Genomic DNA, 72089 nt, shown 5'->3' on the forward strand with positions numbered 1-72089 from the left:
ATTGCTTTCTTGTGGTGTAACAAAAGGTTTGATCGAAGAAAAAAATACAAAACAATCAAACGCAATGTTGTAGAGGACTTTATATCCAATAATCAAGTTGATGGCACTACAATCCAAGAGGCTCTTGATGTTAGTGGAGTTAGCAGGAAGGGATATAGTTCGATTTTCCATGCGATATCCTCAACTTTGAAAGATCAAAGGATTAAACCAGTTTTACTACCAAATCCAACAATCGTGTGGAGGATAAGAGGTCATTTGAATGAAAGTATAGATGAGTTTATTAGGCAATATATCCATATTGAAGAAATATTTCATGGTGGTAAAGGAACCACTGTGTATGACCCTTGGAACAATATATTTATAGATCTACAACAACTTCAAAGAAGAATGGTGGAGTTTTATGGAATAACATTTGAGGAGTGCAAAGGCATTTTGAAATTTGTTATCAAACTGGATGAGTGTGAGGTTGTAAAGGAAAAGAAAATGGAAAGGATTACTATTACATTGATGAATGGAGCACTTGATACATCATTGACTGAAGCGAGTTCGAAGTATTTTAGTGTGCAGTCAGAGAAACACATATGGTGGTTAGGCTCGTTCCAAGTATGATCATTTTTTGTTTCGTACTTGATTTTAGTCATTGTTTTCAAATCTTTTATAGTAGTAAGACTTTTGTTTTCTATAATCACAGGTGAAGACAAAAGACCATGAAACACTAGATTGGGTGTTTCACCACACGAAAATACCAAGAATAATTAAAAGACAAGTGCAAGGAGAGAATCTCCATGTTGCAAGAAAAGGTGATTTTCAAGTAGAGTGGCACATGGCGGGGGATCTTAAAACACTTAAGTGCATGTATAACGTTAGTAAAGGAGGCAACTCAAAGTCTCCTTGTCTTTACTGCAAAGAATCAGCTCAAGTAATGGATTCCAAATGGTGGAAGAGAGCACCTAATAGAGATAAAGTTGACCCTGACTTCAAGGCCATTCTTGACATTCCACTATGTAATGTTCACATATGCACATTGCATGGTCTATGTCGAATTATTGAGAAATTGGTATTTTTGTATATTGGATTTGCTTGGAAACTCCGTCCTGAAAAAAATAGAAAGGATGCTCTTCAAGCATTGGAAAAAGTGTTATCCGATATAGGTCTGCATGGAGGTGATGTTCATATCACAAAGGATTTAAAAAGTCTACCAATGGCAAGGAGGTACCAATCAAGCCCTCTATTGGTGGTGTTAAGGCAAGAAGATTCTTGTCTCGACCCAAACACAGTAGTAAGCAAGTAAGGCAAGGTAGAACAGTTTCAAGGATTAATTATGGATTGTGGAAGCAAGTCCATAATACCATGAAAGATCATGAGGCAGATGGGGACGCACGAAATGTGAAGGCAGAGGTGTGGAGGTCTCTTGATCAACTCTTCATGTTCTGTGACAATGTAACATGGACAAAGAGTGATTACAAGAACTTTGAAGAGGCAATTAAACATTTTGGGAAGTCAATGAAAGAAGGCACAAGAGCAAGCAAGATGCAACCAGGCAGTAGCGCAGTAGCAGGAGCTGAAGCAGAGGGTGCAAGAAGCAAAACGTGGCATGACAAGTGCTGAGTGTATGGACACTCCGGCAAAGGACACAGCTAGCAAAGCTACTGGAGAAGCAAACATCACAACCAGAGAGCGCACCCAAAACAATAGCAACGTGGAGAAGACCATGTCAAACCCTCTGTGTAAGATTCCTCCCAAGCCTCTCAGGATGTCCCTCTTCAGAAATATAAAAGATCTTGTTTCTACCAGTTTTGGCCTAGAGAGAGAAAAATCTTCTAGAGAGTGGTAACTCAGTTTTTAAATATTTTTGGATGGAAAAATATCTCTTCTTATTAAAATAAGTTCCCCTGAAATAGAAAATCAAAAAGATTTTCAATTCCCATGATATTGGAATGCAAATAATCAAATGCAAAAAGAGAAATTCCCATGATAATTGAGGTCCAAGAAATTAAATGAGAAAAAGAAAAATTTTAGTATAATTCAATGTACGATTATTTATCAAAAGTGGAAATATGGGTAGAATTGATTTTTGTAAATCCCATGAATTCTTCTATTCCAAAAGAGGAATATTGAATATAATTCATTTGAGAAATTGAGAAAGAATATGGAAATAGTCATCGAGAAAAAGAACCTTTATCTAGGCCAAGCAATTAGCAAAAATTTAAAAAAAGTCCTATTATCGATATCAAAGTAGTAAAAACTACTAAATGGGAATAAGATGTGAATGAATGTGATAAGATGTAAATTGAATGCGATAAGATGTGAATGGATGTGATAAGATGTGAATGGATGTAAATTGAATGCGATAAGATGTGAATGGATGTGATAAGATGTAAATGGGATGCAATAGGATGTGAATGAATGTGATAAGATGTAAATGGGATACGATAAGGATGTGAATGAATGTGATAAGATGTAAATGGGATACGATAAGATGTAAATGGATGTGATAAGATATAAATGGGATGCGATAGGATGTGAACGAATGTGATAAGATGTAAATGGGATGCGATAAGATGTGAATGGATGTGATACGATGAAAATGGGATGCGATAGGATGTGAATGAATGTGATAAGATGTAAATGGGATGTGATAGGATGTGGTGTGATGAAAATGAATGGAGATGAGATGTGAAGTAAATAAATGTGGATGAGAATGATGAGATGAGAATGAGATGAGAGGATATGTGAAAGGGTGAGATGGGAAGTACATGGATGTGGATGTGGATGTGGATGTGGATGTGGATGTGAAAGAATGGATGTGGATGTGTATGTGGAAGAATGGATGTGGATGTGAAAGAATGGATGTGGATGTGTATGTGGAAGAATGGATGTGGATGTGTATGTAAAAGAATGGATGTGGATATGTATGTGAAATAATGGATGTGGATGTGTATGTGGATGTGTATGTGAAAGAATGGATGTGGATGTGTATGTGGATGTGTATGTGAAAGAATGGATGTGGATGTGTATGTGAAAGGATGTGATGTGATATAAAGGGATGTGGATGTGTATGGATAGATGTGGGTAATCGTACATGTGAACGATTGGATGGATGTGGATGAATGAGATGAGATGTGTATGAATGAGGCATGATGTGTGGATAGATGTGATGTGATGTAATGTGGATAGAATGTATGGAATGGGATGGTGATGAGCATGAATGTGATGGATATGAATGAATGTAATGTGATGGATGTGATGTAAATAAATGTGATGGACGTGAATAAATGTGATGTGATGTGAATCGGGATGTAAATGAATGTGATAGACGTGAATAAATGTGATGTGATGTGAATCGGGATGTGAATGAATAAGATGTGATGTCATGTGAATCAGGATGTGAATGAATAAGATGTGATGACATGTGAATCGGGATGTGAATGAATAATATGGGATGTGAATGGATGAGATGTGATGTGATGTGAATCGGGATGTGAATGAATGAGATGTGATGTGAAATGGATGTGATGTAAATTGGGATAGATGTGCATGGATGATATGTGATGTGAATAAATATGATGTGACGAGATGTGGATATGGGTAGATGCGAGTGGATGAGATCTGATGAGGATAAACGAAGAAAGATGTGATGAGATGGAAAATGATGTGATGAGGATGGGAATACATATGAAATGAATGTGAATTAAGTAATGTGGATTGATGTGGAACAGTGTGGAAAGACAAGAGTTCGTTATAGAAACTGTATTTATGACATGTTTTTAAATAACTGTTTTATGTCAAGAATGCTAGGGAAGCATTTTGACCGTCTTATGAATGAGGTCGTGGAGACCTCTTATGATAAAGTTGCAAAGCTGACGGAGAGTCAACCGAGGACGTCTCGCATAGCAAGGTCAGCTGAGGTCTTGACCAGCCTCGGTTCGATTTAAATGGTCAGCTTCCGGTACGGTGGATGAGGGACCAAGGAAGCGGCCTATGAGTGAAGCGCGCTAGGTGACCTGCGAAGGATCCTAGAGGGTGCTGACCATACGATGCTCGGGCTCTGGGTAGCCAAAGATACCCACACGTGCATCGAGGAAGATAATGGAACAAGGAGTTAGAGTTGTTTTCTGAAACCGAGCATGGATCTGGTTGATTGACCTTGCTGGTCCTCAACGGATGAGTCCATGGCTCTTTTATATGGATCTGTTGGTTGATCTTGCAACGGAGTTTCCATCTGGATTTTTATAAGTGAATATATTTCCGGGTACTATGAGCTAGGAACTATTGAAAAGGCCCCTAAGTGGACATGTGATGATGAGCGTCCTGGTTGCTAATGATGCCATAGGCACATCGATGAAGGAATGATTACAAATGAGAATTCAATCGGATATTTTGGAGGATTATGATCAGTAATACTATGGTTTCATCAAAAGATTGTTTTAAAGTCAGCTGAATGTGTGAAAAAGGCAATTTCATATTGGTGTATAACTGGTGTGACTAGCTTTAAGTTTGCATGAATATCCGACTAGGGGGCCTGGGAACTCTTTTCCCTGGTACCCGGGACAAAATCTAACCAAATTCTCAATTGGATCCCATCACTACAGTGGTTGGGCGGTTGCCTAACCCATGGGACTAGATGGGATTAGGCTGGACTGATGGATCCCTAAAATGAGACTCAATTATGTTATGGTACGATAGATGAAGTAAATCTCGGATAGAAATTGTTCTATGGAAAAGAATCAACGGCTGTGCCTCTCAATAAGTAAATCTCGGATAGAAATTGTTCTATGGAAAAGAATCAACGGCTGTGCCTCTCAATAAGGAAAAAAGTGTTGGTCTCTATGATCCAAGTGCAAGTCTTTCCTTGATCTGACCATGGGACTTATGGGTTCGGTCGGATCAGTTCAGTTAGTTAAGGCTCTTGACTATGTTAGAGGAAAAATATCCGTGGAGGAATCACTCGTACTTTCCGCGCAAGGGAAGTTTTTCCGAGTTCGGTTTTGGAAGAACCGAGGGATTAGTCTCTTGTTTGGATATCCATGGGCAGGGCCCTGAGTGAGGGACTCTGCCCTGCGCAAGAAGTGCTTCTCCCGCTACTAGCACCCCCGAATTCGTTGCGAGGAGGGGGCAAGGATCTTTCAGCATGTTCCCAACTTTTGGGACTTAGTGTCTATGCTAATCATAGAAGAAAAGTCTCTTGGTGAGGACTCTTCAAACAAGAACACATCAAAATAGGCCTTCTACTCTAGTAGAGATAGAGGTAGAGGTTGTGGTTGAGGCCAAGGTGGTGACCAACATGGAAACCAGAATTATGGACAACAACAATCCAATGATTTACAACAGCAAACATCAACTATACACAGGTGGAAAGGGCCTGTCTAGAGGTAGAGGGAGCGAGAAGGGCCAAGGTGGTTGGCAAAGAAATTGGAGTGTAAATATCATAGAGTGCTATTATTGTGGCGAACTAGGGCACATGGCAAAGGATTGCTTTAAAAATTAGAATGACATTAAAAGTGGAAAGTTGCACAGCAAGGCAACTATGCATCATCTAGTAAACAAGGTGGTGATAATAGAAGTGAGTAGCTATTTGTGATGTGGCACATACTCAGTTCCACAACAGGAGATGTGTCAGGATCAAAAGATATATGGTATGTGAAATCTGGCACCTCTAGCCACATGACCAATCATGGTATGTGAAATTTGGCACCTCTAGCCACATGACCAGTCATGGTATATGAAATCTGGCACCTCTAGCCACATGACCAGTCATGGTGAGTGGTTTAGAGACATACAAAAAATGGAAAGACCAGGTTATGTAGAAATAGGTGATGATATTGCGTATCCCATTACGCGTCGGTAAAGTGCCACTGTCTATGCAGTATGGAAAAATGAAGTACTTAGCAAGCATTGGACACAAAGAAGCTGCACAAGTTTAGAAGCTTACTTGGAGTGCATTGTGTGGAGTTGAGCTCGAGGGGGAGTGTTAAGATATTAAGCTCAACTAGTACTATGGACATTGATGACCCAACTGGTTGCCATTGGCATGGTTGGTGAGATAATGGTTGATATGCCACCAATGGATGACATGATGTGTGACAGCCACTTTGGAGTACTAGAGTTATAGCATAGTTATAGTCTCATCACATATAATCAAGTCCACACTATGGTCTGACTATTGTATGTTATTGTAGGAGAGAATTTTTCCTTATAGTATGTACTCTTATCTTTTTAGTTAATACAACGTGGATCAATAGTACCAATTATGGACTATGATGAAGTAGTCCCGAAGGTCACAGTAACATTCAAAGGTCAAACAGTGTCTGGCATCCTTATAGGGAGAGGATCTAGAGCGAATGTGCTATCAAAAGAAATGGCCCACAAATTAGGCATCATAGCATCTTCCGTAACCAAGAAATCAGTGTGGCTAAATGTAAATTTTTCATATCTTTTATGATACTAGGCTAAATGTAAATTTTTCATATCTTTTATGATACTATAGATGAAGGAAAACTTTGAAGCATATCCGATGCTGCTTCTTGTGGCCGATCATGTTGTGCCATGGGAAGATCTGCTAGAACCGTAAAATAGGCTGGCTCACCATCCATTTGTATCACCATATGTATTGAAGTAAGAAGCTCATAATGATTAGTAATGGGGCCCATCATCAAATGAAAAATATGTTGAGAGAATCCAGATCTAGTTTCCTTGTTTGAGGTGGATGTAGATGGATTGTTTCCCAATATGAGCCAGATATAATGCGGCAGTACAACCAGTTCTATGGGGACACCTATGGAGGAAGGGATACTAGTAAATCTAGAGGATAGGGTCAAGCAAATTCTTCCAAAAATAGAGTAAGTTGAAGTTCCTAAAGAGAGTAAAGCATTAATTGCTACAAAAGAAGCACATGAAAAAGATACAAGAAGGTGAAATGAACTTGGGAGATGATTAGAATCCTCAGATGGTCCGGGTAAGTGCTAAACTCATAGAAGAATGGAGGCAAAAATTGCAGGAATTGCTATCTGGATATAAAGATGTATTTTCTTGGAGCTATACAGACATGAAGGGTTTTGATCCTAGTTTTTATTAACATAAACTCAATCTTAGGGAAAATTCAGTTCCCATCCGGCAACAAAGGTACTGGATGAATCCAAATTATGCCCGTCAAGTTAAAGAAGACATTGATAAGCTATTGAAAGTAGATTTCATTTACCGTCATCATCCCTAAGAAAAATTGAAAGTTGAGGGTATGTCTGGATTACACGAAGTTGAATGCAGCCATATCTCATAACATTCATGAGGGTTTTCGTGGATGAGTTGATGAGATCAGTGTGTTAGGAAGCGTTCCGAGCATCTTCATCATTTGACATTGTGCCTAGAGAGGTGCCAAGAAACTAGATTGAGCCTCAGTTCGACAAAAGGTGTTTTTATAACAACCCGAGTGTTGCTCGGACACATAGTTTCAAAAGAAGTATTAGCAGCAGCAATGGATCCTCGAAAGGTGATCATCGTATGTCAAGCTTCAAGCTCCACACAACATCAAAGAACTGGGTAGATTTCTTGAGCAAATCAAAATGTACCTTTGTAGTGAGCAACGGAGCATTGCTCGAACACATAGTTTCAAAGAAATTATTAGCAGTAGTGGATTCCCAGATGGTGATCATCATAGTCAGGCTTCAAGATCTGTGCAACATCAAAGAATTAGGTAGATTTCTTGGGCAAATAAAATGGTACATATGCCATGTCCATTGTGCATACTCACAAAGAAGAATGCTTAGTACATATGGAATGATAAATGTGAGCAAACATTCTGGCACCTCAAAATGATGTTAACAGCAACACCAATAGTGAAACCTCTGGATTGGTAGAGGTTATTTCATGATGTATCGAATGTTGCAATTTGAAGTGCATTAATGTAGCAAACCAAAGGAGGATGGATCCACCCAATTTATTATGCAAGAAGCCAGATTGGGAGAGCTTATTTCATGTTTTTGTGGGTGCATCGGATGTTGTAATTTAAAGTGCATTCATGAAGCAAACCAAAGAAGGGTGGTTCTACCCAATTTATTATGTAAGCCAAATGATATCTACTATAGAAAATAATTACTCCATAATAGAGAGAGAAGCCTTGGGCATGATTTATTTAGTAAATAAGTTCAAACATTATCTTTTTAAGAAATCACTTTAGTTTCCATGTTGATGACCAAGCATTGGTTTATTTGGTGAGCAAGCTTAATCTCACCACTAAGCTAGCGAGATGGATGGCAAGATGAATGCTATTATTACAGGATTTCAAGTTTACCATAGAACATAGGCTTAGAAGTGATCATGGAGTTACAGATTTTCTATCCCAAATAGAGTCCAAAGAACCACTGGATAGAGTACCATATCAATTTTTGGATGCTGAGTTGTTTGTTTTTTCAGATGTTCCACCAAAAACGTGGTATGGTGAAATGCTAATGTTCTTCACAAATGGAGCATTTTTGAAGGGAATGATCAGAGATCATTAGAAGAGGATGGCACTCCATAGTAGAACTTTTACAATTGCAGGCCAGCTATATAAAATGGGGGTGTATCTGTTGGAATTAGGGTTGCAGGAATGCACACACAACTTCAAGAAGATGAGGAAGCTTGAGCACAACACTGTAGTGTATTATGAGTGCCAAAAATGAAAGATAACCAACCCTAAAAGATAATGGGCGTATATACAATGCACGGGGGAAAAAACCTCCTAGTGAGGGAAAAAGTGCCCCGGCGGTCCTAAGTGTGTTCACACACATCACTACTATAATATGGCAACAAATCCCCCCTGGAGTGATGCGGTGAACAAGAGCTAGCACTCATGTATAGGGAAGTGTCTAGCTATGTGGACGAATCCACAAAAGGGAGTAAGCCCAAAGCTTTGCGAAAAGCTTCGAACTTTTCACGAGGCAGAGCCTTTGTGAAAAGGTCTGCAAGGTTATCCTGTGTTGGCACATAAGCCAAACTGATCTCTCCTACAGAGAGTCTCTCCCTGACATAATGGTAGTGCACCTCAATGTGCTTCGTACGAGCATGGAACACTGGGTTCCGCGCAACTGCCAATGCGCTCTGACTGTCAGTGAAGATGGTGGTGGCAGATGGCTGCCCAACACCCAAATCAGCCATAAGGTGTCTGAGCCACACACACTCAACCGTAGCTGTGAAAGCTGCCCTGTACTCAGCTTCACAACTAGAAGTGGCCACAGTAGGCTGCTTCTTGCTCAACCATGATATGCATGAGCTTCCAAGCATGAAGCAAAAACCACTCGTGGACACGCGTGTGTCATAACAACCAGCCCAGTCAGAATCTGAAAAAACATGTAAATCTGGCGGCAATGATCCCCCCTTGGGATAAAACAACCCAAGATGCCGAGTACCACTCAAATAGCGAAAGATACGCTTCACTGCCTGCCAATGCTTAATGCCTGGGCTATGCATAAATCTGCTCACCTGTGAGACTGCAAACTGAATGTCTGGCCTCGTAATGCATACATAAATGAGGCAACCAACAGCTGTCTGATAGAGTGTGACATCAAAGTGATCTCCAGCATCATGAAGACTCAACTTCAAACCTGTCTCCATTGGAGTAGCAATAGGCTTGCAGTCTTCAAGGCCAAATCTCCGCAACAATGTTTCAATATACTTTGTCTGACACAAAGCAATACCTCCATCACACTGCTTAAATTGTATCCCCAAATAATGATGCAAATGCCCCAAATCTGACATCTCAAAAGAGGCATTCAAATCAGCCTTAAAATCAGCAATATGACTCTCATTTGGTCCTGTGAGCAGCATGTCATCGACATAGAGAGCAATGATTAGATGTACACCATCCACACGTTTAACATACAAAGTGCTTTCTGTTGGACTATTCTGAAACCCATGTGCAGTCAAATATGCATGTATTTTTTCATACCAAGCTCGTGGAGCTTGCTTTAAACCATATAAAGCCTTTTTTAACCTGCACACTTTGTTTTCCTGCCCTCTTTGAACAAAACCACGAGGCTGCGATACATACACCTCCTCATGCAAATCTCCATTTAAGAACGCAGTCTTTATGTCCAGCTGATGTACATTCCAACCATTATGAGCTGCTAATGCACAGATGCTACGAACAGTGGTCATACGACATGTGGGAGCAAAAGTCTCATCAAAATCAATGCCCTTCTCTTGAGCATAACCTTTTGCAACAAGCCTAGCCTTATGGCGATCCACTGTGCCATCAGGCTTACGCTTCAATTTGTATACCCACTTAGTGCCAATGGCCTTCTTGCCAGGGGGCAAGTCACATAAAGACCATGTACCATTCTTCATAATAGCATCGTATTCTGCTTGCATAGCAGCCATCCAATTTTCTGAACTTTGTGCCTCATCAAATGAAACAGGCTCACTTTCATCGCACATACTAGAAACAGCCAATGCATAACAATCTGACGCATAAGAGGCACCATGAGAGCCAGAACGAGTGCGACTAGACAAAGGGGCATCCAACTTGCTGTCACGCAAAGTCTGCACCAGCCATCTAGGCATATTCCTAGAGCCCTCAATCTCTTGTCTCTCATCCTCAAGTGCATCATGCACATCTGCATCAGATATAGGCTGATCTGTGCCATCATTTAAAACCTGCATAGGCTGAAAAACTGCCTCATGAGGTATTGCACTTGACTGTGCACCACTGAAAAGAGGCAACAATGTATCATAGACATCACGTGAGCTGATATCTGTCTCCTTAGTACATGAAACCAAGGGCTGAACTGCATCTTCCACAAATACAACATCACGGCTAACCAAAATGCGCTTTGTCTGTGGATGATACAAACGATAGCCTTTGCTCTCAGCACTATATCCAACAAAAATACATTTGACAGCTTTGTCATCCAATTTTCTGCGATGTTGCACAGGCACTAATGCATATGCCAGGCAACCAAAAACACGTAAATGGCCAACAGATGGCTTGCGGCTATGCCAAGCCTCATATGGAGTGACAACCTGTAATGCTTTGGTGGGACACCTGTTTAGTACATAAGTGGCACACATGACAGCCTCAAGCCAAAAACCATGTGGTAGACTTTGACTCTTAACCATACATCTTGCCATTTCCATGAGAGACCTGTTTTTTCTCTCAGCCACACCATTTTGCTGTGGTGTATACGGCACTGTACATTGGTGTTTTATCCCACGCTCAGCCAGAAATGCATTAAATTCTGAAGACATATACTCCCCCCCTCGATCTGAACGGAGGGTGCCCATCTTACTTTCTGACACATTTTCAGCCATAACCAAAAACTGTTTGAAGCACAAAAACACTTCGGACTTTGCCTTCAAAGGATATACCCATGCATGCCTGGTAAAATCATCAATGAAAGTCACGAAGTAAAGGTAGTTTCCAAATGATGGAGTTTGCATGGGACCACAAACATCACTGTGAACAAGCTGCAATCTGCGTTCAGCTCTCACTGATCCATCTTTGGGAAAGGAAGCACGCTGCATTTTACCCAATATGCAGCCCTCACAAACATGCTTGACAGGTGCCTCAAGCTTAGGCAAAGAAGACACCATTTCAGATTTCTGCAGGCGCAGCAAACTTGCAAAATTCAGATGACCAAAACGTGCATGCCACAGTTTTGCGTCTGAAATAGCCTGCGTATCCATAATAGCACATGCTGAATCCTCTACACATTTGCCATCCATATTGAGCTTATACTGCCCTCGACATAGTGAACCAGATGCTACAATGATGTCACCACAAGAGAGATCATGAACAGTACATCTGTCATCCACAAATTTTACAACCAAACCTGTTTTGGCAAATGCGGAGACTGACAGCAGATTCTTTTTGATCCCTGGCACATACAATGCATCAAAAAGTGTAAAGGTGTTGCCATTTGCAACATTCAGCACAATCTGTCCAACTCCTTCAACGGGATAAGAGGAGTTATTGGCACAAGTGACAGTATTCCCTGTGGGAGCAGACTCAAGGAAAGTGAATAAACTGCGCTGCGAGGTGATATGCTTAGTGGCACCACTGTCAAAGTACCATACATCTGAATCTACTGCAGACATACATGTGTCATGCAAAGATGGGTCATAACTGCACTGCGCATTGAATGCCCATTCTGTATCTAGCACAACATTAGCAGATTCATTGTTAGAAGGAGAGGCATCTGCAACAGCCATACCAGCCTCTTTCTTCTTAGCCTCTTTCGCAGCCAGCTTAGGACACGCTTTGATGACATGATCATTTCCCTTACAGTACTTGCAAAATGTCTTCTATTTGTCACCCTTCTTCTCATCTTTGTCTTCCTTCTTTGGTTGCGCAGCATTTGCAGATTTCTGCTTACTAGAAGAAAAGCCAGCTTTACCTTTCCCGCTTCTCTGACTAGCAACGAAAGCTTGATCTGCGACACGCATAATATTCCTGTTTTGCCTTGACTGGTCTTCTTGCAGCAAAACAGAAACTAACTCCTCAAATGATAAGGCATTGGGATTGCCTTTCATCATCAAGCGAAGAGTGGAAGCAAAACCCTGATAAGAATCTGGTAGACCATTCAAAACAGTCTGCACAAGTGAACTGTCTGACAGGATTTCATCTGCAGAAATGAGCTGCTCTTTGAAATCCTTGATCTTTGTCAAAAAGCTATCCATAGAATCACCTTCGTTCATATGCTCACTCTCCAACTGTTTTCGGAGATAAGCAACACGAGCCTCATTTCTTGCCTGATACAATGTGGCAAGTACATCCCAAGCATCCTTAGAAGTCCTGCAGGAGCGAATATGTGGGATAATGGTACGTTTGACAGACAGCGCAATCAAGGCATGAGCCTGCGCATCTCTACCATCCCAACGAATCTGCTCTGCTGAAAGTGGTGGTTCTCGAACAGCTGCTACAGCACTTGTGCCTGCACCATCATCAACAGTACCTGTTTCTGATGTGTTTGCAGCATTCCCAGCCACAATAGGACGTGCATCAATACCCTGCACAATGTTCCATAACCCCTTTGCTACCAATACATGTCGCATCATATATGCCCACAATGGATAGTTGGTGCCATCCAACTTATCCTCAGCAGCCAACATGCGGAATACATCATTGTTGTCAGCCATGGCCAATGACTGTACTACTAGATGTAAATGCTGTCTGTAAGAGGTAAACCTGTATAAAATCGACCTGTGCTATGTAGCACAGCCCAAAACAGACGAATGGGCACCTGTCCTGCAGATTTTAATCTTGACAGAAAATCTGCACAGTAGGACGATTTTGCCTGCTCAGTACTTGGAATGCAAAAACGGAGGGCGAAATGACTTCAGATCAAAATTCTGAAACGACCGAGCCCTACGGGCTCTCCACGGCATATACTAACCTGCAGACGCTCGTGAAACCTCGTTGCAATCGGAGGAGATGAAGCGGCAGGTGCCGGTGATGCTGCCCGGGAGGAGGAAGCCTGCTCTGATACCAATTGTTGGAATTAGGGTTGCAGGAATGCACACACAACTTCAAGAAGATGAGGAAGCTTGAGCACAACACTGTAGTGTATTATGAGTGCCAAAAATGAAAGATAACCAACCCTAAAAGATAATGGGCGTATATACAATGCACGGGGGAAAAAACCTCCTAGTGAGGGAAAAAGTGCCCCGGCGGTCCTAAGTGTGTTCACACACATCACTACTATAATATGGTAACAGTATCAAATTTTAAGACGATGTGTTCAAGATCATGAGAAAGTTACAGTCATTATAGAAGCAAGGTGTTAGTGGAGGAGGACACTTTCCCATAGAAATTACAAGCCGAAAGACATTTTAAGTAGGATTATGGTGACCCATAGTGTTAAAAGATGCTTGATAGTTTGCCAAAGCCTATGACTTCTACTAGAGGCAGTTAGGACAATTGAATGCTACGGATAGAATGCTGCATAATTTGATATTACTACTAGAAAATGGGGCCAGTGTTAAAAGATGCTTAATAATTTGCCAAAGTTTGTGACTTCTACTAGGTAGTTAGGATAGCTGAATACTGTAGCAGATAGAATGCCACATAATTCGATAGTGCCATTGGAAGCATTTCAAAAATGGGGACTTGATTTTGTAGGACCTTTAAAGCCTCCAACTCAAAGAATTGCTACTAATTACGCAAAGTGGGTTGAATCCAAAGCTCTAAGAGATAATGAGGCTACATCAATAGAAAAATTCTTGTATGAGATGATAATTACCAAATTTAGTTGTCCAATTGAATTGGTTCAGTGATCAAGGAGGAGATTTCTTGAATGAGGTCATCAAGAGTCTCACAGAGTATCATATGATAATTCACAAGAAATCCATAGAAAAATTCTTGTATGAGATGATACTTACCAAATTTAGTTGTCCAATTGAATTGGTTCAGTGATCAAGGTGGAGATTTCTTGAATGAGGTCATCAAGAGTCTCACAGAGTATCATATGATAATTCACAAGAAATCCATAGTTTATTATCCACAGGCGAATGGGCAGGCTGAATCCAAGTGTTGTAGAAAATCTTGAAGAAGATAGTTGATCCGAATTGGATAGATTGGGATCAAAAGTTATATTCAGCACTATGGACATTCAGGATAGTTTATAAAGTGGTAATAGGTCGCATTCATTTTTCATTAGTGTATAGTTTGGAAGTAATTGTGCTGAAGGAATTCATCATTCCTAATTTTCGGGTAGCAGCGCGACTCACAAACTTTCTTTGGAGGAACCAATCACGTGTCTGGAGCAATTGTTGGCATTAGGGGAGAAGAGACTTCAGAGTAGCTGGAATGTTGACATCATCCAGAGGTGTTAGAAGATCTTTGTGGACCAAAATACAAAGTTCAAGATTTTAATGTGGATGATCCAGTTTTATTATTCAATTCCAGAATGGGTCCACATCCAGCTCAAGCTGAGGTGGATCAGACCTTACCGGATATCCATAAAATCTGCCTACATGCACATAGTAAAGAAGTTTCAAGATAAAGAGGTGGAGAAGGGGTCCCGTAAGGAAACAACCAAAGATAAAACCTATAAAAAGAACTGGAAGTAAAAGTGCAACATACAAAGAGACACTCAGGGAATCCAAAGAATTGGAGATGTAGGAACCAGCGAAGACAACTCCAAAGAATCTTGATATGCCACAGAATCCAACCATCCACCAACAAGCTCCTGATGTGGTAGGTAGTTCAAATCCACTAGCTTTTCTAGATGTGGTTGAGGTAGTGGATACAATCATGTTACAAGCTACCTATAAATATATTTAAAACTATGCAACAAAAGCAACTAGTGTTTTACATCATTGATTGCCCAAAAAGATGCTCTACAGAATGAGCTTGATTTCTCTATAGCTTAGCTGACAAAATCCATAGCAAAACTAACAAAAACACCCGTAATCCAAAACAAGGTGGCAGCCTTGGAAGCTAAACAACCAACCTTGAGGTAGACACAGTAGAAGCACTCAGGGAGCGTATAGCACAGTCCAATGTAGATAAAGCCAGGAGATGCAAGAAGAAATTCTAGATTTCCAACAAAAGTACACAAACTCAAACTAAAATGTCGACATAACCCAACATCTTTTTTCCATGAATCAACATGAGACTACATCTAAAGCTGATCGAGCAAGCTGATCAAGTAGCAAGACTCTAAATCTTGCAAATTCGGATAGATGTCATGGATGTAGAGCCAAAGATCTGGAGGTCTATGAGCTCACAACTAGTGATGGATTCTTATGTAGCCTAAATCAAGAAGCTCAAGGAAGATCTGTAGTATGATGTTGGATATAGAGAACAATTCAAGCTTTTGGTTAATCCTAAATGTGTCACCCTAATGCCCTGCTAAACAAAAAGCCAAATGATACATCCAAAGTATGTGGATCTGGAGTAGGTGGATCTGGAGGACCAAGTGACATTCCGGTAACAACTTTAGGAGGATTTGAAGATATACCAGTAGAGACCCAAGTGGCCCAATCTTCAAAGGATGCTAGGAATTAGCATGACAAGGGCAAACAAGTTAATTTTTAGCAAGATGAATAGCTTAGCCAGATTCAAAGAGAGGGTATCATTTACAAAGAACAGGCTAAAGCTTATCATCATAATGCAGAGTAGTTCAAGAATGAAGTGATAGCTTTGAAGTTAGCAAATCAAGAGCTAGAAAGAAAAAATGAAGAACTTAAAGAGCAACAAGCTCAAGATATTGAGAAGATTAACAAACTTAAAAAGAAAGTTGTTGGATCCAAAGAATTGAATGCAGCAGTTGCCAAGCTAGATAATTATGAAGAGCAGATCTAGATTCTGAAAGCACATCATGTAGAATATGCCAATTTAATGAAAGGCAAAGACAAGATTCTGGAGACACAGGCTAAAAACTCAAGAGCTCTGTTCATGTGCTGGAAAGAGACCTAGAAAGATGCACCAATTTTATTCAAAATGTTGTGGAGACTCTACGAGCTTGAAATTTTCCCATTCCATCAAATTGGCATGCAGTACAAGCTATTGTAGCACATTTCAATAAAGAAATTCCACCTCTTACTCAACAGCCTTTCCACTATCTCCAAAGACTGTCCGTATCTTTCCAGGATCAGGATCATCCTTCCAAATATTGGCCTCACCTAGCTCAACATGTTTCGGTGCCAATGTCAGGACTCCTGCACAAAGGCGAGGTTGGGTTACCTGACTATATGGTCAAGGTAACAATCCGGATAGTAAGGGGCAGACTGAAGAAAATCCACAACCCACCAATCAAGAAAATCAAAAAATGTCTTTTTTTATCTTCTCAAATAGATTCTTATAGCTAAATTCATCCTTCCACACTGAGATAGTAGATATTGATTTTAGATGCCATTATCATCAGCCTATATTCACTTAGGAAATTATAGAATTTGAATTTATTATTACTTATCCGAATAATCCTCATTATCAAGTGGGTTTGACATTTTTCTGTGGGGCAGACTACCCATTGGGTGTGCTGAATGTTAGCTTAGGAGATAACTCACCGTAGTTTTATTGTTACTTTTACCTTAACTTAGGGGTAGCTTAGGAATAAGATCTCAACATGCATGTTGAATCGGAGATGACACTTTGTTTCTTGATCCAGATGGTGTAAATCACTAATATATAAGCATGCAAAATAAGGAATACACAATCAGTTATGTATCTTTGTCTCACAATTCTATGTGAGTACTATAATGTTTTGTAATCTATGTGATGATCATCTAAATATTCATTAATGTTTTGTAATCTATGTGATGATCATCTAAATATTCATCTAAATTCTATGTGAGTACTATAATGTTTTGTAATCTATGTGATGATCATCTAAATATTCATTAATGTTGCACTTATGTTTAATGTGAAATCCGTAAATATTGTGTTGGTTTATCCATCAACAGCTATTGATAGCCACCTTCTAGGTGATGCAATAGCCCTATATAGTAAAGTATAACTTTTTCTCCCAAGCACTTCTCAATGCCTCTATCATCTTGGTGAAAATGGTGTGCAAAGTCTTGTTTGTTCTCTTGGCTTGTTCATTCACTTGTGGGTAGTACAGTGCCAACTTTCTATGCACGACCAAGAATTCTTTGAGCAACAACTCCAGCACTTTGTTGATAAAATGCAGATCATGATTCTATTTCTGGTGGTGGGCAATAACCAAAATGACTAATTATTACATTTTCATAAGGGAACTTGACAATAGATCTCGCATCAACACTCTGCATAGGTTTGGCCTCATTCCACTGTGTGAAGTAATCAGTGGTGGGAAACTACGATGAAGCGCACTTGGGTTCCCTTATTAGCGGGCGACTGCACTGCTATTGGGGCTAATAGAACCCACAAAATCTAAGACCTATTTTACAAATGTTTGCTATGAAATAACAAAGGTTAGAGGTACATGATGATCCTTCTATTGGACCATGAGGAACCTTTAGCATTCTACAAGTTTTATTATATCTCCAAAGAGTGTAGGCCACCATAGTCCACCAACTTGGAGAACCTTGCAGGCCCACCATAGTCCGCCAACTTGGAGAACCTTGTAGTTATGGTGCCCCCCCAGCAAAGTGTCCTCCTATGCAAGAATGGTCTTACTCAATAATGGTAACAAAGTCATCTTCATGAACGTATTTCTTCATGATGCCACCTTGACCCTTCTTGTAAAGCATTCCCACTATTAATTGAAAGGGTGTGCCTTCCAAATGGGGCCTCTAAATCTTTCCTTCTTGATGGGATAGTCGATTAGAAATCTAGTGGTGGCCAAGAAGGGGGAAATATCTTCACTCCTCCATTATTCCAGTACATAGTCAATGTGGAACAATGGAGCATCGAGAAGAGAGGGATTTCTTCATTTGGAATTCTAGATCGGCATAGACATGCACTAACCCATTTTGCATGGTGATAGTAAAATCAAACTCCAAAAGAATGAGTAACCATCTTGGTGTAAGGCCTATTAACCAAATAAAGAAGTGCTTGTTGATGGGGTCGACAAAGACAATAAACTTCGTAGCTAGAAGATAATGTCTATACTTCTTTACATCATATACCACCATTGCTAAACCCCCTCTCCATGGTTGTGTAATTATGTTCAACGTTATTAATTTTATGGCTAGTAAAGGTCACAAGGAAGTCCCTAGGCTATGCTAAATAGTGAATGTTGAAGCATCGATACACACATGGAAAATTACATCCTAGTTTGGGGGGACCAGTTGGGGGATCTCAATATGGGTGCACTTATTAATGCCTTCTTCATTTATTATATGCCCATTGGCATTTGTTTGTCAATTTGAAGATACTCAGCAACTTATATAGGGGTCTGGCATATATGGTATACAAGAAGATGAATCTTCTATAATTCCCTACGTGCCCATGAATCTTTTGTAATACCCTACGTGCCCTATGAAATTCTACCCTTGTAGATGAGGGTGGTGCATGAATCTTTTTCTCTTTTGTGGAGTTGCCAATGTGCAAAGAATGACATTGTGTTTAATCCAAAATTGGCATTTTAAAGTGGGTTCTATGAGATGATGCAGCAGAGCGAGCATCTCTTAAAAAGTAGTCTAAGGTGAGCAAGATGCTCCTTCCACCTTTGAGTGCACGTAAAGGTCATCAATGAATGTCTCCAAGATCTTCCAAAGGAGATCCTTGAAGGCTGGCATGTAGCTCGGCAAAGCTTGGCTTGCTCGAAGCTCGTGAGCTCCTTGTCAACTCTATTGGTGGCCATTGTCTTGGCTTGAAGGAGGGTGATCTAATTTAGGTCATCTTTCCACTGTCTAGACTAGGTCTCATGTGAATCCATGATCTCAACATAGTGAAGCCAATGAATATTTGTCTCCATGAGGAGAAGATGCTTCTTAGGCTTTCTATGTAGTTTTCTCCTCCTTGGCCAGTAGGTGGCTGTATGGGCGATGCAGAAGTTGATTATTCTTTTGGGGAGAATACCTCACTACATGAATCACTAGTTACTCCTTGTTTGAAGATCAATGTTTGCTCCCAAAAGGGGCGTTAAACTAAATCATGAATAGAGAAATAATTTCCATCTCATCCAATCTTACAAACCTTGCTCCACGCTTTTGTAGAAGGGAAATAATTTTCGTCTAATCTTGCAAACCTTGTTCTACAAAAGTTTGCAAACCTTGCAAACTTTTGTAGAAGAGTGTCCATGGTTGCCAAGGCATGAACCCAGTCCTCAGAGTTGTCAAGCTTTAGAAGAGTCTCATAATCCTAGTTCTCATCTTCACTATCCTATAACTTGTTGCAATATTTGCACATGTTTTTAATCGAAGCAATTCCAACTGTTGTGTTAGCAAGAATGTCTAGACCCATCGGATGAGTCTTCCATTTTTTCAAGTTATTTTCAAGGATCGGTTACCTTTACATATGTAAATGTGATTGATTCCTCAATTGTGAAGGACTAGGCCATACTTCTCCCATGTAAGGCCTTCTGAGGATCATGGTGTACAACCCTCTTCTCTATAAATTTATTACCACAAATGTGTTTCACGTTATTTTCAACGATCGGTTACCTTTGTGTATGTAAATGTGATTTCCCAATTGTGAAGAACTAGCCTTACTTCTCTCATGTAAGGACTTTTGAAGATCATGGTGTACAACCCTCTTCTCTAGAAATTTATCACCACAAATGTGTGGTGTGGAAACGTAGTCCGAAGGTCTTATTCTTTGCATCTTGCACCATACCTAATGGTTTAGCTATGTTCCCATGGGAAAGCTTGATAATAAGGCTTGTTCTTATGAGTGGCAAGGCCTCCCAAAAATCGTTGGTGACTATGATGACAATTTCTCAATAATTGTTCCAAAAATTAATACCCAAAAGCATTGGAAAAATTACCACAAAGACAAACTCGTTAGTTTAATCCTCATGTTGGTAAGAATTTGCTCATCAAGTGGTCCTCTTACACTCGTTGCTACATTAAGGTGATTCCTTGTGTTGTGTATTATGATTTGGTGAAGCAATGGCTCATGTGATTGTCAAAAGGTTCCTTTTGTCACCTTTGAATGCATATGATTTGGTGAAGTAACAGTTCATTTGATTGTCAAAAGGCTCCTTTTATCACTTCTCAATGCAAAGACCCACAAGAAGAGAGCATGGAGAAGAGAAGGAGACACGAGAAGAAGGATTATATGTGATCTAATGGCATTGCATAGGCATCAACAAGCCCAACCACTCTGTAGAGTTGCAAGGGAAAGAGAGTAGAGAGCATTCAATCTATTGAAAGAATGTAAACATTAACTTTACAACATGAGAAAATTCACTTTATACTTCTCAAGTCTTCCACTAGGTCACACCTAAGAGTAACTGATCACCAAAGGGCACCCATTGTCGTTCCAAGACTTAAACATATGTTTGGCCTTATTAACTCATTTCCTCGTGAAATTATTAGCTCTTAGCTTTTCTATCTCTCTCTTCAAGCAATCATGTCTATCACATTAACGAGTTAATTTGTGTGAGCAGACATAAGCAAAAAACAAAAAACAATCCATCTTCCTTCTCTCTTTGAAGCTACCTTCTCAATCTTAAGATGGAGGAGGGGGATGCTGACCTTGTGACTTTCAAGATCAACTCACGGTTGTTGGTAAAGTCATTGTGACACTAGATAAATGCTTATAAGGATCTTGAATTGGTTTCTTGAAATCTCAGAGAGCTTTGTAACTTAACTGGGGCATGCTAACCAGAGGCATGCATGCATGCAATAAGTGGTTTCAGGAAGGAGATGAGAATGCTTTGGTGGTAAAGAATAAGTGCTTTCAAGAAGGAGATGAGAATTCTTTGTGTTCTTCTGTTTAATGAGCCACATGTAGATCCTTGTAAGCCTCTTGTATCATTGTGTGCTTTCGCTTAATGAGGGCCTTGTAGGCTGTCTTTGTTGTTGTAGAGGTTTACCACATCAAGGAGTACCTTAGTGGGTTCCTGTGGTGTTGTCATGAGTTTGATATTATGTTTAGAAATTGTTGTGGTTATAGTATCAGCCTCTTTAGCCCGGTCCTTAGCTCTCTATAGTTCTACCTTAAGACTTCCCTTTGTGCATCTGTCTCTAGTTTTTCCTCGAGTGCTTAGATCTCATCCTCAAGCCCTTTGTTGGAATTTATTTTTTAGGCCTTTGCAATATCAAAGCCAAAGTTTTTGACAGTATTAGAGAAAAAGATTCCGAATTCGCACCATATCGAACCCTGAAAACATGATGTGAGGACTGGGAGAAACTCAATGATGCACAAATGTAACTCCATGATGCGGGAAGGTGGTCTCATATGCTAAGCTTGAGATCTTTGATGTGCTTAGCATGTAGTGGACATTAGTTTTTGGCGAGCTTTTTCAATGAGCTTCCAAGATAAAACACTGAAATTTTTTTATTTTTCTTTTAATAAATATTTAGAAGCTCACCACTTTAATACTTTATATTCATGATATATGCATACTCATAGTGTGCTAATCAGCTCACCAAGAAAGTAATAATGATACAACTACTCACATAGAAATACATTATGAAGTGGTAGTCTTCAATTACAATTCTACACTTATAAAAAAGCCATTTTGAATTTTAAGATTGCCTTAGAATTTATAGGCTCATGAACAATCATGCCAAAAGCAAGATTTCACTATTATAGTCTTTATGTTTGCATTTGAGATCTACAGGCCCAAAGCCCAAAATGGGCTTAACTTCTCTACAACCATGCATATATAATAAATCATAGCATGAAAAAATAGTGAGCTTCAAGGAGCCTAGAAACTCCAATTGGGTGCAATGTCTCTATATGAGTGCCTTGATGTAGTGTGCTTGCTCGTCATCTAACTCTCAAACTCAACACTGTATAATGATCTAGAAGGAAGATGTAAAGAGTATTCTATTGTTGTAGGTAGAATGATCTGTATACATCATAGAATAGAGACTACGAATGGGAAAATAAGATCTCTCACAGTCCTTGCTTTTGTGTACATAAGTGATTATGGCCCTCTCGGCTTCATCTTTTATCCCTACCTCAATCCTCTAATCAGAAGGTTGGCTCATGGCACCATGCCAAAAGCCTTGCAAAACTCCATAAAGCACTAATACAACTTATCTTCTCAATTATTGTCTCTTTGCCCAGGCACTAATAAGATTTATCTCTAGTGCTATTACAAATGTCTTTTTACCATAAGACGGCACGCTAGAATAGTTTTATGGGTACATGGATCTTGTGCATTTTTCACACCACGTTCAGAGCATGCCTTGTCAAATGGGGTAACATCTTGGCCTGATAATGTTAGGCCCAAGGTGGCAGCCCTGGCACTTCATATAATAAATCTCTCAAAAGAAATGGCAATTGAAGCTTTTTCTACAAAATAATTCTACTCTTTTTTCAATATGTAATGGCCTAAAAACTGTCGATGCATTACCTTCGCAAATCTATGCACTAATCTCTCTAATTCTCTCTCTCTCTCTCTCTCTCTCTCTCTCTCTCTCACACACACACACACACACACACACAGATGCGGGCCCGGGGGGAAAGCTTTGCTCACCACTTTGAAGCTTTCTTTTGGCTTTTGGCTTCGCAACATTCCGCCAGGTACAGCATCATAACTTGAACTTTTGCGATGAGATTGATACCAAAAAAAGATACAGTCAATCTCGAAGGGAAGATGAGAACTAAGAAGCTCTAGCCATTAAACAAAGGCCAAGAAAACCACCACACTGTCTCTCTTTGAGGGCATGCCCAAAAATGTAACTACATGATTGCCTTTCACAAGAAGACCAGAAAAAATAGCCTTACAATACGTTTACGAAAACCGGATGCTTCCAGATTATACAACACTGACAACTGATCCAAGAAAGGTAAGAGGATCAGCTCAATGTAAACTGCTTTCAAAATATACATCCACAAACTGTAGAGATAAACACAACATCGCACTTCTAGGCTTCTAGAACTAGCTTTGAAGCACTGCTAGCTTTGCTAGGATTAAGAAACGATATACTCCGAGAGCCGCAAGAGCCACAAGAAAATGGGGAAGATGACCCTACAGCTGTAGAAGCATCTGTTTTGCTAGGATTCAGAAATGATTTACTACGAGGATCCCGGGAACCACAAGAAAGCGGTGATAGGGAGCCTATGGCTGGAGAGCAATCCAGCAGGCAAGGAGCTGCATATGAACCTGGAAGAAGTGGAGATGCATTGTGAGACAAAGAGGGAGGAGTGAAGTATGGCGATGCACGGAAGGCTTCGAGTGAGCATTCCAAAGTAGTCGATCGTCTGAATGGATTTAAGCTGTTTGAGATCGAAAACGGCAATGTGCAAGAAGATGAAGAGGCTGTACCCTTGGAGGAAGATGGAATGTCCATACAGCCAACCTGAGAATCTGCTTGGGTTGGGGGAATTTGGATAGGTGGTGACTCTGATGACGAGGCTGGCATTGTCCCATGAGAACCTCTCCCTCCATTGGAGGTAAAACTCAGTAACGGTGTCCTCTCTGAAGCTTGACTGTCTGGAAATTCAAAACGAGCATCACGTTTGCATATAGGACAAACTGCTCGCCACATTGTTAGCCATGCATCCACACAAGTAGAATGAAATCCTGCAAAAGGCCACAGTTTTTGTTTACCACGTATACATAATGTTTTCATGACCACTAATGAAAACTATTTCAACACCAGCATTATTCCATGCTGCACATGGCTCACTCACTGTGGCTGCATGGCAGAATCCTCAGCTTTTCCCCAGCAATATAGTCTTCAAGGCATATTGCACATACCTCTTGAGCAGCCTTCTCATTGCCAATCACTCTGTAAATAACACTTGGCATTGCTTGCACAATATGTGAATTCATTACAAAAGGTTCCTGGTGTCTTGTATAACCGCTGCTAAACCGCCTATTATTGTGCCATTTGACAATATACCAAGTAACTAGTGCAGCAGCAATAGCAAGCACAGAAATCAAGGCAAATACCACCACAGACCACAGTGTGTTCTCGTAGGTAGGTAGAATCCAAACTGCCGAGTTCACATCATCTGCATACTGAGCCAGTGCTTCACCTGCTTCTCTTGTGACAAACACAGCATGTATACTGATGCCTTCTGAGCTTCCAGCCACTGGCACCATCACAACCGATAACATCATATATTTTGGAAGTCAACATAGTGGAAAACAGTGAAGCTAGGAAGGAGCACACTGTCAATTCCATAATAAAAATGTAAGATGATTAACAGGTGATTGTTGACACAATGATAAACATAAAGCATTATCTCATTGGATCCATAAATTTCACTCAAAATGAGTCGTGGGATACATCAATTTATAGGCTCAACAATGAGCAGATCTACAATCACCTTCACGAGAATCTCCATCAATCACCTATAATCATTCACTTGAATATATATACCTTGATGAATCTAGGAACATGCCCAAATTCACCTTATAAGAAAGTGCAATTTATAACCTCATGGTAGTCATCCACAAGACAATAAACCATCAACTCCGTCATGCATAGTATGGACTAGATACGACATCCCCACTAACGTCATCAGTGCCCAATAGTGGGTGTAGAACTTGGTATCAATATATGCTCCCACACACACAGCATACATTCATACAAAGGTCTGTGTACTGAGTTTCTGTCAAAGCTCCGGAGATACACGACAGACTCAGCCATAATGAAGCCTAGCACCAAGGATCATAACAAATAGAAAGAATTATTCACTTGAACATCTCCACTTTTCTTGATTATACAAGCAATGCTCTTCGTACGCCCACTCAATCCAAGAGCACACAATAGCCCTCTACGAGCATCACACATATCAACACACGCAATAACAACCATTTTTTACTCATGGTCGGTGGCAAGGGACCCACAAAACATGCCTCTTCCCTCCAATGGGAAATCGTGGAAAAACCACAATGTCACCTCATTCTCAACGACGGTCATGTGGAGCACATTGAAGTGACAAAGGCTACCTTATCAAAGGAGTTTGAGATGACCGACTTAGGCTTACTCCACTTCTTCTTGGGATTGGAGATCTAGCAAACCCAAAGGGGGTTCTTTGTCTCTCAGCAGCAGTATGTTGATGAGTTGCTTGAGGCCTTTGGGATGGAGAATTGCAAGCCTATCACATCCTCGATGGACCCGAACACGTAGCTTACAGTGAATGATCCTTGTGAGCCCGTTAATGCCTCTCTATACCGGAAGCTAGTTGGTTCATTGATCTGGTTGCTGAACACTAGATTGGACTTGAGCTTTCCTGTGGGGCCGCTGAGCTCATTCATGCAGACACCGTTGAAGTCTCATTGGGACGCAGGATTGCGGATCTTGCGGTATCTGCAGGGTACGAAGAATCTTGGACTCTTTTACACAGGAGGGGGATTGATGGATGGAGTCGGACTCCAAGGTTGGAGTGACTCAGACTGGGGAGGAGATCCAGACACGAGGAGATCCACATCAAGCTACAGTTTTTTCCTCAGCTTAGGAGCGGTTTCATGGAGCAGTAAGGGGCAGCCAACTATTGCCTTGTCGTCAACAGAGGCAGAGTACCGGGTTGCTTGTGGTGCTACTTGCGAGGTTGCTTGGCGAGATTGGGTTTCCAAAGAAGGAGCCCACAATCATCCAGTGCAATAACCAAAGCTGTATCGCTATTGCTTGGAACCCGGTCTTCCATGCCCGAACCAAGCACATAGAGATACAATATCACTTTGTTCATGAGAAGATCTTGGCTGGTGACATCTTGCTTCTTTATTGTTCGATGGAGGACAATGTGGCGGACCTCTTCACGAAGTCTCTTCCTCAGGCTATGCTCCAGCGGCACTCCAGCTCACTGGGATTGGTTCCCCATTCCGAAGCTGAGAGGGGATGTTAGCAATCATCTCCTGTCTCGATATTTACACCAGGGCCTCTGTTATGGGTGTGCCCGCCCGATTTAGGTGTTTTCTCATTTTTCCCCACTTTCCATATTTTTTCCTTGGTGTGGAGGGTTGTCCAACTACTTTGCTGCCCCTGGCTTTCCCTTGTATGCTAGCTGTCTAGAGAGTGCTGGCCAACATGTGTCTGCTGCTGGCCGACTGGCACTGATTGCTGGTCGTGGACAGTAGTGGTTGCTGTCGACTATTTACAGAGCAGGGCGATTGGCTGCCCTGGGGCCATATAAAATGGCCCCTTACCCTCCCCCCCCACATTGTACATTGTATTCTGAATAGTTGAGTTATACGCTTCTCTCTCTCTCTCTCTCTCTCTCTCTCTCTCTCTCTCAATTCTGCGGTTTTTCGCTGTGCACTTGCTCTTGGAGTTTTCAGCTTGTTTGCATGCATGCCACGATTTGTGACTAATCTCACTAAACTACACCTTAATCACTTACATTAGTGAAAGGGTGTCTTTGAAAGGACAACCTTTCACAAGGGTTACTATGAAAGGACATGTCTCTTCAAAAAGACACATCTATTGATCAAAGGACATATCTCTAGGTCCAAACGACATAACTATTCAATTCAAGAGTCACAACCTTTCGTCAAGGATGTGCCTCTTCATTTGTAACTTTTCAGTCCCTATTTAAGAAGGCCTTGTGTATCAATGCAAACAACACAACTTTCCTCTCTTAAAGTCTCTTTACTTTCTGTATTATGTCTCTAATCATGTCTCCTAAAACACTAATAGACTAAGAAGTCCTCACACCAGTATCAGAGCAAAGAAACTCTAACCTGTAGGATGCCATAGCAAAACCCTAACCCTAAAAATCAGCCTGCCCTAACCCTAAAATCAGCCTTAGCAAGGGTGTCGTGACCTTGTGAATTTGTGCAGCGTATGTGTGGGCATGTTGGTCAGTGTGCAAGACATTTTGAATGTTCATACTTGGGGTCAAGGTGATCCTAGGAGCAAGGGTTTTATTAAAACAACCCCATGTGTGGAGGAGACTAGCGTTTATTAAAACCATGAGAGGGAACAAAGGTTTTTAAAAAACCTTTAAAATTAAAAGAACCTTTTTTTGAGAGTCATGGCCGTTTGGAGGGGGGGACATGTTATTATTGGAGGACTCACTTTTTGGAGGATCGAGTTGCAGCTACGTGTGCTTTTTCTCTGGAGGAGGAACTAGCTGAAGAGATACGCGCAGGTGCTTTCTCTTTCTCTCTCTCTCTCTCTCTCTCTCTGGTAACAGTCGGACTGCAGGGAAAGTGGACTGGACTGCTCACGGGCTGGACAAAGGGGAAGGGACGACACCAGGCTGGCGGCAGTTCGCAGGTGGCTCTCTCCGGGTGAGCAACAGGCTGGTTGGGCAGTTTTGCAGGCAATGCACAGGGGCTGCACAGCAGTCCCCTCACCTCTTTGCAACCGGCCGGCTGCAGCTACACACGCAGGCCCTTTTACTCCCCCTCTCCCTCCTGGCGACTGGCTGGGCTGCATAGAAACACAAGTTTGGACTACATGTGGACTGAGGTGCAGAGAAGCGCAGGGATAGACTGCACTTTCTTTCTCTCTCTTGTGGAGGGTGACAAGTTGCAGAGACACAGGGAAGAGGAGTGTTGTTGGACAGAGACAGCCGACTACTATTCTCTCTCTCTTTCTTTGTACAGGCGTGTGGGCGGTGTCAAACGCACACAGGTTAAACTCTTCTTTCTCCGGCTTGTGGGCTGTTCGGAAGTGCTACTCTTGGTCCCTTGTGAGAGGAGGGATTTGCAACCTAAGAGGGCAAAAACAGGAGCATATCTAGCATGTTTTTGGAAGAGTCTACGAGCTAATGTATGGCTGTGTTTTTGGCTATGTGCATGTGCCAATTGGTGGATGCATAATCAGGGTCTCGTGGATGTATTATCTTGGCAGATTAGAGGTGAATAACCATGTGGTGTTTTGGGCACAGGGCTGTGTGAAACCTCTATGCTAGGAGGATAAGAGGACTGGCAGTTTGGACATGCATATGTCTAAGCCATGTATGGCCATGATGTATGGCCAAGCTTTGGGGCCAACAGGTGTCGTTGTCTTTGTGTAGGAGCACTCTAGCTCCCCTTTTTGTCTGTCTTATTTGCTGAATTAAAGCTATGTTTGGGTGACTGCTAGTCTACCGTACTTTGGTTTCTACTAAAGGCCGGTTTCAAAGGGGAAGAACGAGAATGAACACCCCTACCAATTTCACCCCCTTTGCTCAATTTTGCCTAATTTTTTCCTACTCAGGCTAAAATCCCCAAATTAAGCGAGAAGAATCAAAAGATACATGTGTTTGCTCTAATCATGACCGGGCTGCCTTGCTGCTTTGCTACACCTCGTAACCCTTCCTAGTAACGACTAGTGGAGCCGAGACTGAAACGACAGCTTTCGTGCAAAGTCGTCACCTTTCTAATGTGAAAAGTCAGGACTTTTGCAAAGCCCCATATCATACATAATGTTTTTTAAAAACATTAAGGTTTTAGTACTTTGACATCTTTTTAAAAAACCGCTTTAAGCCTTATAACATCAAAAGGCTTTAAAGCCTTTCCCTTTTCAAAAGGCCACGTACCACCAGCCACAAATCAGTCATCGCCCAATTAGTGAAAGCCCTAGAAAAAAAAACAATGCTTCTCTACGAAGGACGAATCGACTGCCCCTCTCTCTCTCTTCTCTCTCTCTCTCTCTCTGCAATGTTCATGACAATTCAGCTTCCTTTGTAGCACATAAGACGGGCTCTTTTCTACAAAAATCAGCAACTTCTTCACTCACTGCTTGGCTTGGTGCCCGCCATATCAACACTCGACCGCTTCTCATCACAAAACAATTTTCAGCCGGTTGCCCCAAAAAATCTTCATCAAATTTTCACATGTTTCAACAACAAATATCAGTGATGGTGATGGAGGTGCATATTAAATTTCCAACTTCCCAATCCAATGTTTACTAGAGCTTAGACCCATTGTCATGCAGAGTTATCAACAATGGCTGAAGAACAAGAGACGCAACGGGAGTCATCTCCGCCTCCTCCTAATTGGCAATTACAAATTACGAAGTTACGAGATTCCGTTCTAACACTCTCTACAACAACAGTACAACTTTTGCGAAGTGAGCTTCAGATGGTATCTCATCAATCATCAAGAAACAAGAAGACGTCTTGGGATTCGGTTTCTTCTTCGTTGTCATCAACAGCTGCCAACATCGCAAACTCTGATTGTATTCCTCCTGAAGTAGAAGGTGATGATTTAAAGGCTCTTCATTAATTATTCAAAGCAATTCACACTAAGAAGCTGGACATTAAGCTCAAAGAATCTTATAATGGTCACCCAAATCGTCAAACTTTGGAACAATGGCTTTATAAGATGAATCTCTATTTCAACGCCATGGAACTCTCGGAATCAAAGCAAGTTGCCATAGCTGCATCCTTGCTTAAAGACAATGCCTTCCTTTGGTGGCATAGGCAAGTTCGTGATGGCCAAAAATGATTGGTATGCCGAACCATATATGTTAATATACATATCCGTGTGTTGAATCATATATGCATATACCCCAAACAGGTAAATAATTATATCTCTGATTTGATTTCAATGAATATAAAATTTAAATGCCCTTGAGAAACATAAAATAATACTTACATAACTCAATGCTCACATGAGACTAAGAGGAACGATGAATTTCTCTTCACATCAATGGAATTATGATATCAATTTACTTGCATGTACAAAACTCGCAAATAAAATTTAGTAATCATGAGATCATGAGATCTTCCACCCTTTCATGTTTTCTTTGCTTTTCAGCAAGGTCATGACAACACATAACCATGCAGTTAATGCCCAAGCAGTCAAACATTTTAGTCACCCCAAAAGCAAAAAAGCAAGAGTGGTGCTAACAGTCTATTGCCTAAGCAAACAATCAATCTTCAGTGTGATGAGTTGTTTTCACTCATTCAAGAGAAGCCAACATTTTATACCACCGTAACAATATTAGATATCGTATTATTTACCTACATAATCAAAACAAAAAGAGAAAAAAGAATCAAAACACACAATGTCGCACTCGAGGATACCATGCATCCATTCATACACGGCTCCGGCAGCAGTTTGCAGGTCATGGACTGGTCAAGCAGGCTGACCATCAGAATGGGTTAGATTACACGCTATATAAAGGCCCTTCGTCTTCCCTCATACTTCATCTACTTCCTAGTTCAGGGAAGCTCAGTAGAGCATGACAGAGGCATCCAGGTGGCATCAAGTCCAAGACATCAGCACTTCACTTCGACAGAGAAGCAAAGGCAAGTGTTTTGTTACAAACAATTGCAAAATAAGGTATCGCTTAGTAGAGAGGTTAAAAAGTTCAGACCGGGTACCAAGTGGCATCCAAGTGCAGGGTGCACATGGCATGAACATTGGTTGCCACAAAGATGGGACTGTCATGATGCTGTTTGCTGCTGATTTGGACTGCTAATTTGGACTGTTTACAGGCTGAGGAAGGGGGTGAATCAGCCAAGGCTGAAGCTTACAACAGCCACGATGAAGAATGGGAATGGGGGAACTATAAAAACTCTTCCCCTGAGCATCTGTGCTTGTCAGATGCAGGTCAGCCAGTACAAGGGGTGCCCAAACTTGCCCTCTCCTGTTGGGCCGGAAGATCGGTGCCCAGACAATACCTGCAAGTTTCCTAGCATAACAGCATCCATGTGTGAAAACGCCCCATTCGCCTTTGCCCGACAAGAACAAAGGTGGCCCGCCTACACCTATTTCCATGTCCAGACACCTGATCTGCAAGTTTGAACATCGGAGCAAGGTGTGTCACAGTATCAAGTCAACTTAGTGTACAAAGTTCAAGAGTGCTAAAACTATGTGTTTGAAAAAGTACACATTCGTGAAACGTCTGTATCAAGTTCTAGCAAACACACTTGGCATAAAAGTCTGCTCGAAAGTGCATTGTACAACCACAAATCATACTTGCATACGTGTGATATCAAAGTTTTAGTATAACATCATCTCATAGAGTGACATTAAATGACAAAAATTAAAATGATTTTACTTACTTGTCACAAGGTCAGAGCTGGACTCATTGTTGTATATTATAACAGCCGAAAATCCTGCATCTTGGGCATAGCGAACTTTTGCCTCAAACGAGCAGTTGCCCCTCATAGTCAAGAGGAATGGAGAATTAGATGCTTGGAGTGTGATCGAGATTGATTCAAGAGAGGAGCAGGCATCAGCAGGGTTTCCAAACATGACAAACCCACTTATACCAGAACCTTTGACACGGGGAGCTGTGGCATACACAGAATTGAAGATATTATTTCTGCAACATTCCATAATCCTCAATTGTTCTCAATTATGCTAGAAATGCACAATATTCAATAATGGTTTCTTGCATTGGCCTTGTGACAACCTTTTGATCTTGTTTTGGTTACATGTTATGCTGCTGGGTGTTATTTGAAACTTCACTCTATTAGTTTGAGATTCAAACATAAAGCTATTTTCCAAGACAACATATGGTGTATCTATGCTACATTACACAACAAGATAAGTAACCAGTGTTAATGCAGTACATGCCTTCCTTTGCTGTATAAACTGAAGAGAATTATCACCGAGATTGCCCCATAAAAGGCTAATACACTTTGACATGAAGAGTACGTACTCATGATTGTCTTCATTTATGCTAGGGTTCTTCTTGTCATGAAGTGTATAAAGACTTACTAAGGGTGTGCCAGGCAAGACAATGGGAATCAAATGCTCTAGCCCATAAGGTACATGCAGAAAGCCTTCCTGAGCGCTCTGTGTGTGTGTGTGTGTGTGTGTGTGTGTGTGTGTGTGTGTGTGTGTGTCCGAGACGATAAATGCAAGAGTGTGAGGAGAGAAGCTTACCGAAGTTAGCCTCGCTGGAGTCGAAGGTAAAGGTGGAGCTGTTGGCGATGAGGAGAACGTACCCGGAAGTGCTGTGGGTCCAGAAAAGGACAGCCAGAGCCAAGGTCGTAAGCGGGCTGCGCCACATCGCAAGAAAAGGTCCTGCAGGCGCAATTCAAAAAGCCGATCTGAAGAAAGAGATGACAGAGAGAGTACTGAACCCTGCTCGTCGCTACTAAACGAAAGCGTACAGGGGCCTGAGGCGACGTGGACTGCACCCGCCCATTGGATACTATATAATAGCCTGGTTTGAAGGTTGGCAATTACGCACTTGGGATTGGGAACTTGGAGAGAAATGTTGTAAATCATTGTTTAGTTCAATATATTTTTATTTCGCTATTAGTGTAAATTGAGCCATGCAAATTGTAGACCAAATCAATGCTACAAAAGTTTTCCATTCCCAAAAATAGGACCCCAAAATCTCTTTTTGCTTTAATTTCCATTGAATATTCCTTTAACTATAGGACCCTTTAATTTATAGAATATTCCTTTGCAATAACGAGGGGGAGTTGGCTCTCTCCATGCAATAATGGTGGGAGTGGGCTCCTCATTTCGAGGCATGTATTGGAATATTTCAACAAATTTAAATATGGCTTGTTGTGCATGGTATCTCTGGCTGCCTTCTATTTTTGGATGCCCTAGTGCCTCATGAGTTGTCTCTCTTGCTTACCAGCTGGAGAGATGCTCTCTCTCTCTCTCTCTCTCTCTCTCTCTCACACACACACACACACACACTTGCCTCCTTGCAAGGTTGGCTCAAAAGCTCCAATCGCCCCTCTCTCTCTCACTTTGACCATGGCACCAAGCAGTCTCTCTCATTTACCTCGACCTTGCAGGGACGGCCCAAGCTCTTTAACCTTAAAATTAAGACATGAAATACTACATTAGCATATATTTTGCCACCATAGTTATTAGTCAAAACCCACACTAAGATACATGTCAAGAGTTTTCAAAATAAATTGCAAGATAACCAAAAACTAAACAAGGACACGTGTTTAAAACAAATTTGACTGGGTTGTAAACCATTTGTGATAAATGACCCTCACTTACAACCACCAAAAGAGATAGACATGTTTGTACTTGCCTATATATTTGGGAATGCAAGCTTCATAAAGTGCTTTTAATTGTTATCCTTGTCCAAAGGCAAGCATCATGGATGATCTTCCATGCTATCCCTTGTGGGAAATTGTGATGTCTCGCAACCTTGAGATCAAAGGATGTAAGCCGAAGAACTTTGGAACATGTCATCTATAGTTCAAGTTTATGTGTTTGTATAGAGTTTTGGTGTTCAAGAACTTTGCAATATAACATCGTTCAAGTTTATAGAGTAAGAACTATGCAGGTTTTCTATCATAATAGGGTCCATTTTACTTCGTTGTCAACAAGCACCCTAGCATAGGCTAATTTATGTGTTTATATAGAGTAAGCACTATAGCTAAGTCCATTTTACTTGGTTATCAATAAGAAACCTAGTTCAAGTTTCTGTGTTTATCTAGAGTAGGTTTCCTATCATAGGTGAGTCCTAGTCATCAACAAGCACCCTAGCATAGGTTGATTTTTGCAAAACTCTCAAAAACTTCTGATTATTCAACATTAAATGCATGAAACTACCTAAGCACAATAACTACTATTGATTTGCAATTGTAGAATGTACTTCATACTACGTGTATAGTGCTTGGGATATTGGCATGGCAATGTCCCCTGATAAAAAATTTAACGAAACCCACGCATGGAGTTGGCATAGATGTAGGTGTACTGTAAAGCAACCATTACCATGCGAATATCTCCATGGGGGAATTGTTTTTACTCGACGGAATGCAAAAACAAAACATATAGGCATAATGGAGATAAGCACAAAGCATTGTATTTCATTTCATGATGATAAAAAGACGCTTAAAGCATTGTGTATCACCTGCTCCCAAAGGCAACTGGGCTTTTTATAGCTTTACCCACCATCATAAACTTAACCTTAAAATTAAAATGTAAAATACTACATTAACATATATTTTGCCACCATAGTTATTAGTCAAAACCCACTCTAAGATACATTTCAAAATAAATTGCAAACTAATATGAATCCAGGGACACATGCTTACAGCAATTTTGGAAATGGATTGTAAACCATTCGTGAGAAAGATAACCAGAAACTAATATGAATCCAGGGACACATGTTTACAACAAATTTAGAACTGGATTGTCAACCATTTGTGAGAAAGGACTGTCACTTGTAACCATCCAAGAGATAGATATGTTTATACTTGCATATATATTTGGGAATGCAGGCTTCATAAAGAGATAGACGTGTTTGTACTTGCCTATATATTTGGGAATGCATGCTTCATAAAGTGCTCTTAAGTGTTATATGTTTGTACTTGCATATATATTTGGGAATCATAAAGTGCTCTTTACTTTTATCCTTACCCAAAGGCAAGCATTATGAATGATGTTCCATGCTATCCCTTGTGGGCAATTGTTGTGATGCCTTGTAACTTTGAGATTAGGGCTTAAGAAAAGGATGTAAGCCAAAGAACTTTGGAACATGTCATCTATAATTCAAGTTTATGTGTTTATATAGAGTTTCAGTGTTCAAGAACTTTGGTACATGATATCTAGTTCAAGTTTTTGTGTTTACTAGAGTAAGCACTATGTAGGTTTCCTATCATAGTCCATTTTACTTGGTCTTTAACAAGCATCCAAGCATAGGCTAATTTCTATGTTTATAAAGATTAAGCACTGTGCAGGTTTCCTACCATAGTTGGCCCCATTTTACTTGGTTTAGCAAGAAGAACCCTAGATCAAGTTTATGTGTTTATATAGAGTACTATGCACGGTTTTTATCATAGTTGAGTCCATTTTACTTGGTAATCAACAAACACCCTAGCATAAGTTGATTTCTACAAGACTCCCAAAAACTTTTGATTATTCATCATTAAATGCATGAAACTACCTAAGCACATTAACTACCATTGACTTGAAATTGTAAAATGTACTCCATTCTATGTGTATGGTGCTTGGGATATTAGCATGGCAATGTCCCTTGATATAAATTTAATGAAACCCATGCATGGAGCTAGCATAAATGTAGGTGTATTTAAAGCAACCATTACCATGAGAATATCCCCTTGGGGGAATCATTTTTACTCAACGGAATGAAAAAACAAGACATATGGGCATAATGGAGACAAGCACAAAGTATTGTATTTCATTCCATAATGGTAAAAATGTGGGAGCCTTTCTATTAGCTTTGATGGGTCTCTTTATCAGGCCTGGCCGAGTTCCAGGATGTTGGTGTATTCCCTAGACCTATGAGCGGGTCATGTAGCCAAGCTATGATATGAGCCTTTGAGTTACATGGGATGCACAGATTAGTAGTCCATCATTGTCATGCTCTGTTCTTGGTTCCATTCCAGTAGTCCCTCATGGGGGGGGTTAGAACATGAAGTCAAGTTTAGCTAGTTTGTGAGTTCTAGTCTAGTGTGTGCTATGGATGCCACATGTCACATTGGGATTTATCCCATAATCATAGTGGTACTATTATGTGTGTGTGTGCTTTATAAGAGAGCTGTACTTGTCCTTGTCACATAATGGAGTCTACATCAAGCTTTCATATTAAGCTTGAAGAATTCATGTCTAAGAAACACTTTGGAGTTGATGATTTTGTTGCCAAATAAGCGTTCCAGCTTGTCCCACATTTCGTGTGTAGTGTCATCAAAATCCAAATGATGAATAACTTGATCACCCAAACCCAAACCAATGAGAGCAAGAGCTTTGTCATTAAGAGACTCCCATTGTAGAATAAACTTGTCATCGAATGCTGGTTTCTTGTCTTTGCCATTAACAACTTTCCACACTCCTTCTTTCATAAGTAGAAGATGCAACTTGGTTTGCCATGTAGGAAAATTCTTACTGAAGAACTTTTCAATAATGACACTTGATTTCGAAGACTCCATGGCTGGAAATAAGTGCAAGAATAGCAGACATAGAATAAGTGTTGAACTGAGTTGGAGTAGTTACTTTAGTTGTCGGGCAGCATCTTAGTGAAAGAACAAGCAAAAAAAAAAACACAAACAGTGGAGGCAGAAAAGACTCACAGGAATAAGGCATCGATGTTGAAGGCGGCCATGATCAGAATCAGCATGAAATGGCACGTTGTTTGCTCAGGAAACCATGCTCAAAATCAGCACGAAATGATACTCTGTTTGCCCAAGCTTTTTCATGCCATGAAGAATAGGCTAGAAATGTCACGCAGTAGGAGCTGAAGATGCATGCCACACTGATAGGAATGTCACACAAGAAACGGGCAAGACTAATAAAGAGGGAAATGGCAAGCAAATTTGGCAGAGAATGGAGGGTGGAATCATGAGGAACTTGTGGGCAGCTCCTTCTTGATGAAGAGCGATGACTTGTGGCAGCAACCCATCCATAGCACACACTAGACTAGAACTCACAAACTAGCTCAACTTGACTTCATGTTCTAACAAAAAAGACACTCAAAGAATTACATATCACCCACCCCCAACTGGGCTTTAAATAGCCATATTATAAACACCCCAATTTCCTAACTGCTTCCTCCCCACTACTCCACTCTTTGTAACCTTTTACATGCATAAACATGTGTATGATCCACTCAACCACTTGAGAACTAAGACTGGTCTTGATATGGTATTTTAGAACCACTCAGACACCTTAGAACTAAGACTGCTATGGATAGCCAAATACTAAATAGCAATCCGTCTCTGAACCCACAATATAAAATCATAGTGTACCAAATGTGTGTGCTTAGGAGATAAAATGTGTGCTACGTGAGACCATGTAATACGAATAGAGAGATGTGTAGCTATATGAGAAATGGCAGCCTGGAATGAAGGAGTGGAGAGTAGGTTTGCCAATTGCAAATGAAGGCATATTGCAATAGTTACCACATCAATTACATCATATGTTGGTGAAGAAATCAGTTAAGACCCTCCATGCATACCTCCAAACACCAAGTCATCCACAAGATTAGAGCAATGTAGACATCTTGCATGCCCATTACAAGCATTAGAATAGCATAGTTGTGTGAATTGATGGTTAGATTAGTTAGCACATTTAGCATCATATGTTGATATTATGCCAAATCACCCAAAACACATAGCAGAATTAAAGTATAAATTGTTGTATTTAGGTTCACCAAGTATTGGGAGTGTGATCTATATTAAAGGTAGCTACAAGAGATAGACTGGAATACGAGAGAACTCTTAAAACCAGATGAATCAAATTTTGTATCAAAGACAGCAACAACGGATAGATTAAAATCCAAGAAACCAAAGTTGGAAAACCAAAATGAGTCAAATTTTAGAATTTATGGTGGATAAGCCTTACTAGGATTTAGCGGATCTGAGTTATGATAAGGGACACTGCTAATAAGGACCACCTCCTATGCTAAACTATTTAATCAATGGGATGATGTAGATACATTAAGTTGGAATCTAAGGCGTCCTCCTTTGGATCATCATCAAATTCTAGCACAACATCGGTAGGGATGGCCAAAAAGCAAGGTAAGGGGAAAGCAAAGATAAAGCACTTATGGAACGTAAAAGGAGAAGGAGCGACTTTAGAAGTAAATACAAGACTATGCTCTTCTTTAACTGTGCAGCATGAAATCCCAGCTTCCCTATCTGTTGAACCTTTGATTAGCATGGTGTCAATACTATCTTAGCATAAGAAGGTCCAAAAACCATCAAAGCCTTATTTTTGACCTGGCAGAAGCCAATCTCATCAAAATGATGCAAGCCCCCTTCACTTGAGTAACAAAGATAAAGATATCATTGCTTAAAGCATAGCAACAAGAAACATAAAAAACAAGGTCAAGGATGACCAGGTAAAGGCATTGGATGAGGAGTTGCAAAGGCTGAAAGATGCCTAGAATCGGCCGAAGAGCCTTCCACACCTTGCGCCGATAGCCATGAGGAGCAAGATGCCGCCTTGAAAGATGTAGCATTGATGCTCCCTAATCTCCTATGTGATAATGAGAGCCCTCGTAATCGGATGAAGCTAATTAGATAGAGCTTGGGCTTTACTTTTATTTACTAAGGGATGATGCTCGATGAGCCCTCTCCCTATTATAGTTTGCTAGACTATGTAGGCAGGTCCCCCATGCTCTAAAGGCTCATGTAATAATGATGGTTTTTCAGGGGACCTTGCCCTTGCAAAATTTTATGGATTTATATCAAGCTCAGATGCACCCCATGGTAATAAACTTTGTTGCATGGGTATTCTTATTTGAAAAGGCATCTCTTGACTTAGTCGAAGAATGCATTAAGCTAACTGAGTACATGGCAAGATTGCCAATGGATATGGCCATATGCAGAGTACATTTAAAATGGCTAGAGGGAATTGGAAAGAAATTGACTGCAAAAACTTACAAAAAGCTAGCAGATATGGCATGCCCGACATATATGTCCGTCAACTTTTTATCTCCATGTCCACATGTAACTTTAATTGTAAATAGAAGAGAGTGCATGTTTCTCACAGAGCACGTGGCTTATCCAAAGAGAAGTGAACGATTTCCTTGAGGAACTAAAGCGCTCAAAAAAGCACCAAGAACTATTCAAATAGCTCCACAAGGAGAGGGAAGAAGAAGATGACAAGGGCAACAAGGGGCAAGATCATAAGTAAGATGGCAAAGATCCTACAGAGGACAAAGACAAGAAGGGCCAAGGGTCAAGTGATCAAAGACTAGAGCCAGAGACAAAGGGAGATCCCTAGGACCCGCAAGGTAAGGAGAACAAGCCCGAAGGAGGCCAAGGCCATTAGACGGATAGATCTACATAGGAAATGCACAAGGCTGGATAACACAATGAGCAACCAAAGGAACGGGAATATAGCCCGTACACCTCAACACTTTTGAGTTCATAGATTTACCATCTTCTACCAGCCCACAAAGGAATCAGCATAAGCCTTAACACTACCCCGCCAAAGCACATTGAGCATCCCCAAGGCATTTCCAATAGTTGTTGAGGAAGACCTTTGGCTAGAGCCTTCCATCATATTGTACACACTCATACTGGAACATGAAGAAAGTGCAGAAGAAGAAATCTCAGATGAGGAGGGGGAGTTGCTTAGAAACTCAAAGGTTAGATTTCTCCATATAAAAGAGATTCTAAGATATAATAATTTCATCTATGCCATAGCCCACCATAGAGTGTAGTCTTTGATGATACCATACATCTACAAAATGGAGTTGCCTCTAGTGCTGAAGGAGTATTTAGAGTCCAAATGGAAACAATGGAATATGGATCACATCAAATATGAGTGGGTGGGCTACCACAGATCGCTCAAGGAAAACTTCTTTATGAATGGAAAACCAACTAACATGGAGGCTCATATGGTTTGCCAAAGGCCCCCAATATAGAAACACTTACCACAAGGCACCAACTCAACAAATGAATAGATCCACAATACAAACTAATCAAAAGGATCTACTGCTAATCAAAAGGATCTATTCATTGTAGACTTACTTCGACCGAGTAAGCAACAAAATCATTTTTGATCAACTTTTCAAAGCTACCCTCTCCTGCCGGCCGGGTGACACCATCATGCCAAGAAATGGATGCAAAAGTGATAACCAAGTGAACAAAAAGAATCTAAAGACCTACATGTCTAAGTCAGTTACAAGATCTTCCACACACTACTTACTATTTGCCTTAAAGGTTTGAATGAGGTAAAGAGCTCTCGAGGTTGGCACATATATCACGAAAGTGAAGTGTAAAAATTAGACTTTGACTTTGCCATCGGCTCGACCCTTAAGTAGACATACGGCTATTATGAGCAAGTTTGATACCTCGTGTCCCATCATGTTTAAGGAATGTTTTATGATAGAGTTTTTTCAGTGTGGCATGTCGAAGATTTTTCAGCCTTTTTCTATCAAAATCCTCCACTACGACATGAGTCATCCGTAACTTCTTGCTCATATCACTTACTGTACAATAACACTTCCAAGGACATAAGCTAGACTAGGCAAGGGGGTTCTTAATTCTTTTTCGTACACTCATTCTAATCCCTGCCCTAAGCTAGATGTTTCACATTGTATATGGCGTTGTACAATGAAAGCCATATAATGAAAGCCGTATAAGGCTTGAACATGTAATGAGAACATGTTTTGGGTACCCATAAGTGTGGGCGGTTGGGAAAAGCCTCAATTGTATCAATTTTATTCATGTATTTCATATTTTTTCATCATTTGTTCATGCATTATGAAATTGGTAGAGTGAAAACATGATAAACTGTTAAAAAACAACAAAAAATCACTTAGTTAGTTATACAATGACTATTAATTGGGATTATGAACACATAACAATCAAGTCCAAAAATCACAAAGACCACTGAAAACCAGGCCAAACTAGCTCTCAATAGGGGACATAAGCCCATAATCTCATCTAAAAAGACATGAGTCTGGACACGTGAGTGAGGGTAAGCCATGAGCGTGGACATGTGAGCCGTAAGCTTGGATATATGAACCTACAGATGTGATCCTAGAGGTAGGTATACCTCACCAGGGACCTTTGATGCAAACCCAATCTGGACTAATTATTGAAAGTGACATTGCAGTGCATCGAACCACACCTCCTTAAACCCACCAAACCTTCGGTCCCAGTAAAAATGACTAGCACTCAGTAGAGTGCTCCCCTATTAAAAAGGCTAGACTCCTTTGAATCCATCTCCAATAAGGAGATTTGGGAAGAAACGAGCCAACATAACACAAACGTGAGTGGAGAAATAATGGAACACCAGGAAATAGGATATGTTCCCATGATCCTCTGAACTTCAAATTTACCACAACTGGATCAATAAACGCCACATTTAATTTTATGAAGAAGGAATTTAACCACCCTATCTTCTTTGGACATAGCTCCAATAGTGGAGAAGCGAAAGCAAGACCTGGAACCTCAAGGTTCGCTCCCAAAGAAAGGGATGAAACAATGCCAGACACCACAATTTTTAGTGTCGATCCTGAGTTGGGTCTATCCTAAGCCGATCGACTGTGACCAACAAACATCCTAACAACTACAGTTATAGAAAATGAGACATGTATCTTTTGTCATACCACCAAGGACAAGTGTTCCACAATACAAGCATACACAATGCAAGAAGCATGAGTCTTGATCTCCACAAGAGCCTACTATAGAAGTGCCTTTACCCACAAAACCAAGCTCCAATTCTTCTCTATTTGGAAGAATGCAAGGAAGAGTAAAGAACCAATGTCAAGGACTACCTCTTTATAAAGGGAAGAGCAAAGACCTAATATCATGGACTATATCTTCGCAAAGGGATCCACAAGGGCATGCACAAAATGTTCCTTATCCATAGTGAGCCTAGAGCCTCCAGAACAGGCTTGTAGTAGAGAACAAGTGCCATTAGAAACAATGCAGCCCAACCCATAGGGTAAGAGATCTCATACCCTAGAACAACAGAGGATCTCACACAACCACCTCCTTACGTTCCACCGCCACATGAATACACAGAAGACATGCCTAGGATGGCCTTTAAAGTGGGAAGATAGATTGAAACTAATATAACACCTAGAGGCTTAGAGTTAGTAGGCAAAACCAAGCCAATTTACATCTTAAGAATGATGACCAAATTTTATGGAACTAGAGAAGTTCGATCAAATTTGTGAGGCCATGGGATAGATTGATGATCCCACCAAGATCTACTCATTCATACTTTGCCCTGAAGGCAAAGCAAGCTAGTGGTGGTTTAGGTCATTAAACCCACTTAAAATGGTCAATGAGGTCTTCATATTAACTAGTAGATCTCCTGTCTACAACACTACCAACTCAATCAGCATCTGTGTACCCATGTAGCTGTATCTCTACACCAGCCTCATAGAAAAGTCCATAATCAACTGTGGACTTTATGTACCTAAGAATCCATCTAGCCACATAGAAAAGTCCATACTCAACTGTGGACTTTATGTACCTGAGAATCCGTCTAGCCACATCCAAGTGTGGCTCCCTAGGGGCCTGCATAAACTGACTTACAAATCCAATTGCACAGCTCAAGTCTGGCCTAGTAATGGTCATGTAGATCAAGCTACCCACTATGTGCATGTACGTAGTGGGGTCCTCCAAAAGGTCACTTGTATCTACAGAAAGCTTTGTGTTATGCTCCAATGGCACTGAAATAAACTTACAGCCTGTCATACCATACTTGGACAACATGTCCAAGCCATACTGCCTTTGCAATAACAAAATGCCATGAGGTGATCTCACCACCTCTTTGCCCAAGAAGTACCACAGCTCACCCAAATCCTTCATCTCAAACTTCTGCTTCAAAAGCCTCTTGACATCATGTATGTAAGCATCACTATCACTAGTGATAATCAAGTCATCCACATAGATGACTATAGCATGATCCCTCTGTTTGTCTTTGTGAAAAATCTGCATTGGATATCTGAAATCCAATGGTAATAAGATACTCCTGATTTTGTTTGACCATGCTCAAGGTGCCTGCTTCAAGCCATACAAGGCTTTGTGTAACTTGCACACAAAATATGGGTGTGCATCACTCTTATAACCTGGTGGCTGTATCATATATACTTCTTGCAAATCACCATGTAAGAAGGCATTCTTTACATCCATTTGATGTAAAAACCAACCCTTTGTTGTAGCCATAGCAATGACAGCTCTCACGGTTGAAATTTTTTTACAATCGGATTGAATGTCTCCTTATATTCAATGCCATAAGTTTGCACATAGCCCTTGGCAACCAATCTTGCCTTATACCTGCTCATTGAACCATCAGCATTATGCTTGACCTTATACACCCACTTACATCTAATTGTCTTCTTTTCCTTAGGCAAAGACACTAACTCCCATCTTGCATTTGCATCCCCAATGATGCCGTCTCCTCGTTCATGGCATCTTTCCATTTCTTATTTCCAAGTGCTTGCTCGAAACATGTGGGCTGCAACTCTTGCATTGCTTTAACCATGCAAACATAATGATGGGTTGTATATCTATCATATCTTAACCTGTCAAATAGGGTACCTAACCCTCCTAGACCTGCGTACACTTGGATCACTACCAAGTGTCCTCAAAATATCCCTGGTTCTCCTTACACTAGGAGCAACCACAAATGGAATACCAAGCTCCTCATCAAGGCTCTTCTTAGAGCCGCTAGAATCACCATATGAGTGACCTGCTGACACATCAGGAACAAAAGGTTGATCTATCTTTTCTTTCCCTTTGCGTAATACACGTGTATCTACATTTGTCCTCAACCTATCTTCTAACCATGGACTAATATTGGATCCACTGCTAGAGGACTCTCGAGGTCCACTAAGCACTTGTGATTGCTGCTTTATATATGGTGTAGCATCATCACTTTTTATATTTACATCTTCTGTTGCCTTCAAGAGTTGGTGCATATGAGCTACTCATCTCATCAAAGACAATATCTCTGCTCACTCGCATCTCACGAGTTGTAGGGTTATAACATCTATAACCTTTCTACTCAATATAACCAATAAAGATGCATTTTTTTGCCTTTGGATCCAACTTTTTTCTTGCTTTATCAGGAACATGCACATATGCAATACATCTACAAGTGAGACACTTCTGGTCTTATGCGGCGTAAACATCTATTTAGGCATCATACCATGAACAACTACAGTGGGTGTCTTGTTCATAATGCACACAATAGTTTATACTGCTTCTACCCAAAAATAATGTGGCATATTCCTTTTAGCCACATCAAGACTCGTGTCACTTCTACAATGTGCCTATTTTTTCTTTCTACAATACCATTTTGTTGCGGAGTGTACTTTCATGTAAACTGATCTCACCCCACCATGTGATCTCAGGAATTTTATTTGCATGCCTTTTTCCTTCTTGAACAAAGCTTCAAATCTTTGAAAGTGAGCAAACACCTCACTTTTTTCCTTCATGAAGTAAACCCACACTTTCCTAGTGTGGTCATCAATGAATGTAATATAATACTCACAACCTACAATTGTTGTAGTCTTGGTCGGTCCCCATATATCTAAATATATAACATCTAACGGCCTTGGATTAACATGCTTTTCATGTGGGAAACCATGTTTAGCCTGCTTATCAAGTTTGTATGCTTCACATACTTTATGCATACCATCAACCTTAAACTTTAGCAAACTTGCAACAATATTTTGGGCATGCATAGACTTAAATCGTTGTATATTCACATGACCAATGCGCTTGTGCCATATGTCAATATCTACAATGACACCTGTTCCATGCGCAACATGGTTATCTTTACCTCAGGCATGTTTACATCTAAAGTAAACATCCTGCCATTTTTGTGACCCTTTGCAACCAAGTGACACTAATTTTTGAAGTCTTCCACAAAACATCCTTGAGGATTAAACCTCACTTGTAGACCCTGCTCAACCATCTGTCCAACAGAAACTAGTTTCTTTGGAATATTTGGAACAGAAACCAGGTTCTTTGTAATATTTGGAACATGAAGTACATTTGTCGCTTCTCCCGTTTGCAGTTGTGTGGAGTTCCCTCTTGGGAGGTGCGGTAGCCCCCATAACATTTTTGGTGCCATTGTCGAGGAGACACCTTTGTTTTTTCCACCCTCTTAGAGCTTTAGCTCCCACTATGCAAGATTCACCATTAATGGCCTTTGCATTTGGAAGGTGCAATGTGACCTCTTTTTGCAATAGAAACAACACCTTGGAGTCTTGAACTTTTTCTTTTGACCATCCATCAAAAAAGCTATCTCACTTGGGTGTTGAGGGGTTGTTGTATCACTGCTAGTAGGAGATGTCATTGAAGTAGAGGCTTTCCTTCTTTCCAATATTCTCTCCTCGAGAATGAGTGAAGACGATACAGTGACAAGGGTTACATTGGGTTAATTTGCAATGACACTAACACATTTCTCATATGATGTTGTAGGCATACTTGCAAATGAAATGAAAACAGCTTCTTCTTCTTGAACTACCATACTAGCTCTAGTAAGCTGGTCTATTAGGCACCTTATGTCATTAATGTGAAAAGCCACTATGGTCTTCTCCTCTTTCTCCAATCTGTATAATTTTTCCTTGAGATGAGATGTAGCATTTACTTGACCAAAAATTTCTCTTAACCTTAGCCAAGCATTATATGAGATAGGGGAGAATCTGACTTAATTTATTTGGTTATCCCCACTAAGCCATTGATAATGTATGACAAGACATTTGCATCATTGCTCTCCCATTTTGTAACCATATCAAGATTCCTCGCATTTGGTTTCCTTTCAGTCCCATTCACAATCCCCCAAAGCTCTCTATATGTCAAAGCCATTTGCATCTTGATGGCCCAAGTGTGGTACTTAGATCCATCAAATCTATCTCCATTTTTGAAATACCCATTTCCATTGCTCTCCATTGTTTATAAAATGAGAAGGCTACTCTCTCTAAACCCTTTATAGATGAGGGTTTGTACAATAAGAGTTATGCTAAGAAAATAACCAATGTAAAAACTTCAAATGCTAGAAACCACCCTCACCATACAAGTGCATGTTCATACCCATGAATTTTGAGAAACCTAATTTCCTTTTGCTGCCTTGTAATATTGGGGTTTCTTACTCACTTGAGGTTTTATTTTTTAATTTTTTTGGTTTAATCTAGTTGAGGTTTGTGGTGCTTGATTCACATGGAGATGCCATGCATCTTTGCTTGACACAATAAAATTGTGACCACCCAAGATGATGTGTGGGCACACTTAAAAGAGGTAAGTTTCCTTTATACACTAGGACTTGTACATCGCTTGATAATACTCAAAGTAAATCCCAATAATGATGAGCCACCTTAGCCAGTTTAAGTGAAAAATCTTCAAGGGGCAAAAAATGAAATAGATAAAATAAAAAGATATTAACTCAACTACTTGCGATGATCCAAGAATAGTATCAACTTAAAAATGACTGGGTTGCCACTTGCACTCCATGCATGGAGATACGTGTGGCAATCACCACCATTAATAAGTCTTACACATAGCTAAGCTCGAGGCCACCGAATGCAATCATCATGCAGTTGACAACATACGGCTCAATTACTGTGCTACTTGGCAAGAGCCTCGGGTTCTTAGAGAAGCAAATTAGCTACCGCTCTATGAAGTTGCACAGCAATGTCTTTACACAGAACCGAATGCACTGGGCTAGCTGTTTTTGTCGGTCTGTTTATGTAGAGAAGAAAGAAGATAACAATGGTGAATGCAATGGTTGGCCCTCTTGCAGCTCTTGTGGTCTACTGCCAAGATATGTACCCTTGGTCTTCCCGAACAAGTCCTTGGGCTTTGCGTCTTCCTAAGCATTGGCCTGCTTTCCTCTTCAGTTAGAGGTATCCCCTCCTTGCATAGTGCACAGGACCATGCCTTCCACCATGCTAATCCCTGCATCTACTACACCCAGTTGCTTGCTAGTTGAGTTGACAGTTTAGATTGATGTTATTTCAAGACATCGTCATCATGACAACTGTAGAGAACTCTTCAGCACAGCCCCAACATAGTGTGTATTGAGTTCACTAAGATCTAGCACAGAGTTGCACTTCCACAGTTTCTAGATCTCACAAAGAGAAATAGAGTGTATCTCACCACTTTGGCTTGATTTTAATTAAAAGCAGGCTGCCAGGCCTGGACTTCACTAAATATGCCACTTAGAGTAATGAAAAAAGAACCTCCAACACAAATAAGTTTCCCATAACACTTAGATTCACAAATGCTCCCTCTCCCATTATTACAAGGAGCACTCCCAAGAAGGGGGGCTCTGATACCATGTGGAAAGATTAGTAAACTTTACACATTAAGCAAGAGCTTAACCCAATCTTAAATCTACTTGGTTTAGCAATGAATCAAAAACCAAATAAACAATAATATAAACCAACAATTAATCACTCTTAAGTAACATCTTATGATGAGACCAAGCATAGATGGCTTGTCTCTAGCACAAGATGCTACATGAGAGTGAAACAAAACTTACACAAAGAATAGACAAATGACAAGAGTGTTGGTACCACAAAGGTTCACTACTATTGCTATCCACAAAGGAGTTCACCACATATGATACAATAAGAAGTGTCTACCCACATAGGGCAAGGGGGTATTTATACACGAATGGGCCTAGATCAAGTTGTTATGCCACTTCCATGCCAAGTGGACCTAGTCCACTTACTACTTGAGTTCCTAATGTTACCCAAGTTAACTATGATTGATAAAATCATAGGCTAAGGTCTCCAAGTATTAAATCCATTATCCTAAGGTAGTGTGCCTATAACTAATGTAGATCACATCTTTCAACAATGTGTAGCTCCTCTCGGAGCTACTGAGGGGGGTGTTGTACCTAAACAAAAAAGGGGAAGAGATAATGATTCTCTTACCCATGTATCGTTGTCTTGCTTGCTTGCTTGTTCTTGCCTCCTTGGCTCTCACATGAACCGAAGCTCTAATACCACACAGAGAATGTTAGGGATAGGGAGAGATTGAGTTCCTTGCAAGCAAATGTACACACACAAGAGAGAGATGAATGGCTGAATTTTCTTCCTCTCTTCTCTACAACCAAATAACTAAAAGATAAGAGTACATACATAAAGGGAAAGTACTCTCCTACAATAACACACAATATCGATCTTTAGTGTGAGCTTGAATATATGAGATGGTGCTATAACTATGCCATGACTCTAGTACTCCAAAGTGGCTATCACAGAGCCTGTTATCCCCACACTGATGACAGCATATCAACCAAAATCTCACCAATCATGCCAGTGGCTTAAGTGCAGAAACTATCACCTAGGTGGGTCATCAATGTCCACCGTAGTGAGCTCAATTTTTCCAAAAAATATCTCACATGAGATGTAGCACTTGTCTTAAGAGCAAGAGGCTTTGTGAACATCTATATAGGTCAAGGTAATATATGAATGTTTTCCAAATTAGGCAATAGACCTAGTAGACAATCTCCAAGACAAGGATATAGAAGTCTTCCACTTGAACCAAGAGATAGGAGAGACACATTTTCCAAAGCCTCAGGTGCCCAACAACACCAGCTAGAGTCCTAGTTAAGAACATGCACGTGGATGAGTTGGCAAAAAATCTGCTAAAACGTTTAGGCTAGCAGTGGTAGGGCCACCCCTAAGGGCAACCTCAAGGCCAGCCCGACCAGGACCTCTCAAGCAAGACACACACATCTATTCCCATGGAGATATATGGTTTGGTGCACAAAATGCCACCAAAATCATATAAGCACAAAGTGTCCAATGCTAAGGCCTGGACAATAACAATATTATGCTCATTGCTAGTGCCACAGGAACCATGACATAGCTCATTGTTGGTACTAGGGAAACTAAGCACTACAACCTATGCTCCCAGTGCTAAAGTAACCACTAGTCTCACCTCCCATACTAAATGCTTCTCAATCAATGCATAATCTAATGCACATTCATCAGAATCCTGTATTGCGAGGTATGTACAAGCACCTTACCAATGCCATACCCACCTCTAGTATTACTATCCCAATTGGTTCCTCCTAGAACTGCACTAGTACAATAGTACAACAATACTTGGTGACTTTGCCAACGTACTCTGAGAGTCCAAAATAGGAGAGCTATGAGTCATATGAGCAATATGATTGATATTTAGAAAAACCTCTAGCCATAGACTATACCTCTCTATTTGAGGCCATGGTGCAACAAAGAGTAAGGGACCTCAATAATATGGAACGCACACCACCTCTTCAATGTTACGATTGCAAGTGCCCGTATCGTGTTACTAAGTGCCCTTGTAGAACCATCACACCTAGTTCTCCAACTCCATCCTTGAATCTAGTGCCAAACCTATTGATCATGGGGGCTCATAATCTTGATTAGCACTTAATGGCAACATAGCAACAATGCAAATGAGCAAAACAGAGTGTGTCATTGCATTGATTTGATGCCTCTTTAAATAGGGTGAGATACATTGGATTAGCTTAGAGTTAATAATGTGTTTAGGGACTAATAACTTCCATAATCCTTTCCTTCATTATCTCCTTGATTATATCCACCTCTTGCTTGATAAGTGAGCCAATAATATCTCCAATGCAAGTGGATGTAGGCATGTTTTTTTTAGTAGATTTATGAGCTTATTAAAAGGGCCAAGACTAATGCCTCAATAACCTCTGAGATTGAACTCAACTAAGAGGATGTTCATGTGTGCATGTGATGGATCATATCCAACACCCTCCGTGATCCATACATGGAACATGAAAATAAAAACATAATGCAATAGCATAGCTCCTATGAGCATAGTTCTACATGAAAAATGCATGAGTCCTAGGCATTTTTAAGCATATTATATCCCTCCAAATCTCCATCATAACTCCATGAAACATAGTGCCTCATGTGCACTATCATGAGTTGGGCATGGAGACCCAACACTCCTATCAGTCTCACCTTTAAGGGCTATATGGCCAAGTGAGAGACAATGTGGGCATAGACATATCACATAACCTACATCATAGGTGGCTAGAGGTGATTTACATGTGGGCAATGGAGAGCATTACATGGCTTTAAAAAGCCCAAGATGCCTCTTCATCATCATAAGAGGTGTTTAGATGGTTGCATAGTGCAATGTTTACTTCATCTGTAGGAGCTTTGGTTTATCCTTATGATAGAAATTCTTCATGAGATGGCCAATCCTACCGCAATGAGTGCATTGAGGAGGTTTGACATTCTTCTTTTGACTGAAATATGCTTGATCCACTAGCTTCTCTTCATAAGCTTCATGTCGTAGTTGTTTCTTTTTATATCCTCCCATAAGAGAGGACTCTGCATCTTGAATTTTTAGATCTGGAACATTAAGAAGTGTAGTTACAATATTATCATATTCTTCAGTAGATAAGCAGATTATTTAGTAATAAAGCTATTGTATCTTCATCATTGACAGGTGCCTTGATATTTGCTAGCTATGCAAGGAAACTTTTCATCTTATCAAGATGATTGGGAAATGAGTCTCTAGTCTTCATAGTGAGCCTAAAGATTTGTAGCTTCAGATTTATCTTAGAATTCTTTCAACTAGTACCAACAAAGAGCTTATATCGAGAGTTTCCCATGCTGCTTTAGCTGACTCTGAAATATGATGCAAACATTGATCACCAAGCCCAAGTACTAAAATAGCTAGTACCTTAGTGTTGCAGAATTCTCATTGTGCTTTACCTTCCCTTATGGTAGGTTTATCATTTTTAGATGTAATAATTACTTTCCACCATTATGGTAGGTCTATCATTTTCAGATGTAATAATACAAATCTTTCTTTTGAAGGATAAACTTGTGCCTAGTATGCCAAGTATGAAAATTCCCCCTAGTAAATCTCTCTAACTGTGAGGTTTTAGACATGATGGCAAGGTCTTACTTGAGAGACTCTTTTTAAGCAGTCTAATGCCTTCTACAAGGAAACCGAATTAGAGAAGGATGCAAAAAAAGATTAGTTATCCATTCCAGTTCCATACAAATGCATATTTGTTGCAAGGAAATGAGAAGGAAATCACCTAAACTAATATATTTGGCATATTCAAAATACCATGGTTTTCCATTGAGCCTTGATTTTGATTTTTTAATCCAAAGTTGTCTTTCTTGTTGGGAAACCACTCTTTTCCTAGGCTTAAGCTTTTTTTTTTTTTACAAATTTTGATTTTATGTGACTTAGCTCACTGATTTACATCAGCTTCTGAGTTAGATGAAACGTGTATGATTTCTTTAGAATCTTCTAAAATCTCACATGAGCTAGTGATATCAACAGTAATTCAAAGAGTATTCAAAGACTTGCCCTCTAATGGAATTCAGTCTCAAACCTTGAGTTTTGTTTTTGTAGGCCTGACTGAGTTGGGCGGAGCTGAGCACAACTGGGCAAGCGCGTGGCGGAGCTGAGCGTCGAGATGGGCGGAGTTGAGCGAGGCATGGCAGAGCTGATGAAAAATTTAATATTTTTTAATAAGCTTATTAGTAAGGCTTATAAGCCTTTATGTAAAGGCTTTACACAAAGCCTTAATTAAAATCTTAGTCGGGCAGCTACAAAAAAAGCAAAAAATGACCAGCGGTAAACTGAGGGGTCGTCAACCAGTCACAAGTCAGAAGCAACTACAGTTTTCAAGAAATAGCGAAAAGAACAATTGTCTGGGTTCCACCATCGCCATGAGAGCCAAGTAGAGGAAGAAGGGAATGCGCATGCTCAAATGCAAGCACATAAAGATGAATGAGGCAGAGGTCAAAGTAGCTCTGATACCAATTATTGATCATGGGGGCTCATAATCCTGATTAGCATTTAATGGCAACATAATAACAATGCAAATGAGCAAAATAGAGTGTGTCGTTGCATTGATTTGATGCTTCTTTAAATAGGCTAAGTTACATTGGATTAGCTTAGAGCTAATGATGTGTTTAGGGACTAATGGCTTCCATAATCCTCTCCTTGATTATCTCCACCTGTTGCTTGATTAGTGAGCCAAGAATATCTCCAATGCAAGTGGATGTAGGCATGTCTTTTGTGGTAGATCTATGAGCTTATTATTTATAAGAGTAAAAGGGCCAAGACTAATGATTCAATCTCAATAACCTTTGAGATTGAACTTGACTAAGAGGATGTTCATGTGTGCATGTGATGGAGCATATCCAACAAAACCCCCACATTATTCAATACGGAGGCACATGTTACAAGTGTGGATTCAAACATACCTTTAAGGGTTACCTCGTATATCATGTTACTAAGTGCCCTCATAGAACCATCGTACCTAGTTCTCCAACTCCATCCTTGAATCGAGTGCCTTTGGATCCCCATGTTATTCCATATAGAGGCATATATTACAAGTGTGGATTCAAGCATACCTTTAAGGATTATCCCAATAGAGTGACAATCACCCTAGTGGTAAGAGCATCAGCCACTTTGATAAGCATTAACTTAGAAAGTGTACAAGGAGGACTTATTCATCATAAAGTCCCCCTTATACTATCACAAGGCTGCAGACCAAGTCAAGGCAAGTGGCCAAAGGAAACATCTAAGGTAACAAAGAAGCAGAAAGCTCAAGCTTCAACCTCAAAGCCAGCAGCCCAAGAGCTAGGGCCACAAGCCCCAAAGGATACAACTCCTAAAAGGCTAATGAACCAAACCCAAAGTTCTAGAAGATGAAGACCTTTAAAGAGCTCATTAAAATGCAATGTATAATTAGTTGTCAAGAGTGATAGCTCTGAAGCTACCTCCCTCGTAGAGACAACAAGCAATCTCTTGTTCAAACTAGCTCTTCCCAAATAGAAGAAACTGATTGACTATGCAAACCTTCTAAAGAATCTCAAGGAGTTCCTCTACCCCATGTTAGAGAAAGAGCAAATGAAGCAACCCCAAGAGATTGTAATCCAGTACTTAAGCAAGTGGCTGAGTACAAACCACTGACCCTATCTAAGCCACTACGTGACCCCATCCTAGAGCCAATCATAGAACCAATGAGGGAACCTCTGTGCCATCCAAAGACCTTGACTGAGAACATAACCATTCTAAAGAGGCTACAAAAAGAGCCAATTTCAGAGCCTCTACCCTTGGAGCCAATTTGACCAGATTTCGCATTGCTAAATCCAGTGACGGAGGACTTAGTGGGAGGTGAAAGTTGGTCTTCCATTGATCATCATAGTCACCATAATATTGTCTCCAATGTGATAGGGGGTGACTTCATTTTTACCCCATCAAAGACACCACCTCTTGGGGAAGGATTAATGTGCATCCCCTACACATTAGCAGGTGTTCATGTCATCACCTTCAAAGTACTTCCCCATTACATTGACTGGTATCTTTCATAGGTTCTCTTCATCATTTTGGTCACTCTCACTGATTTTTTCTCCTAATGCATTGAGTTATATTCTCATCCATTGTTGGATGTCTTTCCATGCTTTGGTCTTCCATGTTAAGTATTTAGCCATTGTGATAGTCATAGGAGTAGAGGGAATTGATCTTAAGGCTCGCACTTCTTCCTTATATTCAAGCCTTAAAGGCATATTGGCTATGGTCAGTAGAACCGATGTGTGAAGGCATGGTCTGTAAGGAGCTATGCTTTGAATTTTGTGACTCCCATGCCCAACCACAATGCCTAGTTGGACAGGTTCCCTTCTAAATTTTCTCCCATCACAAATTCTCCAGTGCAAGTTTCCTCTTGTGAATCATTCTCTCCCTCAGGATATGGTCATTTAGTGCTCTCAAGTTCTAATCATGTACTGTCTAAAGTCTCATCATGGATTTCCTCTACCACGTTCTTCCCTTCAGCTTCTTTTCTTCTTGGCCCAGGAACTGTTCAACCTATCAACCCTAGCATATGAGTCCTAGACAGCACCTGTGGCTTCCTCATTTTCCTTCTTAGGTAGGTCCATTGTGGAGTTTGTAATTTCATAGCACTTTGTAAGTGAGTACAATCCTAGTGAGTGCAAACATTCCCCCATATGACATAGCAATCCTAGTGAGTGCAAACATTCCCCCATATGACATAGCAAGCCTCACAACCTTCTTATCCTTGGAAGTCTGAGTTTCGATAAGCTCTCTTTTACCTCCTAGTAGGGAAGGATCATTACACATCCCCTACACATTAGCAGGTCCAAGCCCACCTCGATCCCAATGAGATGAGTGCAAATATCCACTTCCATAGGACATAGCAGGCCTCATAGCCTTCTTATCCTTGGAGGTCTGAGTTCCAATAAGCTCTCTTTTCTCAACTCTGGAGATACTTATTTGACTATATGAATGGGAATTTAAGAGCCCACACAACTGAACTTGAGCTAGAGGAAGAAGAAGATAAACCGTGCCTCATTGAGCACCCTCCCTCCATATGCAAAACCAAAGGACAGCCCAAAGTGCCCATGAACAAGCTGGGACACTATTTTGAAAGCAATGAAATGAATATAGTCTTATCTATCGTATATACAAGGGACTTACAGTCCGCAATCTTGGATGGCGGCGCTAGTGTCAACATAATCACCAAGGATTGTTGTTGGGAGGCCTGAGGAAGCCCACACCACTCATAGGCACAAGCCTGGTCAAGCTTTCTGATAGGCACACAACCAAACCTTTAGGCACATCCTTCAAGATGCAAAGATTAAGACCTTCATGTGCTAAGCTTCCACCATACATTTGTGGTAATGGATTTTTAGATAACAGGATCATACACCATGATCATCGAAATGCCTTACATGAGAGACACAAGGTTGGATCATGGTTGGGAAACCAATCACATGAGAGACACAATCACATTTATATACGTAAGGGTAACACCAATCCTTGAAAATAGGAAAGAATCATCCCATGGGACAAGGCACTCTCACCAATGAGTGAGACACAACTGCTTAAACTGCTTGGATCATGGTTGGAAAACCAATCACATTACGTAAGGGTAACACCAGTCCTTGAAAATAGGAAAGAATCATCCCATGGGACAAGGCACTCTCACCAATGAGTAAGACACAACACCAAGGATTGTTGGGAGGCCTGGGGAAGCCCACACCACTCGTAGACACAAGCCTGGTCAAGCTTTCTGCTGATAGGCATACAACCAAACCTTTAGGCACATCCTTCAAAGATACAAAGATTAAGACCTTCATGTGCTAAGCTTCCACCATACATTTGTGGTAATGGATTTTTAGATAACAGGATCATACACCATGATCATCGAAATGCCTTACATGAGAGACACAAGGTTGGATGTTTAGATAATAGGATCATGCACCATGATCATCAAAATGCCTTACATGAGAGACACAAGGTTGGATCATGGTTGGAAAACCAATCACATTTATATACGTAAGGGTAACACCAGTCCTTGAAAATAGGAAAGAATCATCCCATGGGACAAGGCACTCTCACCAATGAGTAAGACGCAACTGCTCAAACTGCTTCCATTTATATATGCAAGGGCAAGTAGTCCTTAAAAATAAACTCGAAAACATGAAAGACTCATCCCATGGGGTGAGGCGTCCCAATGAGTCAGACACAACTACTCAACCCGCTTCTAGTAGAGCATGCAACGCAAAAGTTCAGACCATGTCAATTGACATATTCGAGCTAGAATCTAGTTGCATGGCATGCCTTGGTTGATATAGGGGCTAGCCACAACACGTTATCTTGGGAGACATATATCGCATTAGGCCACCCACCCCTTGTTCCGTCTGCAACAACCATTACTGTGGTAAATAATTCCCAATCTATTATCGTCGATTGTTTTGAAGAAGAATTTCTTATTGGACTGTGTAAGTTTTATGTGACCCCTACATGTGCATTGAAAGAGATCGTCCTTGGGAGGGGATGGATCATGGCCACAAATTACATTGTCAACAAAACTGGCAAAAGTGGATCACATGGACTGCAAGCTCCTTTTTAGAATGGTTAACCGTAAGAGCACCACAAACTCATCAACATCGCCCTCCACTTTATGAGCCACCACCTTAGGTAACCCCTAACACTCAATACTCCTCTCACCTCGCTTTCATTGGCTACTCCCTTGAAACCATTATAGAGAACCAAAACCTCATCGAGACGAAGATGAAAATGAAGAACACCTTCCAAACCTCAACCTCAATAACCCTTTAGGGATGTCACTAAGAAAGCATGGGTATCCAAGGGTACCCTAGCTAACTAAGGAAAGTACAATGCCCATGCAGCCACCATCCGGCCCTAAGCCCAATCACGAGTGGAGATCTACCAAGCGAGCACCCCAAGCAATAGAGTTTTACCCAAACCCTGAGTCCTATTGGATCCCCATCAAGCTGCTAGAAGCCCAGGGCTTTTACGAAGGAAGCTCGTCCATCTAGGTTTTAAAAATCTCACTGTCCACAAGAGCCCGGAAGCCAAAAATATATAAATAACAACCTTAGTACCCAGTACCACCCTAGAAATTTACACTACGTTGGATCCCGACAAAATTGCTAGATGCAAAATGATTCTATGAAGGAAACCCCTATATCTAAGTGCCGAGATCAAAGAAAATCATGCCTTGGATCCCCTCAAATGTTAAATCCAAGTGGGTGTGGAGACCCAAGGCCATGCTTGATGCAAATTCTAAAGCTTAAGTAGGAATGGAGAGTAGTGACTTCCACCTTGATTCGTGTGCCAACACCACCTTCATAAAAGTCAAAAGAGCCTGTGGACCTTGAGCAGCAAGAGGTAATACCTTTCCCATGTGCACTGGCCCTACCCCTCCTTGTCCCCATCGATGAAGAGCCACCCATGGTGCCAAACTTGAAAGAGAACTGTACACACGCTTCTATGGCGACACCGAGAAACCCCAAGGCTCTAAAAGGTCACCTGATTGTTGAAATATACAAGTGAGTAGGGTGTGTGCGGGAACAAGCCCTTAGCAAGAGACTGTAAAAGAGAATCTGTAAATGAGTGAGAAGCTGTGAAAAGGTGAGATGTATCTACTGGGAGAGAATAAAGGGTAGCATGAGAAGATTTAGGATGTGTGGAGATATTCTGGGAAAAGAGAAGAGGTGGAGAGAATCAAGCAAAAGAGGTGGAGTGAATCAAGGAGAGATCAGTGGGATTAGATGCTTGGATGTAAACTCTATAAATTGAGGCATTGGCCTAATGAGAATTTTGCTGGTTTTTGATTATCCATGCCTATATTAAGTTATTAGTTAATTGCTCACTAATCTCATCTTAATCATCATCTAATCTCTTTGTTAATGATTTGCTTCTTGCATTTGATCCACCATAGCTCATCACATTGCTGCAAATTTAACACGATCCCACAATACCTATGTGTGCCCCTCGTAATTCCAACTTGTAAGCTGAAATTGGAAAGACACCGCTTAATCAAGCGTACCAACACGACCCCACAATGGCGTCCAAGCTTTCATTGTGGATGGACAAGTGATGCTCCACTCTCACCCATTGAGTGCATGCACAGTAAGAACTCATGTGTACATATGTAACATAGCCTCCCCACGTAAGTGTAATGTTACTACCTTTATCGAGAATGATAAAAAACATAAAAACCCAAAAACAGATCAATAAGAACCGTCCAAAAATAAAATAAAAAAATAAAAACACGTAGAATTACGCGCTATGCCCACACATTTGCACGTGATGATGATGTGCCACTTGAGTTGAATCGGTAATCTCAAAAGTTTGATTTCTCGATTGTTGATCTAAAGTTGGATTGACATGGGTCAGCTCGTAATGATTTGATGGGTCACGAAGGATCGATGCAAAAGATGTGAGATTGGTGAGATCAGCTCGATATTTGAGACGTAGGATCGCCGATCAAAGATGTGAGATCACATCACAATTCGAGAAGTAAGATCGACGATGAAAGATGTGAGATCTGTGAGGTTGGATAGAGATCATAGAAGCGAGATCAACAAATTAAAGATGTTGAATCGTCTGAAAAATGGGAGTCTCTAGGAGTCGGGATCACCACGATCCAAGAGATTGTGTTTGGATTTTATTTTATTTTAAACACAGCATTGCACCTACACAGGTTTTAAATAATAATAATAATAAAGAAATAAAATCCCCCCCCCCCCCCAAAATAATAATAATACGACCCTGGCCCTACGTCCCCTCACATGCCAGCGCCGACCCCATAGGCGCCTGTGTCTACTCAGGCGCCACTCCCTCGATATAGCCTCGTGCCACCGTCTTCTAGCCCATCCACCGCCAACGGCCCCGTTAGCGCAGCTGGTCTCGCCCCCTTGTCATCTCCTCAGATGGCCAATTCTCGCTCTCCGACAGCTCGTGGGATGTTGTCATCTCCTCATTAGACGGCCAATTCTCCCTCTCCGACAGCTCGTGGGATGGCGAGCTCTGACTATGGGTCTTTTATCTCTGGTGCAACCACACTGCATTTTACTACCCTTAGCATTGCTTTCTTCGTCAATAATCATCTCCACCTCCTCTCACCAAAGGCATATGCCTACCTTCCCTTGATGCACGTGTTATCATTCATCCCCCCCACAAGGTGATGTTCCATATGAAGGAGCACATCATTGGGGCTAATGGACCTTTTCTATTTCTTGCCATTCATGTGAATGACTCAATAACCCAGAGTTAGTTTGATAACCTTTATGGTTGTTGCTCATCACTCTCGGCATGATGGACTCTTAAGGACCACTATCAATGCTGATCTCATAGTAGCTAGTAAAGTGGTGGTTGTTTGTTGATGTCGGTAAGGGTTTTTGCCGTTGTCATACATGTTGGCAGTATGACTCCTAACATCTTCCTCACTACTATTAGTACCAAGAACATTATGATGGTGAGCCACATGAAGAAGATGAAACACAATACCATTATCTGTAATATTGGGAGTTTGACATGCATGTATTGGAGACCTAACTTGGTGTAATGAAAATGACCAAGAACATTATGATGGTCAGCCATGTGAAGAAAATGAAACACAATGCCATTATCTAATATTGGGAGATTGACATGCGTGGTGACATGCATGGATTGGAGACTGACCTTGGAGTAATGAAAATGACCATAAAGCCTCAAATTGACTGTTTCCCAAAACCAAGGCTGGCATCATCATCTTAGATGAGGGAAAATACACTGCACTTGGGTTGTGCCAGGGCCACCCTTGCTTTGTGACTTCTTGGTGAATGCCCAATTGGAGATGTGGAATGAAAGAAAGTCTTGCAAGTATGACAAACCAGTGCATGTTCTTCCCAAGCATTTAGGTGCAAAGGTTGAAAGAAAGGAGTGAGAGTGTGCCAAAGTTCGTAGTGCAAAAGAAGAGAGCCTGCCTTTCCAACTTCATACCTAGCCTCCCAAGCTCCGCCCTCTTCACCAACAAAACCTCTGCCATTCCCCAACAAGAATCGAACTCACCAAAACCTTCGCATGCATACCCACACAAGTCAACCATTTGCAAAACTCATCAACATCAACCCTCCACATATATTCTCTAGATGGGGGGATCATAGTAGCGGATGTAAGCTTGGCCCATGGTATGATGCCAGAGGCTCGCTCTCATGAGACTAAATTTTCATTGAGTTTGCCAAGTGTGGAAACTTTCCCGACTTCATCTTTGGCACCCATATTAATCTTTGTCCTTTGTAGTATCCTTGGGCTTTTAAAGAGCCTTCTGTAAGTATCCAACCTTATGTATTCCTTTTGAGCACGATGATGATCTTCGATATACTTTAGTTCCCATGAATTATTAGTCGTAAACTTTGAGAGCTGGCTTCATCTTTGGCACCCATATTAATCTTCATCCTTGGTAGTATCCTTGGGCTTTTAAGGAGCCTTCTATAGCTATTCAACCTTGTCTGGCTAAATCATTCTTCAGTTTGCATTTTATCCTTATCTTTGGGATCCATACCAAGTTGTCACATGCTGTTCATTGTAGGCTTTGTATACTGGCTTTTGCGATGCATACCTACTTTGGTTTTTTGGCCTTGGTTTTCAGAGAAGAACAAGGTACAATTTTTGGGATGAGTAAGACTTTTGGTATCCATACCTACCAAAGTTTACCTTTGGGGATTAGTTGTGAAGTGGATGCAGCATGGATTGGAGTGTTTTTTCGATTTCTCCTACTGTAGTGGCTTGGGCTTCACCTCCTTAGGTTTGGCTTTTGGCCTGTGGGCCTTTGCTCTAGATAAGGTTGGAAAGGGTTGTTTCGCACGCAAGGCTTGAAGCTCACAAATGATTTAACTTACCTACTTGATTGGACCTGTTTGTAACAAGGTAGTAGTTTCTGGATCTTCGAGGTGATTTCTCCTGGTTCTCATTCCGTGAGCAAAATATTCATGGTTTGTTTCTCAAATTTGTTGATGGGCCGCCGATGTCCTTGCCCTCTAGTCAATGTTGCAATCATGTTTCACAATCCATCCTCTTTCAAGGATGATTTCTTCTGGCGTAGTTCCTGCAATCATGATAAAGAAACTACCTTCCATGCTATAAGAGTTTATGTGGAAATTAAGCTTTGCATAACCTTAACATTCATTGTACAATCTTGAAAAAGTTTGCACTAATGCCTATATAGGCGCAACCTAATGAGATCCAAGTCTCATTAAGTTCCTCCCTGCTCCTACATCCAACAGAACAAGTGTGGCTATACTTTTTTACACTTGTCTTGAAGTATAAGCAAAGTCTTATAGTCTTTACTTCTTCTTTATGGTCATTGTTGTGTATTATAGCGTGGGGATATTCATATTTCCATCCGGATCTACATAGAATTTGTGTCCATTACACGAAGCGACAATGACTTTTGGAATGTCTAGGATCTCTGATTCACAACCTAGCAATGCCGAAAGTGACCAATCGCTCCAAGAGCACCCCATTAAGGTCAATGTAGATTAGAACGTTTAGAGTCTCCTGATAACTATAGTGATGTAGCACATAGGTTTCATTAGTTATTTGAGTGCTCGTTCCTCTACATTCGACTACCTACATTCCTCTGATAGCTCATATCTCTCTAGTTTAGCAAGCTAATTGAGCCCTTTCAGCCCTTCTTGATGATTCACCTATTAATACCTGGCACTTACTAGGCTCCATTCTCACTTGTGTGGAAGCTCTATAGGGTTTATACCCCACAATATTGACATCTAGTCTCCTCTATCGTTATGGACTATTGGTTTGCTTCCAAACTCATGTCTCACGTAATAAGGGAGGTCAGCTCTACATGTGGTCCAGTACCACTCCCTAATGTCAGCACGTGAGACGAAGTCACTTATTCAAAGGTCACATTAGAATAAGATTAACCAATGATTCTACCTGATCACAAATGTATAAGCACTTGGTACATTGCCAAAATCGTTTGTTGAGGTTTTATTTATGAATATTTTATGATTTTTAGAGTTGTTTTTTGTATTTTCTAAGGTTTTTTTATAGTGAAACGGTAAACTTACGAGTAAATGAATAAAAGTGTGTAAGATGTATATAAATAATGCAAATATGAATTTTTATATTTTCTTTACTTTTTGAAATCCAATTGGATCTCCGGTCCAAATCTGAGATTTTTGAGTTGATGATCTATATCTCATACCAACAATTTGGATCATAGAAATCTGGATCATAGACAATCTGAATATTGAACGATCCCAAACTAGTGGCGATCTAAAAATCAAACGATCCAAAATAGTAGACGATTTTTGGTTCTTGAATGATCTAAAATTGGGTAGCCGATTTGAGAATCGGATCAATGATTTTAATATTGGCAGGGCGATCTAGATCACTGACAATTAGAATTTAGGATCGACAATCAGGATTATAGACACTGCCCGAGTCTATCTTCTCAGACACTACCCGAGTCTATCTTCTCAGTGGGGTAAGACCTCCCTATCTATGACATCCACATCTATTATGGCTTTTAATTCTAAGTGTCCAAATAAGTTCAATGCCATCTCCACCATCAAAACAAGAAGAAATGTGCAACCTGTGGGAGGACTAATCACCAAACAAAGGATTGCTTCACCAACAACCCTTGTGTGCACTGTGGAAAGACAAATCATCCATCACAAAGGTGCTATCTCAAGGACAAGAAGAAAGAGAACATTAACACTGTTAAAGAAAATCACTTTGTAGAAGTCTCCGGGTTTGTTGGACTTGGAGATGATGATGATTCCTATGCTTTGTAAAAAGGTTGTCATTGTCCACTTTTGTATGGTCAAAAAGCCTTAGTTGTTTTCTTTCCCTTGTTGTTTGTAAAGAATACTCAAACCTTGTTATTGTATGGTTGAGACTCTAATGTATCAAGGGGGGGTGTTGTTAGGCTCAAAACTTTTACTAGAATGCCAAGTTTGGCTTAAGGGGGGTGTTAGAAACATAAGCCCAACTTGTCCCTTAGCCATAAATCAAATGTGCATAGGATAAAATGTTAGCCTAAGCTAAAATCAAAGTGTGTAGCATCACTCCACATGTCCATCCACATGTCAAGGGGCATCCCTACATCAAAGGAGTCGTGGAGCATCTTTAGGAGAAGCATCTAGCTCATCTACATCATCAGTGAGATGTCATCCAGGATTGGATCCAAAGGCTATATAAGCCCATGTAGCATTCACATTTGGTAATGAAGCAATGCAGTGATTTCTCATATTATGAATGGCTCAAATCTCTTCCCACCTTGATTTCCTTCACTCATGACTACTTCTACACATTTCCATCTCATATCTCTGCTCTTTTATACATCTCCATACTCTTCTACTCCAAATTCGGGTATTACACATTAGCACAAGACAATTACAAGGAGAACTCCTACTCATGATGGCTTCTTTTTACTACTAAGTTGGCAGACTATTGGTGGTGAACTTCTAGGGTGGTTCACTCACCAACACATGGGATCTAGCCATATAGAGGCATAGTTAACACTATAGTGTACCTGATTCATACATGGCTTATGATATGGTAGAAACCATGATTGCCAACAAAACCACAAAGAGGTTGTAGGTGAAGTGGAAGGATCCCCTCAATCTACTACAAGAGAAGGTTACATAGCTGAAAACATCCATTTATAGAAAATCACAGAAGAGATACCAAAGTGGAGGATCCCATTCCTTATGGATCTCCATAGATTTTGGGTAGTCTACCATGGGGAACCTCGTGATTGATCAACGCATTCTGTATACCACACAAGCATATCGAAAGGGATATTAACACATTGATCCTTTACACGTGCCATTCATGCATTGATGGTGGACATGTAGAAATTTTAAGACTTGGTCTGCACATGATTTAGGGACACTCCATCAAGCTAGGACCAGTCTTTGTACAAGTGTTGTCCTTCCTAGAGGTGTTTGTGTTCAACCCTTTCAATGGCCATAGCGAAGATAGATCCTTTCTCACACGATACTAACTCTATATGTTGAATATCACTCTCACTTGTTGGCTATCTCTCCATCCAAGAATGGGGCCATCCCATAGATCAAACCACTTGTTTATTCAATCTCTTGGCTCCGACTAGATCCTTTCAATGGCCACATCGAAGACACATCCTTCTTAGGATGCTAACTCTACATGTTGAGCATCACTCTCACTTGTTGGCTATCTCTCCATCCAAGAATGGGGCTATCCCATAGATCAAACCACTTGTTTATTCAATCTCTTGTCTCCGACTAGATCTTGTAGGGATAGATGTATACCTTAACAAAGTTTGGAAAGTGAAATTGGATGACATTTTATGGCACTGTATGGGTGTGGTTGTTCAGGTCTAAAAAGAAATGGGAGCTCAAACTCCCTTTGAGAATGAACACTTTTCATATGGAGGGTATTTTTAAATATAAGAGAGCTTAAACTTCCTTTGAGAATGAACACTTTTCATATGGAGGGTATTTTTAAATATAAGAGAGCTTAAACTTCCTTTGAGAATGAACACTTCCATTTGGAAGGTATTTTTTAGCTTTCCCTATGGGAGAGCTAAACTGGTTAGAAGAAACTTCAATTCTAGTAGGTGCATGCAAAATAAAGCTAGAAGATGCATGACATGGATGCCCTACCTACCCATTGAGTCACCCTTGTATTTCAAAGAGCCACCTAATAGAACCTCCATGTTCAAATATACATGGAGGTGGCCCACTTCTTGAAGGGTCTAGACACATGCACATTTGTGAAGTTTCCCTAATATGTGAGCAAAGTGGTTGGTGTAGAGGAGGAGGGGAGAGGGGGAATTGAGAGAGTGTATACATATTTATCATATGCACATACAACTTAGCTCGTACAGTGGGCAAGTAACAAAGCAAGAGTAGAGTCATCACTTTGTTACACAACCAGCAACATGAAAATCTTTCGAGTAAAGAAATGACATGGCAACTACTATTTTTCCCACCTCCCTTGCCTGCCCATCAGATGCCCAACACTGGCTTACCAAGATTGCAATTTCAACAAACAACTAGTGGTAGCAGCCTAATCAACAAAAGAAGATTGGATGAACATTGTCTAGGGTAAAAGGGCCAGTACTGTGGCACCATAACTTTTACTAAAAATTTCTTTTGGAACCTAGTGAATCTATGTTTTTTTCACATCGTTAGGTATCACAAGATAGCCCAAGTCATGAGAAAAATTATAAGTATTTAAAATAATTTTCTAAGCAGATAAACATGCACTTTAGGGATCAAAGGGCAGGACTAAGCCAGAAGGCTTGCATTTGGAAACTAGTATGATGCCCCTTATCAGCATATCAGATATTGACACAATAGGAATATGCCCAAATTATTCTTGAAAAATGTGTCCTACTACTGGGGTAGGGATGGGAGGGTTTTGGAACCCACCTACTTACTGGTACCTTGTCCCTTTGTCCGGTGTCCCGTTAAGCTATGTGTGTATCCCTTTGTCCCTTTACCGTCCCATAGATCCAATAGATCATTTGATCCTTGGAGATTACAAACTCTACTCTTCCAGATCCAATAGAGATCATTTGCTCCTGGAGATTACAAAGACAAAAAGGGGGAGAGGAGGCGATGTGTGTATCTTTCGTGTGAAACGTGGCTAAAGAACACTTTTTCTTGCGAGATAGAGATTAGATATCAAGGGTGGCCAATGAGGAGGCCAAAGGGGGGGCCCTTCATCCAATTGCCTTTGGGGAGTGTTACACACACACGCACGCTCGAACCGTCGCACTGCAAAATTCCATTTGATGCTGTGGTGTATCATTTAGCCAGACACCACTCTCTATGGGAAATCTTAGTTAATCGCATTCTACTCTGCCTCTCAGCCTGCAACGAATTCTTGATTTCAGGGTTGATGGGTCCTTAGCACCGCTGGTAAGTCAGGCCTGTTATTGCATTTCTTACAAGACTGGTTGTTGCAGAGCAGGTGGGCGTAACTCCTATTCAATTGTGCAGAGAAGGAGTTAAGCTGAGCTCAGTAAGCTCATTCACTGATTAAACTCATTAATGGTGTTTTTAGATTTGAGAAACTGGGCACCTGGGTTTTTCCATTAGAAGTGCTGTGCAAAAAAAGCTCAGCCAATGGTGTTTGCCACTGCCCAGCAGCTGTTTGGTTCCTCCCTCTTCAGTTCGGATCCACAAGACAAGTTGCTAGGCCAGGAAAGAGTCTCTCACACAGTTTATTATGACAGAATAGTGTGCTTAATTCAGAAAAGGCCTTTTGTGAAGAAAGGCAGTAATGGGTCACCATCATCATCAATACCATCAACAGCATCACCACCACCATCATTGTCATCATCATCACTACCATCATTATCTTCATCATCATGTGGAGGCTCGACTCCACCGAACGCTTTGAAAGAGCACCTGGCTGCCTTGGCTTTCCACACTTCTTTACACAAGGGCTATGTTGTGCTTGAGAGAGAGCCACAGATTGCTTTGTCCATGCAATCCTGGTCTGAGATTGAAGAATTGCTTACAGAGCTGCAAAGGTCATTGCTTGAGACCCAATGGGCTTTGACATCTGAGCCAGAGCACAGAGTATCAGAGGTTGAAGAGGCAAGCGGTATTGTCAGATCTGGGCGGCCCTCTGCCCGGCAACGCCGCTTGGGTGCCCGGAAACAGAACATGGTTTCTCATGCTAAAGATAGTAGCTCATCTGCAGCTCCTACCCCAGCATCCAATGCAAGAAAGGGGAAACATCTTTGGATTGATGAGGCCCTTGCGACGGTCACAACTTTGGGACTCAGAGGGAGGAGAGAGCTATTAACTAAAGAAGAGGAAGTCATACTTTCCAAGAAGATGAAAGTGGGTCAGAATCTCAAAGCAGCAAGAAGAAAGTAAGCCAATCACTGTCTTTACTCATTCTTTACTAGTTTTTTTGAAGGAATGCTGGGTCTCTTTCAGGAGGGCAAGCCTCATTTACAGTTTCCTTCTACAGTATTTGGCATGCTCTCAGTTTGAATTTGACAATTGAGGTGGGATGCAGGCTCACAAAGGTCCTTGGGTATGAACCCTCTGATGAAGTGTGGGCTTCAAGTGTAAACCTCTCCTTCTCACAAGTGCAGTCCAAGATCTTGGAGGCAGATCGAGCACGAGATCAAATGTTTGTTTCTAATTTGCGGCTTGTATTCTCAGTTGCAAATAAGTATACCAGCCTTGGAGTTAGCTTGCCTGATCTTATACAGGTACATGCTTACCCAGTATTCCATGCCACACTTTGCATCTCACACCCCGCATACCCCTATGGAAGGATACCAGAATATGTGAAGACCTTGTGAACATACTTAAAGTTGATGTTGCCTGATGATGTTAGGAAGGTGCTCTGGGGCTTCTTCGAGGGCTGAAAAAGTTCAACCATAAGAAAGGCTTCAAGCTATCAACTTATGTGCATTGGTGGATTCGGCAGGTATGCTGGCCATGTGGTGTGTTGGGATAAAGCTACTGAAGTCTACTCTCACTTCTATCTTGACCCATCTTCAATTCTGCAGGGCATAACTCGGGCTCTTGCAGATCACTCTAGAACTGTCAGATTACCTGCACATATGCATGAAAGGTTGGGTGTTATCAACAGGGCTGCAGCCACATTAAGGATGGAGGGGGTAACTGTCTCTGTGAAGGTAAGTTCATTTGGCAGCTTCAATCTATCAGGAGGAAAGTGGGTTTTGAAATAGGCAAGTGCGAAGGGTATCATATGGTTGTAACATTCACATGAATGCTGTATTGAGATGGGTGAATCAGACATCAAACCATAACTGGAATGTGTCAGTGCTCATCCGTCATGTCTACCTGCATGCAACTCACATGACTCCCATCCAGTCAAAGGTAAACTTCGTGTTCGATCCCATGAAACACCCTATAATTAAGAATCCGATCTTCAAACTTAGGGAGCTCATTTGGCAGATGCCTAGGAGGCACCTGCATTGGAGACATGCTAAGAGTAAAGTTTGTAAGCATCTCTTCCTATCATCCTCTGCTATTCTAAAAGCCAAGAGGACCCTCCTTGACTGTGTACTAGGCACCGTAAAGGGCATGTAATATGGTAGTCCAAAAAGCTTTAAAAATGACTGGGCTTTTGTTGACTCTAATGACTGCAGCTGCCTTCCAGATATGCTAAGCTGATTGCCTACCACCTCTTTTCTTGCACTTGATGCCACCAGACTTCCATGCCAGCTCTCCTATGTATGCCTGGTGTCCTGCTGTTCTGGTCTGGCCCACTTGTTTTCTACCTAAAGTGCTTCGGACTAATTAGCTGTCCCATAAAACACTCGATGCAGACCTCAACCTGCCAGTGACCTCAATTTACACTGGGATGACTTGAGCTTCTCAATGCATGGCAAGGTGTGAGCCTTGAAGACATTTTCTGAAATGATTCTATGGGGGCTTTTGGATCTTTTGAAGTCCTTGTGACACCCCCTTGTCATGTTAAGGACTGCTTTAAAAAGTATAGATGGCTACGGATAAGGGAAATGTGTTGGGTTCCAGATGGCAGAAGGGTTGCATGTGCCAAGAACAAGAACATATGGATTAAGTCAGCTTAAAAGAAAGATATTTTCCTGTAGGGCTCTGAATGGCCAAGGCATTGTGCCTCTGGGTTTTCTTGAGGGTTCACATCAGGATTAAAAGAAAATCACATGCTGCTGAGTTGTCAGAGAAATCTGTAGGAGGCTGTTGGTGTTAGAGACCACTCCCTAGGAGCCATGACTAAAGGGAACGGTCAATCTATTCGCTGGTTGCAACCAGCGTGCATCTTTCCTAATTGGAATGGCCTGCCCATGATCATTCACTAGTCCAACGTGCCATCTACACCCTGCAGTTCTCGATTATCTTATGGGATTAAGCTTCTCTGAGGCCATGTTTTTTTAATTTGCATCACAGTTAGTGTTATTATGAATTTTTTGACTATGTGCTTTGTGGCATAGTTTACATCAGCATGGTGGTGACTTCTTCAAGACATTGCAGGCGTGTGTTTTGTTAATGTAGCACACTTTCAACTATGGGGGACATGTCTTAGCTTGTTTCATAAATGAAGTGGGAGTATTGTTGTGCAGAGTCTTTCTCAAGCTGTAAACTTGCCAGACGAAATGGTCACAGTTGCACTGAAGGTATTTTGAATGTCTTGAAGTCTTACCTTCCCATGTGTATTGGGTTGCCCCTATTTCTTCTTTTCTAACCTTTTCTCAAAAGTAAGCAATAGTTGATTTCCTGCAGGCTACGAAAAAGATGGTATCCCTGGACAAGGCGAAAAGATGGGGGCACTTCAACCCTGAAGAGGAGTCCTTGCATAATGTAAGGTCAGAGAGAGAGAGAGAGAGAGAGAGAGAGAGAGAGAGAGAGAGAGGATAAGGAGGAGGAGGGGGACCAGTATTTTTAATGTCATCACCAAGTCAGTGGGCCACATATGATCCATGACGGCACGAAAGTGCGAGAACTTGGGATCTCTTGATGTGAGACAGAGGAGGAGGAGTATTTTGAATGTCATGGCCAAGCCAGTGGACCATATATGATCCAATGATGGCACTGAAGTGCGGGGATGGGACGAACTCGGGATTTCTTGACTGGGAGCCTGATGGGTACAGAGAGAGAGAGAGAGAGAGAGAGAGAGAGAGGTCATATCTAAATTCTTTGGTGCCTTCTAGCTACTTTCTTCTCTTATTTTGTGGCTGAATTGTGATAGTATGTTGCGGATCTGCGTCCTGAAAGTGACCCTTGGATTTCTGTCGACAAGATGTCCATGAGGGTAAGTCTCAAATTTGAAGTGTTACAGTATCATTTGCATGCCTGCGTTTTCATGCTCGTGAAAGTGAGAATGATTAGCACACTGTCAGGAAAGTTTGCCTAAGCAAGGCCATCTCATTTGGCTTGACTATTTGTTGCTAGATGAAACTGATTTGTTGGTCTCTCTCTCAGGATGATGTGGATGCCTTGCTAGCAAAAATTTTAAATAAGCGAGAGCGAGAGATTGTAAGGTTGCACTATGGCCTCGATCGCGCAGATGGGCGGGGCGTGTCTTTGGAGAAAATCAGCCACAGGTGCTGTGACTACCAATCTCTAATTATTAGTTGCTTTAACTCTGGTCAGCCCCTACATCACAATAACATCTTGCAAGAAAAAGGAACACGTGTGTTTTCTAACTTCAATGTCATTTTACACTAGCTCATCATATAGTAATTTCCTGATACTTAATCACTAGAAAGTGTCCTACACAATTGAGCCACTTATTAGCACTCATGTAACCTCATTAGTGTTGCTCACACATACATCTACATGCATGTGCAGTGAGTTTTTGTGTGGCCTCATAACCAGGTGCATGTACTGAGTGACAATTGCAACAGATGGTAAACCCTTCTAATGCTGATTTATTGTGCTCTTTTTTTTTTTTGGGGGGGGGGGTGCTTGTTGTAGGTATGGTATTTCGAGAGAGAGAACCCGACAAGTGGAGGGATGTGCATTGCGCAAGCTCGCCGCTACAGGTCAAAGAATGGATTTGGACATTCCTCTTTCTAATAACTGAGGGTCATCTTTTGGAAAAATCAGTTGTACACATTCAGTAGATAGGCATATGCTGTACAACATTCATCTCTTAATGTTCATAGCATCATTGCAGGCACACGAGTTCTAGGTCTTGGCCACCAGGAGCAGTAATGAACTTAATATTGTTTTTTCTTCTCATGTGGATTATTTATCTCCAGTGCCAATGACCTTAAGATCTACGCAGCCACAAATTGTATGTGTATCCATTCAAGGATTTGTACATTTTCATAGCTGAGATAATAATGGCTAGATGAAAATGCAGTGAGTTGGATCAATTGAGGAAGTTGTGAATTCACTTTACTTGCACCTTTGATACATTGCTTGTATCTTGGAGTACTTGAGCATCCACATTCCTACTTTCCCATGGTTTTTTTTTTTGAGGCTTATTACTTTGACCTCCTCATCAGACTATAACTGCAAAGCTCTACTGTCTGCCCACGAGCCTCTTGTGTGGGCCACATCCACCAGTGGTGAAACATCTCACTTTGACAGCTTCAAATTTATTTCATCAATGTCCCAATTGATCTGCACTGATCTTGCACTGTTTGGGCTTCCCAAATGCTTTTAGTGATGGGAGAGATGCACATTCCATCATATTGGTTCAAGTCTTGATCTCGAACTCCTTGCATCTATGATGATAACTCTTTTTTCTGCGGCTTTGAGAGATGCGGAATCTGCAGGTAAGTGCTCTTATGAGAGTTTCTCTCAAAAGAGGCGTCAAGTACACCAGCTCTTTGTAAGACACAGCATCCATAGCTATCCAGGTGAGCTTGTTTGGGCACACACTTACACCCTGTGTGGCCCTTTGTAGTGGTAACACTGCAGTACTGATATGTGTCTTCCCCCTTCTTGTCCACCCATTTGTGCCTCCTCAGTCATTAGCAAATTAGTTGTTGTGATTTGTGGTAGTGGTGGTGAAGATGGTTAGACTAGTGGTTATTTGGAGTGTATTGGATATCCTTCAGCTCTCCTTTTGTGCGGTCTTTCCATGAAAGGTTTCTTGTTGTAGCCCAAGGAGTGCTAATGGCTCACTTGGAAGCAATAAAAAGAAGCTTTCCATTTGAGCACTTCACATCTTGCCAATCTTCAACTGTTGATGGATATAATGTTGAAAGATATATCAGGCATATCATATTTTTATCTCTAAAATCCAAACATAAAAACAATGCTAATTAATTAGACAGTCATATTCTTATCTTTAGGCTTGTGCTTTGTAATTTAATTTGGTAAGGTGTAGGGAGATTTCTTTGTGCATATACACACATGTTGGATTTAGATATTCATTGTTTTATCATCAACATTTCTACTAGTAAATTCTCTTATTCTACCTTTTATATGCTTTGTCCAATCCTCTTTGTCTTATATTTTGACTTAAGAAACCCTCGCTATTAGATGCATTAATAACACCCATTCAAACTTGCTATTATGTGTATTTTAATCTTTCTTTTCTCATCATCTCTTTTGTTTTAGACCTTAACACTATGTACAAAATCTTATAATCTGTCTTTCTAGCATTTGCATGTGTAAAAAGGAAGACAATTTAAAGCTTGTTTTCCATCTTCAAACAGACATGCATACAATGGACGTTATATTGAAAATAAGATTTTCTCAAAGAACATGCATGATGCAAAATGTGTGGCTTTACAGCTCTTTAAAGAAGATGTTAATAGATAAAGCAAATCTTTAAATCCTTAGCAAGAATTACATAAAGATAAGTATCATGGTTGATCACTGAAGAAAAAGTAAACTGTAGACCTAGAGCCTTTTCAAAACTAGAGCGTAAACTTCAAGAAAAATTAAAAGATTGTTTGTTACCTACTCCAAAAAGAATGAAGAAAGGTTAACCTCTAAATCTAAAGTCTCAATTGAATTAAAAATATGTAGCTTTCTTCATCTCTAAATCTAAAGCTTCAATTGAATTAAAAATCTATAGAGTAATTATCTACTTCAGAGAAAACTTGTGAGTATCAAAACTCTAGAAAATCTTTGAGCACCAAAATTTATAAATAGAAAGCTTAAGCTTACGACATAACATGCATTATCAGAAACTGGGAATCTAAAAAACTATTCAAATAATGATATGAATATCAACACGTTATAATAAAAGATTAGAGCTATATGCTACCTGGATGGAAAAAGAGAAAACGAGAAAAGGGGAGAAACAAAGAGTAGGAAGGTGATTTTTTTTGAAACTACAGTTAAATCACCTTGTTGTCAAGAACACAAGGTGGTAAACCTCTCAATATTTTATTTGAAGAACTTTACCTTGTAAGAGTTGGTGGCATGAAATTTTAAAAGATCCATGTTACATTGATCTTTAATCCTAGCTTCCTCATTGGTTGGACCATTCTTTTTTTAATACTTTTATAGGGTCCTTTTTTAAGTGCAAAATTTTCCTAATGCTTTCGGAGTGTGACGACCTAGTTAACATTGCGTAATATTGAGTGATCCCAATAGCT

General features: G+C 40.7%; 2 protein-coding genes across 10 annotated transcripts; one reads left to right on the plus strand and one right to left on the minus strand.

The window, feature by feature from the left end:
* Positions 1 to 23174: 23174 nt before the first annotated feature.
* On the minus strand, positions 23175 to 32537 carry LOC147640445 (receptor homology region, transmembrane domain- and RING domain-containing protein 5-like). Of its 4 annotated transcripts, XM_086780577.1 has the most exons (5): positions 32244 to 32537; positions 31415 to 31645; positions 24417 to 24559; positions 24155 to 24233; positions 23175 to 24044 (listed from the first exon to the last, which is right to left on the minus strand). In XM_086780577.1, exons 1-5 carry the CDS (start codon positions 32368 to 32370, stop codon positions 23386 to 23388), a joined length of 1239 nt encoding a protein of 412 aa, XP_086636703.1. In that variant the 5' UTR covers positions 32371 to 32537; the 3' UTR covers positions 23175 to 23385. The 4 variants fall into 4 exon arrangements, with proteins under 4 accessions (XP_086636703.1, XP_086636684.1, XP_086636689.1 ...); XM_086780558.1 differs by having other exon boundaries at positions 24155 to 24559; positions 32244 to 32536; XM_086780563.1 differs by lacking the exon at positions 32244 to 32537 and adding an exon at positions 32017 to 32200 and having other exon boundaries at positions 24155 to 24559.
* A 32220-nt stretch (positions 32538 to 64757) lies between these two features.
* LOC147640446 (uncharacterized) lies at positions 64758 to 69943 on the plus strand. Of its 6 annotated transcripts, XM_086780610.1 has the most exons (12): positions 64759 to 64971; positions 65117 to 65936; positions 66086 to 66284; positions 66413 to 66505; positions 66588 to 66716; positions 66838 to 66921; positions 68148 to 68201; positions 68308 to 68385; positions 68774 to 68836; positions 69007 to 69128; positions 69502 to 69569; positions 69704 to 69943. In XM_086780610.1, the coding sequence occupies exons 2-12, from the start codon at positions 65179 to 65181 to the stop codon at positions 69739 to 69741; spliced, it is 1686 nt and encodes a 561-aa protein (XP_086636736.1). In that variant the 5' UTR covers positions 64759 to 64971; positions 65117 to 65178; the 3' UTR covers positions 69742 to 69943. The 6 variants fall into 6 exon arrangements, with proteins under 6 accessions (XP_086636745.1, XP_086636736.1, XP_086636758.1 ...); XM_086780632.1 differs by lacking the exon at positions 66838 to 66921; XM_086780602.1 differs by having other exon boundaries at positions 69502 to 69706.
* Positions 69944 to 72089: the final 2146 nt, after the last annotated feature.

This window comes from Cibotium barometz, chromosome 3 (genome assembly GCF_041138505.1).
Source record: "Cibotium barometz isolate CiBa-2024 chromosome 3, ASM4113850v1, whole genome shotgun sequence".
NCBI lineage: Eukaryota > Viridiplantae > Streptophyta > Polypodiopsida > Cyatheales > Cibotiaceae > Cibotium > Cibotium barometz.

Excerpts from the sequence above, each read along its gene's own strand:
- LOC147640445 (XM_086780558.1), bottom strand. The coding sequence starts at position 32,370 with ATGTGGCGCAGCCCGCTTACGACCTTGGCTCTGGCTGTCCTTTTCTGG. Across the intron at positions 31,646-32,243 it reads CTCCAGCGAGGCTAACTTCG|CTCCCCGTGTCAAAGGTTCT; the intron begins GTAAGCTTCTCT and ends TGTATGCCACAG. Across the intron at positions 24,045-24,154 it reads GATTCTGCCATGCAGCCACA|GATTTCATTCTACTTGTGTG; the intron begins GTGAGTGAGCCA and ends GGCCTTTTGCAG.
- LOC147640446 (XM_086780602.1), top strand. The coding sequence starts at position 65,179 with ATGGTGTTTGCCACTGCCCAGCAGCTGTTTGGTTCCTCCCTCTTCAGT. Across the intron at positions 68,386-68,773 it reads AAGAGGAGTCCTTGCATAAT|TATGTTGCGGATCTGCGTCC; the intron begins GTAAGGTCAGAG and ends GAATTGTGATAG. Across the intron at positions 68,837-69,006 it reads TCGACAAGATGTCCATGAGG|GATGATGTGGATGCCTTGCT; the intron begins GTAAGTCTCAAA and ends TCTCTCTCTCAG.